The sequence below is a fragment of the Homo sapiens genome, chromosome 22, assembly GCF_000001405.40.
Source record: "Homo sapiens chromosome 22, GRCh38.p14 Primary Assembly".
NCBI lineage: Eukaryota > Metazoa > Chordata > Mammalia > Primates > Hominidae > Homo > Homo sapiens.
In genome coordinates, this window is record NC_000022.11 from 30,487,691 (window position 1) to 30,547,613 (window position 59,923).

The window sequence follows — 59,923 nt, forward strand, 5'->3', positions numbered from 1 at the left end:
CCTGATCTCGTGATCTGCCCGCCTCGGCCTCCCAAAGTGCTGGGATTACAGGCGTGAGCCACCGCGCCCGGCCTGTCTCTACTTTTAAAAAATTAAATTAAATTAAATTAATATCAATGAGTGAATAAATGAAGAAACAAACTTTGGGCAAGCCACTGCCCCTCTCTGGGTGACTTTTTTTTTTCAGTTTTGTAAAAAAGTGACAGTGTTAAAAATTAGACATGGAGGCCAGGCATGGTGGCTCATACCTGTAATCCCAGCACTTTGGGAGGCTGAGCCAGGCAGATCACTTGAGGTCAGGGGTTTGAGATCAGCCTGGCCAACATGGTGAAACCCCATCTCTACTAAAAATACAAAAATCAGCCAGGTGTGGTGGTGCATGTCTGTAGTCCCAGCTACTCGGGAGGCTGAGGTGGGAGAATCGCTTGAACCTGGGAGGTGAATGTTGTAGTGAGCTGAGATCGCGCCACTGTACTCCAGTCTAGGCAACAGAGACTCTATCTCAGAAAAGAAAAGAAAAAAAATAATTGGAAATGGGTTGCTGAGGACATGTGCCCCTGCTCCCTGCTGAGCTCCCAGTGTGCCCCTCCCCTCCTGAATTGGTAGGAGATTCTGCTCTCACCTCTGCAGGCGATCACTGCTCACTGCAATTCAGTCACTAGTGCCTGCACCTGACCCCATTTTTGTTTGCCACCCCCGCAGCCAGCCCGTATTTGTGATCACGGCCCTGTGATCAGAGTCTCAGGAAACACTTGTGCATGGGGCAGAGCAATCCTTGCTGCCTGCAAGGAAACCAGACAAGGCTGTGCTGATGGAAAATCGGCTGTAGTTACATGGGCAAGAATCAGAGTTCAAGTCTAGGAACCCCTGGTTTTTAGGCAGAGGACATCAAGGCAGAGGATGTCAAAGCTGAAGTGAGGCATTACAATCCCCCATCATGACAACCGGTGGGCCTTGTGAAATTTAGCACAGGTCCTCCCGGCTCCAGTTGGCCACAGCCTGCCATGGAAGCCCAAGTGCCTCTGGGCACTCCAAATATCACTGCATCTGGGAAAGCAGCAGACAGCGTGGCCATGCAGTGCAACAGGGTAGTGGGGATGCCTGTCACATCTCCGATGCAGAGGCAGCCCCTGGACATGGGGATGTCCTGTGACTCTTGCCCGACAGCCCAGGCCATCTCCTTGGAGCCAGCGCAGCCATTTTTTTTTTTTTTTTTTTTTTTGCCAATCTGCTCAAACACCCAGTTGGAACAGGAATGCCTCGTGGCACTGGCTTTAGGAGTTTAATCTAGATGGTTTGCTGTTTCTAGCAGCAGAGCACCTGTTCAGACTCTACGTATATGCACCCATGAATGGTGCAGCTGCCAAGAGAACCAAAGCTAAATGTTGGCAGGATCACAGCAGGTGTGGAGGGGAGGTCACTGGGAATTCCCTGGAGACTCAGTCGTTACCCACTCAACTGGAAGGCTGAGCATGGCTTTTTCCTCTGATGGTTACCCATGCCAGGCCCCACCTCTCCATGTCCAATGTTCTTTCTTTATTTGTTTGTTTGTTTGTTTGTTTGTTTAGAGACGGAGTCTGGCTCTGTTGCCCAGGCTGGAGTGCAGTGGCACGATCTCAGCTCACTACAACCTCCGCCTCCTGGGTACAAGCGATTCTCCTGCCTCAGCCTCCTGAGTAGCTGGGATTACAGGTGCACGCCACCATGCCCGGCTAATTTTTGTATTTTTAGTAGAGACAGGGTTTCACCATGTTGCCCAGGCTGGTCCCGAACTCCTGATCTCAGGTGATCTGCCCAACTCAGCCTCCCAAACTGCTGGGATTATAGGCGTGAGCCACCACGCCCAGTCCATTTCCAATTTTCCATCCAGTGGTGGCAGAACAAACTTGGATGGGCCCCAGTGCTCTGCTGGAACCAGGACCCTCACCCAGCTGCCTCCAGCTGGGCCTGCCCACCCCTGCTGACCTCCTACATGCAGAGAACAGGGCTTCTCTGCTCTTCAGGCCTGAAGCTGTGATGTCCACAGGACCTAGGAACCACGCACACCCCCTGAAGCTGGAACACCAGGCATGGGTGAGTCCTGGGTGGCTGGATCTTGTCAAGATGGGTGAAAGGGCAGCTTCTGCAAGCAGGACCCATCCTCAGTGGACTGGATCATCTTCAGCGTTCTCATTCTCAGCCGCATTCTCTGGGAACAGGGAAAGAGGTTCCTGTCTGAATCTTCAGCATGGGCTATGCACTGGTGGCCCCTTCCTGCTTGGCCACTGTGCCAGGTGAGCCTACAATGAGATGAAATGGTGACGTGGGACAAGTGGCTCTCTGCAGCCACCTCCAGCACCACCCTGCCTGGGAAGGCAGGGGTCAGAGGGGTGGGTGTGAAGGGGTTGGAGTGCACAGGTAGAGGTGGCTGGGGTCTTCACTGTGTTGGGGAGGGTCTCATCGCCTTGAGACTCTGCAGCGTCTCCTCAGAGGCCTTGTCGGGAAGCAGCACCTCCACAGTGTAGCTGAGCTTCTTGGCATGCATCCGGCTGTAGGTGTTGTCGAAGCGCAGGACATCTGCAGTGATGGAGAGGTGATCAGGGAGCACAAACCCCGCACATCTGCAGGAAGAGCCAGCCCTGCATGGGTGCATCCCTGGAACCCTTGGGAATGAGCTGCATCCCTGGAACGTCCTGCATCCCTGGAACCCTTGGAAATGAGCTGTCCAGGACAGTGGGTGGGGCCTGAGGGCCAGCCTGTGCCCAGCCCTAAGCCCATTGCTCGCTGCCATCTCCATGGTGGCTTGCGCTACATGAAGGAATCATGATGGTCATCAGCATATAGAACAGCACACAGCCAGGGAGCAGGCGGCCTGGGAACGGGATCTCGAGCTCCACCTGCAGGGAGGAGCTGTGGCCCACGGACACAGTATGCTCGTACTGCGTCCTCGCCTAGTTGCGGTTGCACAGGTAGCTCTTGGGCCTCTCCATGAACCATGGATTCCATCACACATTATAGCCCCTGAATCCTCAAAGCAGCCCCATGTGGAAGGCAATGTCATCCTCATTTTACAGAGGAGAAAACTGAGGCTTGGAGAGGTGATATGATCTTTCAGCGGTCACAGAGCAAGGGAGGGGAGGTACTGGGATTCCTTTATCCAGATGTCCCAACCCAGGGAGGAGCCCTGCTACCCCAGGAGGAATGGGCTGGGCTACATAAGCCGCTTTCCGTCTCACAGAAGGCATGTCCTTCAATGCCAAGGTCCAACATGAACTCAGGTGTGATGAGTCGTGCAGACTTGTCTGTCTCTACTCTCCTAATGCTCCCTTTCCACAAAATGAAATAAGGTAATGTGTTGACTTAAGCATAAGCCACACCCTTCTCCTCCATAGGAAATCAACCTTGGGTTCCCCTTCTCCTAGCTCTGTTCCCAATAGATGTGGAAGGGCAGTGGTGTCCCTGAGCAATGCTACTTCTGGTAAAGCTGACTGAGCTGCATCTGGCCTGGAAGGCCTGGGGGTGAATGATAAGCACCTGGAGGAAGTCACCTCTTTGGGACTCCTGGAGTGGGGTGGTTCATGCAACTGGGTGGTCCCCTTGCCAAGACCCCTGACTCTAAGTCCATGGCCTCTTACTTACCTGTCTCTTAGTCCAGTGATCCCGGTATAGGGGCTTCTTAGGAGCTGAGCCCAAGGCCCTAGGTTCTGAATACCAGCTCTTCCCCCACAATGAATCTCTGCCCTCATACCTACAGGTAGGGGCCACTCATCTGATCCATGGCCCCAAAGCTGGCTCCCCTGGAGCTTACAGAGATCCCCCCACCCTCCCGAGAGCTGGAAAGAGAGGGCAAGCAGAGGGGAGACTGGCAGGGAAAACAATTCCAGTAAACCCCGCAGCTCTTACAGACGCCAGCCTGGAGGCAGGTGAGGCTCCCATCCTCAGGCACCATGTGGGCATTGTAGCGCTGGCTGGGCAGCACCTCCGTCATCTCCCTAGCACTCTGCTGCTCCCCCATCTTGGTCTTCAGGAAAACCCCAAAGCCGATGTCCCCACCATCTGAAGCAAACTGCCACCTGCAGTGGATAGAGCCCCATTGGCGACCCCCTGCCTGGGCTCCAGGCCCCTCCCAGATGTGCCCAGGTGTAGAGTGGCTGCCATCCCTACCTGAGCACACAGCCCGGGAACAGGATCTCGTTCTCCACCTGCAGGGAGGAGCCGCGGCCCACGGACCTCGTGTGCTCATACTGCAGCCTCACCTGCTCGCACAGGTAGTAGCTCTTGGGCACCTCACCCCCATAGTTGATCTGTGGGTGAAGGGGGTGTGTGGGCACTAGATCACAGCTTCTCCCCTCCTTCCCCATCCTCTGGGCACCCTGTACCTTGGTCAGGCACTTGGGGTTGCCATCGGGGTCAGTCATGGTCCCCCCAAACTCCACAGGCAGCTGGTCGGGGCTGATGAATTTTGTCAGCTCCTGCTTCCAGTTGTCTGCATGGGAGCAAGAGAGGGACTCCAAAGGGACTCAGGAGACTCAACAGAGGGCAGAGGGGGCTGAGCTTGGTGAGGGAACCTGATATGTCCTGGGCGTGCTCCCCCGGGCACCTACTCCTAAGAGTACCCAAGACCTTTATGTGGCTCCCAGCCCACGGTCTAGGACCCAAGGCATTGCCCGTGCGTGTGGAGGCTCACCAGGGTCAGGCCAGGGGTAGTGCCCGAGTAGAGGACGAGCCAGGGAGAAGCAGGGTCTTTAGCATTGACCTCTGCTTCCCAGGCAGATGGACACAACCAGGGGGCCACGTCGCTCACCTCCCAGAATCACAATCTTCCTGCGTGTCTCCTCACTCATGAACGACTTGACCAAGTTGAAGGCCACGGGGAACAGTTTTGGGGCTGAAACACATGTAAATCTCTTGAGAAGCTGGACCAGAAAGGACGTGGGGATACAGAGCCACAGCCAAGAGCAGGTGCTGGACAGGAGGTGGACAGATATGGATTCTGCCACTCTCTGCTGTGTGACCTTCAGCAAGTTACCCACCCTCTCCAAGTCTTAGTGCAGTTAACTGGAAAATGAAGGTGAAATAATGTATGTATAACACCTGGCACAGTTCCTGGCTTTCAATAAATGGTTGTCTCAGGCCAGGCGCAGTGGCTCATGCCTGAAATCCCAGCACTTTGGGAGGCTGAGGTAGGCAGATCACTTGAAGCCAGCAGTTCAAGACCAGCCTGGCCAACATGGTGAAACTCCGTCTCTACTAAAAATACAAAAATTAGCTGAGCGTAGTGGTGCATGCTTGTAATCCCGGCTACTCGGGTGGCAGCGGCACAAGAATTGCTTGAACCTGGGAGGCAGAGGTTGCAGTGAGCCAAGATCACGCCACTGCACTCCAGCCTGGGTGAGAGAGTGAGATTCCATCTCAAAAAAAAAAAAAAAAAAGAAAAGAAAAAAGAAAAAGAAAAATGGCTGTCTCCCCAACCCAGTTGTAAGGGATTGGGCACAAGCTGGCTCTAGGGTCAGCAATATTGATTCCCCAACAGTATCACTTCTTTTCCACACTCCAGGTTGTCTGGAATCTTCTTGGGTGTGACATCTACATGAGACTTCCTGTCCTGCCCTGAATTGCTCACACTCAACTGAGCACTGTCTGTGGGCCAAGCTCTGTGCTCCATCTTCTCCACACACTGTTTCATTTAACCTCATAGTTATCTTTGAGGAGGGGGCTATTGTATCCCCATCTTACATAATGGGAAAACTGAGGCTCAGTGAGGTTAAGTAGACTTGGATAAAATCATAGAGCTAGTTAGATTTGAACCAGATCCTCTGACTCTGGAACACATGACATCACCAGGGCAGCCAGGGACCATTCCCGCTCAAAGTGTGTCCATCCACTAGTGTGGTCCATGGACTATCTGTTCCCAGCCCACACTGACATAAGTAAGTAACAGTAAACATTTAGAAACTTATAACTTGACATTGCTGAAACATACCAGTGCATGATTTTGTATATTACAAAAATATCAGTCTGTGAAGGACTGAAACTAAAAAATAAAGCCAGAGGCCGGGTGCGGTGGCTCACATCTATAATCCCAGCACTGTGGGAGGCCGAAGTGGCTGGATGACTTGAGATCAGGAGTTCAAAACCAGCCTGGCCAACATAGGGAAACCCCATCTCTACTAAAAATACAAAAATTAGCCAGGCATGGTGGCGTGCACCTGTAATCCCAGCTACTAGGAAGGCTGAGGCAGGAGAATTGCTTGAACCCAGGAGGCGGAGGTTGCAGTGAGCCAATATCATGCCACTGCACTCCGGCCTGGGTGACAGAGGGAGACTCCATCTCAATAACTAACTAACCAGAAACCAACCACACAAAACCTGGTTCTTCACAAAGGATGGGTGAAGAAGCCTTTAACTCCATGGCTTACCTACTGTACCCCCAATTCCTGCTTCTCCCTCCCCAGGAGGTCATCCCGGTCATGGGCTTACCTCGAATAACAATTAAATTCTTCAGGGTCTCAGGATAATTTGCTTCCAGGATGCTAAAAAACTGTGGAGTCAAGATGAGTCTGGTTGGGGCTCTGTTCCATCACCTCCCGCCCATGGGTTTCTGTGGCCTCTGATGCTGCTGAGACAAGAGGCCCATCCCTGGCCCATCCTACCTTCCCCACAAGCATGTGCCTCTTCCTCTCTGTTATTCTTTTTTTGTTTGTTGATTTGTTCTCGAGACAGGGTCTCACTCTGTCTCCCAAGGTGGAGTATAGTGGCACAATCACAGGTCACTGCGACCTTGAATTCCTGGGTTCAAGAGATCCTCCCGCCTCAGCCACCCAAGTATCTAGGACTACAGGCACGTGCCACTGCACTGGGCTAATGTAAAAATTATTATTATTGTTGGTAGAGATGACATCTCACTGTGTTGCTCAGGCTGATCCTGAACTCCTGCTCAAGGAATCTTCCCACCTTGGCTTCCCAAAGTGCTGGGATGACAGGCGTGAGCCACCACGCCTGGCCTCTTTGTGTTAATCTTGCTCCCCTTTCTCCGTGGAGGGTGGTCTCTAGGCCAGCATCATTGGCTGGTCTGTGGAGCCCCTGCAAGGCATCCCCACCCCTCTATCTCACTGGATTCTCACATCAATTCACAGCTAGGGCTCACAGCTGGGAGCCACTGCCCACACCAGCCCCAAGCCAGCCACCCACCTTACCTGCTGGTAGACCTCCACAGCTGGCTTCCACAGGTGTTTCAGGCTCAGCCCCTCCATGTCAAACACCATCAGCGCCATCTCGATCTTCCTGCCCAGCTGCTTGGGACAGAGTCATATAGGTCAGACGACAGCTCCAGCCAGGAGATCCTGGCCAGAGAGACTTGGGCACCTCTCCCCACCTTCCTGCCATCCCACCCTCTGGCAGCCCACAGCGTTTTCCAGACAGATGGACAACACCTCACTTTTACGGGTGGGTAAGGGTGGGAGAAGCCCACATTCCACCAGAGCCCTGGGTGCTGAGGGCTGGGGAGGGGCAGGGTGCCACCCTTCTCTGGTCCTGGTGCCACCCTGTAGACAGATGAGGCCCAGCCCCACCCCCGCTGCTCACCTTCTGAGTTTGCAGCTCACACTCATGCAACAGCAGCTCACAGACTTTGATGCGCTTCCGGATCATATCCTGCTTGGAGGCTGACAGCAGGAGACCCTTGGGGTCGAGGGACCCAATGATGTTGAAGTACACAGGGCAGCCTTCGTAGTCGTAGCCACAAAGACCACCCGAGTCATACAGCTGGATGACCTGGAAGTGTGGGTAAGGTCCCGACTCAATCCAGCTCACCAGGCTGGGTCCCTACTCCATCAGGTGGCTGGACGTGGTAGGTGGGAGATGTCAGGGGTGAGGGGCCTCAGATGGCCTGGGGGATGCTGCTCGAGGCTCACCTCAGGGGGCTGCCATGTGACAATGTTGTCCAGGTCTTGTTGCTTCCGGAACTCCATGTGCTGCAGGAACACAGCAGGAGCTATAGGATTTTGCAGGAACCTGGGGACACCAGGCTAGGTCCCTCTGCCCACAGCCACCAAGATCCCACCACAGCATACCCAGGCTCTCAGAGCGTGGGGACAGGAGGTGGGCTGGGGGGACTTGGGTCTGATGCAGAAAGAGATCGGGGGAGGAAGAAAGAAGAAACAGGAGAATGGGACAGGGCCAGAGTCTCTACCCTTTTGCAGCAAATCCCTGGGTCACAGTGCATGGAAGGCAGGGCAGTAGGGATCACAGATCCTTACCCTTCGGAGCATGTCTTCGGATTTCTGCAGGTCAAAGTTTCGAGCTGCAAGAAGAGGAGGTAAATAGAAGCTCAAGGCTAGATCCAGAAAGAGCCCTTCCCTAAAAACTCATGAGGAAACAGCTAAGGTGTCCCCAGCCTTTTCCTGACACCCCAATAATACATTGAACATCTAGAAATGGTTGTTTGTTTGTTTGTGTGTTTATTTTTTGAGACAGAGTCTTGGTTCTGTTGCCCAGGCCAGAGTGCAGTGATGTGATCATAGCTTACTGTGGCCTCTGGCCCAGGTGATCCTCCTACCCCAGCCTCCTGAGTAGCTGAGACTACAGGGCCACACCACCATGCCTGGCTAATTTTTTTTAGATTTTTTTTTTTTGGTAGAGATAGGGATCTTGCTATGTTGCCCAGGCTGGTCTTGAACTCCTGGCCTCAAGCAGTCCTCCCACCTCAGCTTCCCAAAGTGTTGGAATTACAGGCGCGAGCCTCTGTGCCTGACCTAGAAATGTTTTTTAACAAGTTAAGGATCTTTAATCCTCTAGAAGACTGGAGAGCCCTTGATTTCAGTTTCCAGTCTTCCTACAACCTTCTGGAGGCCAATCTAGCCTGTATTTGATGTCCCTCAGGAAGCAGAGACACCCCCCCCCACCACCTGCACAGTGTTAGGGTTGGTGGGGAGCATGGGGTTTGGATTCACAGAGACTGGGGCTTAAAGTCTAGTGTTGCCCTTTTATTTCCTGTGAAACCTTGAGCAAGTCACTTACCTTCTCTGAGCCTTAGTTTTTTAATCAGTTAAATGAGAACACTATCTGTTTCAGTTATTCAAAGAACAACATGAGATAATGTATAGAAAGTGTTTGGCCCAATACCTGGCTCACAGTAGGTTCTCAATAAACAGTAGCTATCATGATTACCTATTTTGAAGAAATAGACACACTTTAATTGAAAACATGATGCTGTATTTTAGAAATGCTTTGACTGTTGCTCTCTGAGACCCCTGGCTCACTGAGGAATTTGTCCACTCCCAGAGCTGAAACAATATGCGGGGTCAGAGATTTTCAAATGGAAGGGATCTCAGATGCTATCCAGGCCTCCTCTGCTCTGATCATGAAACAGTTCCAGAAATCACTCCCGGCCAGGCGTGGTGGCTCACGCCTGTAATTCCAGCACTTTGGGAGACCAAGGCGGGCAGATCACTTGAGGTCAGGAGTTCAAGACCAGCCTGGGCAATATGGTGAAACCCCGTCTCTACTAAAAATACAAAAATCAGCTGGGCATGGCGGCAGGTGCCTGTAATCCCAGCTACTCAGGAGGCTGAGGCAGGAGAATTGCTTGAACCCAGGAGGCAGAGGTTGCAGTGAGCCGAGATCGCATCATTGCACTCCAGCCTGGGGGACAACAGCAAGACTTCATCTCAAACAACAACAACAACAACAACAACAAACACAAAACTTAGCTAGGCGTGGTGGTGCACACCTGTAGTCCCAGCTACTCGGGAGGCTGAGGCACAAGAATCACTTGAACCCAGGAGAAGGAAGCTGCAGTAAGCCAAGATCGCACTACTGCACTCCAGCCTGGGTGACTGAGTGAGACCCTGTCTGAAAAAAAAAAAAAAAGAAAGAACCCCCAATGCAACAGCTCAGCCTTGATTATCTCCCATGATGGAGAGTTCATTACCACAGAAGACATTACCATTCCATTCCTCAGCAGCTTTGACTGAACCCAAATCTGACCTGTGATGATTCCAGCCCCATCATCAGAGGTCAAACAAATACATGTTATCTCTTGTCAATGTGGCAATTCTGCAAATATTTGAAGACAAGCCACCAAGTTCACCTATGCGATCTTTGCTCTGGGCTATATATTTATTAAAATCATCTTCTGTGTCAATTCTGTCAAAGAGAACGTTCTGTGATGATGGAAATGTCCTATACCTGAGCTGCTCATTATGGTAGCCGCTAGCTGCCTGAGGCTACGGAGCAATAGAAACGTGGCAAGTGTGATTGAGGACCTGGAGTTTTAATTTAATTTAATCGTTACAGTTATATGTGGCTACAGGTGATCAAACTGAACAGGGCAGTTCTATATACTTCAGAGATTTTAAGATTTTTGCTGTACAGGTCTTGTGTGTTCTAGGTTAAACTCCTGGGTATTTTATGGGCTTTGTTGCTGTTTTGAATGGTATCTGACTTTTCATTATCTTTTTTTTTTTTTTTTTTTTTTTGAGACAGAGTCTTACTCTGTCACCCAGGCTGGAGTGCAGATCTCAGCTCACTGCAACCTCCACCTCCCAGGTCCAGGCAATTCTCATGCCTCAGCCTCCTGAGTAGCTGGGACTACAGGCATGCACCGCCATGCCTGGCTAATTTTTGTATTTTTATTAGCCAGGTTGGTCTTGAACTCCTAACTTCAAGCGATCTGCCTGCCTTGGCCTCCCAAAGTGCTGGGATTACAGGTGTGAGCCACCATGCCCTGCCCGCTACTGATTTTTATATCTGGCAATATTGCTGAATTTTCTCTTGAGTTCTAGAGGTTTTCTGTTGATCCAGTTGGTTTTCAAGGGAGACAAGCAATTTCTCTGCAAATATTTTAACTCTTTCCTTCTAGTCTTTCTACCAATTGATATTTTTTCTTTCCATGTAACATTGGCAAAGGTCTCCAGTTCTACATTTAAACAGTAATGTTGATTGATTGATTCTTTCCTTGTTCCTGATCTTAAAGAAAATGCATCTAAAATCCTCTAATAAGTGTTAACATTTGTCAGAGGATTTTTGCTACGTAACCATTACCAAGTCAAGGAAACTCCTTTCTATCCCTAGATTGGTAAGACTTTCATTTTGTCTTATAAGTAGGATTTGAACCTTTTCAAATGCTCTATCTGCATTAATTGAGATAGCCACATAATTTCTCATTTCTAGCACTCATTAATGTTTTCAATGACACCGATAGATATTCTGTTGTTGAACTATTCTTGCACACCTAAGATAAACTTCCCTTGGTCACGCTGCATAATTATTATTATTATTATTATTTTTTTGATGGAGTCTCGCTCTGTCGCCCAGGCTGGAGTGCAGTGGCGCGATCTCGGCTCACTGCAAGCTCCGCCTCCCGGGTTCACGCCATTCTCCTGCCTCAGCCTCCTGAGTAGCTGAGACTACAGGCACCCGCCACCACGCCCAGCTAATTTTTTTTTGTATTTTTACTAGAGACGGGGTTTCACCATGTTAGCCAGGATGGTCTTGATCTCCTGAGCCACCGCGCCCGGCCAGTCATGCTGCATAATTTTAATGCCTTATTGGATTCTACTACATAATATTGATTTAGACTACTATTTTTTTTTTAACTGATGGGGTTTCACCATGTTGGCCAGGCTGGTCTGGAACTCCTGACCTCAGGTGATCCGCCTGCTTCGGCCTCCCAAAGTGCTGGGATTACAGGTGTGAGCCACCGCACCTGGCCTGATTTAGACTTCTTTATATCTACATTCATAAGTAAAATAGGCTGAGAATTTTCTTTTTTAAAAAATTGTATTAGCTGGGCGCAGTGGCTCCTGCCTGTAATCCCAGCACTTTCGGAGGCCAAGGCAGGCAGATCACTTGAGGTCAGGAGTTCGAGACCAGCTTGGCCAACATGGTGAAACCCTGTCTCTACTAAAAATACAAAAAATTAGCTGAGTGTGGTGGCTCATGCCTGTAATCCCAGCTAGTCAGGAGGCTGAGGCACGAGAATCACTTGAACCTGGGAGGTGGAGGTTGCAGTGAGCCAAACTTGTACCACTGCACTCCATCCTTGGCAATGAAGCAAGATTCTGTCTCAAAAAAATGATAATAATAAAATGAAATAAAAAATTGTACTGATCTAGCTTTGAAATCAAACTTACTCAAACCTTATAAGGTAACTTTCACTCTCTCATAGGTTCTTAAAGAATTCGTATGAGCTAGAAATTAACTGTTTTTTTTTTTTTGAGACAGAGTCTCTCTCTGTTTCCCAGCCTGGAGTGTGATGGTACAATCTTGGCTCACTGCAACGTCTGCCTCCTGGGTTCAAGCGATTCTCCTGCCTCAGCCTCCCAAGTAGCCAGGATTGCAGTTGCCCACCACCATGCCTGGCTAATTTTTGTATTTTTAGTAGACACAGGGTTTCTCCATGTTGGTCAGGCTTTTCTCGAACTCCCGACCTCAGGTGATCCGCCCACCTCGGCCTCCCAAAGTGCTGGGATTACAGACATGAGCCACCGCGCCCGGCCAACTGGTATTAAAACTCTGGCGGAATTCATCTGTAGAACCACTGGAGTCTGAGTTTTGGGGGAGGGGAAGTTTTTGCTGCCATTTCAATTTCTCTAATATTTATTGGTCTGATGACGTTTTCTATTTCTTCTTGCTGGATTTTGGTCTTATATATTATTTTCTAGAAATGTGTCTTCCTTCACTTGGATTTTCAAATTTATTAGTGCATATTTGTTCATAATCTTCTCTTATAGGCTTAAAAAAGATTCAGTTTATAGGTGATTTTCTGTTGTGTTGTTTGTTTGCTTTTTGAGACAAGCCATCCTCCTACCTCAGCCTCCCGAATAGCTGGAACTACAAGCATGCACCAACACACCCGGCTTATTTTTGAATTTTTTGTAGAGATATGGTTTCGTCATGTTGCCCAGGCTGGTCTTGAACTCCTGGGTCAAGCAATCCTCCTGCCTCAGCCTCCCAAAGTGCCAGGATTACAGGAGTGAGCCACTGTGCCCAGCTATAGGAGATTTTTCAGTTAGGAACCAGAATGTGGTTTCTTATCCTATAAACAGTGGTTTGGGCAATGCTCATGGGATATGAGAACAGAATTTTTTTTTTTTTTTTTTTTTTTTTTTTTAGTAACACCTACTATGCGCCAGGCTGAGGGGACCAGGGCAGGCACATCCCTGCCCTGATGGAACTGGCATCAGATGAAACTAATGGAACCGACAGACAGATGTGGGATGAAGTTAAGGAAAAACAGAGGGGGTCAGGCAGAGTGGCTCATACCTGTAATCCCCGCACTTTGAGAGGCCGAGGCGGGAGGATCATTTTGGGTCCAGGAGTTCGAGACCAGCCTGGGCAATGTAGTGAGACCCTGTGACCCTGTGTCTACAAAAAATAAAAATAAAAATAAATAAAAACAAAGGAAAAGAACTTCAGAAGGAGGGTTGGGAAAAGCCCCTCAGCATGAGGCCCGGGAGAGGGTCCTCTACCAAGCTCAGCCTCAGCAGTAGCCCTCCCCTTTGCCTGGGTCTTGGGTTAGTGAGGCCGGGACTAGCGGAGCTGACGCTGAAGTGGACGACGGGGCCATGCCAGCAGGTCCCATCACCCATGGCATGAGGTGGGAGGCATCAGGACACCCAGCCCCCTTCCCAATCTTGGATCCTTTTTCTTTCCTATGACCTGGAAGCCTAGGTATCTGCAATCTCACTCCTTTATCAAGGGCACACCAAGCACCCCAAAAGCTGGGTTTTAAACCCAAAAAGATACTAAAGGAAGAGAGAGAGCTGATGCTGTATCAAGGGGCTTCAAGAAATCAACTGTCCCAACTCCTTCTTTGGTCCAGGCTGGGGGCAATGACATATTTCCTTGTCAAAAACAAATAGAAAGTGCCACAGCCAAGGGGGCTTAAGGAGGGCAAGATGACTAAATATAATGTGGGATCCTGGATGGGATCCTGGAAGAGAAAAATGAAGGAAATCCAAATAATATACGGACTGTAGTTAATAATAATGTATCCATATTGGTTTATTAATTCTAACAAATGTACCATCATCATCATAAGAAGAAGATGTTAATAATAAGGAAAACTAGGTGCAGAGTATGTGGGAACTTTTTGCACTATATTTGCAATTTTCTGAAAATCTAAAACTATTCTAAAAATTAAAGTTTTTATATATATATACACACACACGCACATATATATATATATATATATATATATATACATACACATACTTTTTTTTTTAAGACAGAGTCTTGCTTTGTTGTGCAGTGGCATGATCTCCGCTCACTGCAACCTCCGCCTCCTGGGTTCAAGTGATTCTCGTGCCTCAGCCTCCTGAGTAGCTGGAACTACAGGCACGTGCCACCACACCCAGCTAATTTTTGTATTTTTGTAGAAATGGGGTTTCACTATGTTGGCCAGGCTGGTCTCGAACTCCTGGCCTCAAGTGATCTGCCCGCCTCGGCCTCCCAAAGTGCTGGGATTACAAGCGTGAACCACAGGGCCTGGCCAAAATATTGAAAAAAAACAAAAAAACAAAAACAGACAGAACAAATCAGAGGAAGAATTAGTCCCTGGTAGGGACTTCCTTTTCTCAGGTACTGTGTGCATCTGCGACCTCATTTGACTCACAGCGCCCTGAAGGTAGGGACCAGTATTATGCCCATTACACAGAAGAGGAAAGTGAGGTTGGGACAATGACTGGCTTGCCACAGGCACATGCTAGCACTGGAACTCAGTCACAGCTCTGCCCAATTCCAAAGCCAGCGTTTTAAACCCTGCACTGTATGTATGCTTTCCGGGCTGACTCCTGACTTCTCACTCATCTCAAGTTCAAAATCCATTCCATGAGGTGTAATGAGTTAAGATGAATTTTTCCCTAAGCTCTGGGGCAGTGTCTGTTATTATTATTTTGAGATGGGGTTTCACTCTGTCGCCTAGGCTGGAGTGCAGTGGTACAATCTCAGCTCACTGCATCCTCCACCTCCCAGGCTCAAGTGATCCTCTCACCTCAGCCTCCTGAGTAGCTGGGATTACAGGTGCTCGGCAGCTCACCCGGCTAATTTTTGTATTTTTTGTAGAGATGAGGTTTCGCCATGTTGCCCAGGCTGGTCTTGAACTCCTGAGCTCAAGAAATCTGCCTGCCTCAGCCTCCCAAAGCACTGGGACTATAAGTGTGAGCCATCGCATCTGGCTTGTTATTATTTTTTTAGACTGCTGCTGTAATTCCTAGAAGAAACTGCTTCTCTAGCATTCGCTAAATCCACTTCCTTAAGTGTTTGCTGGGCACCTGCTCAGTGCACTAGGGCACCTCGGTTCCTTTAGGGGACAACAGAGCCCTGTCCTCGGGGAACTGGAGGTACACCCAAAGGCAAGTACTGAAAACAGTGCTCTGCAACATCTGCCCCAAGGGCTGGCCAGGCCAGAGGCCTGAGGATGTCCTGGCTGTTAACTGTAACCTCACCTGGACTCTGTGCCCACCTGTTGCCTCATCCTTGCTTGACAGATGAAGAAACTGAGGCTCAGTGGGGTTTTGTGCTGTGCTCATACACAGGGGAGCTCAGATTCTAGTCAGAGCAGGCTGATTCCAGACCCTGTGTTTTTTGTTTTTTTGTTTTTTTTTTTTTGAGACGGAGCTTCACTCTTGATGCCCAGGCTGGAGTGCAATGGCGGGATCTCGGCTTACCGCAACCTCTGCCTCCCGGGTTCAAGCGATTCTCCTGCCTCAGCCTCCTGAGTAGCTGAGATTACAGGCATGTGCCACCAAGCCAGCTAATTTTGTATTTTTAGTAGAGACAGGGTTTCCCCATGTTGGTCAGGCTGGTCTCGAACTCCCGACCTCAGGTGATCTGCCTGCCTCGGCCTCCCAAAGTGCTGGGATTACAGGTGTGAGCCACCGGGCCCGGCAAGCCTGTGTTCTTTACTACCCTACAGCTCCATTCCCTCAAAGTCTCCCACTCCTCTCCTGAGACCCTCCTTCCTTCCCTCCCTTTCTGCGTCCCCTGACCCCTGCAAGCCTCACCTCGCAGCCAGCGCAGGAGGAAGTAGTCATCAGCATTGGGCAGTATGGGCAGCAGGTCCTGGAGGTTCTCCCGGAACTGAGCGGAGGAGGATCTGATGGTCGGCGGAGCTCTCATGACCTCGGGGGCCACCAACCCCGCCCCTAACCCTTCCCACATCATCCACCAGTCAACTCCACCAGAAGACCATGCAGGGTGCTGCCCTGAACGACTTTGCCATCTGAAAATAGGGCACCCTCCAGCCCAACATAGGAAAAAGAGTTGGGTCCTTCCCAAAATTTGGGAGTGCCCTACACACTGGACTCCCATTCTACATGTCTAAGGTGGGGCCCTGGCATCCTTATTTTTAATTTTTATTTTATTATTATTTTTATATTATTATTATTATTATTATTATTATTGAAACAGGATCTCACTCTATCGCCCAAGCTGGAGCGTAGTTGCGTGATCTTGGCTCACTGCAACCCGTGCCTCCCGGGTTCAATAGATCCTCCCAGCTCAGACTCCCAAGTAGCTGGGACCACAGGCACACAAGATGCCCAGCTAATTTTTGTACTTTTTGTAGAGATGGGATCTTGCTATGTTGCCCAGGCTGGTCTCAAACTCCTTGGCTCAAACAATCCACCCGCCTTAGTATCCCAAAGTGCTGGGATCACAGGCGTGAGCCACCATGCCCGACTGACAGCCTTATTTCTACAAGGATCCCTGGGAGAGTCTGATGCAGGCCAGCTAGGCGGTTTTAGGAATGTTGTCCCTGATACTGCATCTTGAGGGTTTAGATTTAGAGGCAAGTTACCAAACCTCTCTAAGCCTCAGTTTCCTTATCTCTGAAATGGGGATAAAAATAAACTTGTACCAATCAAAGGAGTCTGTGCACGTAAAACACTTAGCAGGCTTGGCTCCGAGCAGGTGTCAGATATATGTGAGCACTCAGCCAGCGTGGACTGCCTGATGCCCCGGACAATGGAGGCTTTGTGGAAAAAAAACAGAGGCAGAGGTCAACAGACAGGGGCTGAAAGAGAAGCCAGGAATGCCTTATCAGGGCATCTGTTGCGTCTGAGAGAGAGGAGATCTCACTTCCCTGGGGACCAACAGAGCTGAAGGCAAAGGCTGGGTTTGAAGGTGAATCTGTGAATCCAAATTTGGGATTAGAAATATGAGGCCGGGCGCAGTGGCTCACACCTGTAATCCCAGCACTTTGGGAGGCCAAGGCGGATGGATCACAAGGTCAGGAGTTCGAGACCAGCCTGTCCAAGAGACCTGCCTGGCCAATATGGTGAAACCCCGTCTCTACTAAAAATACAAAAATTAGTCGGGTGTGGTGGCGGGCACCTGTAGCCCCAGCTACTTGGGAGGCTGAGGCAGGAGAATCGCTTGAACTCAGGAGGTGGAGGTTGCAGTGAACCGAGATTGCGCCATTACACTCCAGCCTGGACGACAGAGCAAGACTCCATCTCAAAAAAAAAAAAAAAAAAGATTACAGAGAAGCTTGGGCCCTAAGAACAAATCACAAAGAGAAGCCAAACAAACAAATGTTGCAACCTGGACATGAAAAGCAGTCTGTCTACCCAAGGCTGCCCCCGCAGCCGGATGGCAGCGCCACTCCCTCCCCCACAACCGGGGAACAAGGACCAGGGCCGGGTGGTGGAGAGCACGCAAGGTCAGAAGACTGGATTCGGCTCCTGGTCACGCAGAGATGGGCCCCTGTCCCGCGTGCTGCACGTAGCCGCCTCAACAACCGCACGCTGGACCAGAGGGCAGAACAGAGGCGCTCTCTCCAGGCTCGGTGTTCCAGTCTGTACCATGGGGGCTCCAGCCGGGTTGGGCAGTGCCAGGCTGCTCAGGGCCCCTCCTCAAGCCTCCCAGCCCGCGATGCTCCTCACCCTGGCCAGCGCTTCCTGCTGCTGGGGGCTCAGGTCCCCGACTCGGCTGCTCATGGTGCCCGCGGGCGCAGAAAGGCTCAGGGCGCAGGTCCGCCCGCCCGCCGCCGCCTGGCCTTGTATCCGCTGCCGCCTGGTTGTGCCTCCTGGGCCAGATGTTGGTCCCGCCCCGACGGGAGAGGCACTGGGCCTGCCCCGCCCCGCCCAGTTCTCTCCTCCTCTCCAGGATTTTTTGCTGCGGTCACCAAGCGCACCCTACTTGGGACAGGGAGGTGACCTGCCGGGAGAGTGGCCTGGGGCAGCTGGAGGCAGCCACCTCCAGGCCTCCTTACTGCGGGGGCTCCCGCCTGTTCGCAGGTGGCAGGAAAGGGAATACACTGAGATCCTCTTTCCAGCAAAATGGAGGAAATTTTTTTTTAAATGTTTTTTTTTTTTTGGGCCAGGCGCGGTGGCTCACGCCTGTAATCCCAGCACTTTGGGAGGCCGAGGCGGGCGGATCACGAGGTCAGGAGGAGATCGAGACCATCCTGGCTAACATGGTGAAAACCCGTCTCTACTGAAAATACAAAAAATTAGCTGGGCGTGGTGGCGGGCGCCTGTAGTCCCAGCTACTCGGGAGGCTGAGGCAGGAGAATGGCGTGAACCCGGGAAGCGGAGCTTGCAGTGAGCCGAGATCGCGCCACTGCACTCCAGCCTGGGTGACAGAGTGAGACTCCGTCTCAAAAAAAAAAAAAATTTTTTTTTTCTTTTTCTTATTTTGAATAAAATAGAGACCGGGTTTTGCTATGCTGACCAGGCTGGTCTGGACCTCCTGGCCTCAAGCAATCCTCCAACCTCCGCCACCCAAAGTGCTGGGATTAGGGATGTGAACCACCATACCTGGCCAACATGGAGGAATTTTTAATAAACCTGGCTCAACCCTCTAGGACCCCCAGGGCTTTTGTCTAATGACCCCCAAGCTCCTTCCCCTGACCTTGAACACAGCCTGGGACCTGTCAGTGCTCACTGACTGATAGGACAGCCTCATGTGCAAAATGGTTCCTGCCCTCAAGATGGTTGGAAGGATAAGAGGACGCACCCTGGGTCAGCAGAATGTCTGGCGTTGCCTGCTCAGTAAGTGCTGGCTGGTAGGAATATATTTCAGAATTGTGTTATTACTGAGGCTGTCACCAGAGCTGGGAGCTGCAGGGGTGGAGATCCTAGGGTGTCCCAAGTGCGGAGCTCCTGGGTGAGAGCCACAGTCTGAAGGTGGAGGCATGCAAGGTGCCAGCCGTGGACCAATGGAAGCCCTGGGCAGAGTGACAGAGTGGGCGGAGAGCCAAAAGGCCACTCTGGCTGACACAAGAGAGCCAGGCGGAGATCACTAGGAAAAGCAAGAAAAAAGTTCAGCCAGGCGCGGTGGCTCATGCTTGCAATCCTGGCACCTGGCACTTTGGGAGGCCAAGGCAGGCGGATCACTTGAGGTCAGGAGTTTGAGACCATCCTGGCCAACATGGTGAAACCCTGTCTCTACTAAAAATACAAAAATTAGCTGGGTGTGGTCGTCCACGCCTGTAGTTCCAGCTACTCAGGAGGCTGAGGCACAAGAATTGCTTGAACCTGGGAGGTTGAGGGTGCAATGAGCCAAGATGGCACCACTGCATTCCAGCCTGGGCGACAGAGCCAGATTCTGTCTCAAAAAAAGAAAACAGAAGTTGGCTGGGTGTGAATTTTCAAGAGAGGAGTAGAGGGGACGTGAAGATGAAGGAGAGAGTAAAACAGGCCACAAGACCCTGTTCCCTCTGTCCTCCCATGGAATCAAACCAAGCTCTAGTCCCGAAAGGACTAACCCAGTGGCCGTGAGCCACAGAGGCTTTTGAGCCCAGACAACGTGGCTTGTCATAACAAGCATAGAGACATGCTGTAATTGTAAAATACAAACCAAGTTTTGATGGCTTAGTACCAGAAAAAGTAAAATGTTTCATTAACTAATTTTATTTATTTATGTACTGAGACAGCATCTCACTCTGTCACCCAGGTTGGAGTGCAGTGGTGCAATCATGGCTCACTGCAGCCTTGACCTCACGGGCTCAAGTGATCCTCCCACCTCAGCCTCCTGAGTAGCTGGGACTACATTCTCACCCCACCACACCCGGCTAATTTATTTTTATTTTTATTTTTATTTTTTTATAGACACAGGGTTTTGCTATGTTAGCCAGGCTGGTCTCAAACTCCTGAGCTCAAGCCATCCATCTGCTTCAGCCTCCCAAATTGCTGGTATTACAAGCGTGTGCCACTGCTCCTAGCCTCATTAATTAATTTTATATAAATGATTATATATTAAGTGATATTTTTGAATATAATAGGACAATAAAATATGTTATTAATATTACTTTCACCTGTTTCTTTTGATGTTTTAATAATTTTGAATTATTTATAATGATAATTTTTTTTCTTTTTTTAAGACAGGGTCTCAATGTGTCACCCAGGCTGGAGTGCAGTGGCAAAATCTCCGCTCACTGCAAGCTCCACCGCCCCCCACCCCTGAAGCTCAAGCAGTGCTCCCACCTCAGCCTCCCCAGTAGCAGGGACTGCAGATGTGCATCTCCACATCCGGCTAATTTTTGTATTTTTTTGAAGAAAAATACAAAACATGGTTTTGCCATGCTGCCTAGGCTGGTCTCAAACTCCCGAGCTCAAGCGATCCTCCCGCCTCAGCCTCCCAAAGTCCTGGGATTATAGGCATGAGCCACAGTGCCCAGCTAAATTGTTATTTTTTAGGACAGTTTTAAGTTCACATCAAAACTGGGCAGAAAGTACAGAGTTCCCACATATCTGCTGTCCCCATACACACACAACCTCTGGTTCCAGAGATATCCATTTGCTGAAATTGATGAGCCTACACTGACACGCTAATATCACCCAAAGTTCCTAGTTTACATTAGGGCTCATTCTTGGTGTTGGATATTCTATGGGTTTTGACAAATGTATAATGACATGTGTCCACCATTGTGGTATCACGCAGAATAGTTTCACTGCCCTAAAAATCCTCTGTGCTCCTACCTATCCTTTTTACTTAAAAAAAAAAAAAATGTAGCCACTGGGGCTGGGCGTGGTGGCTCACGTCTGTAATCCCAGCACTTTGGGAGGCTAAGGCGGGTGGATCACCTGAGGTCAGGAGTTTGAGACCAGCCTGGCCAACACGGCGAAACCCTGTCTCTACTAAAACTACAAAGATTACCTGGGCATGGTGGTGCACGTCTGTAATCCCAGCTACTCGGGAGGCTGAGGTAGGAGAATCACTGAACCCGGGAGGCGGAGGTTCCGGTGATCTGAGATTGCGCCATCACATTCTAGCCTGGGAGACAGAGCAAGACTCCATCTCAAAAAAAAAAAAGTAGCCACTGGAAAGATTTAAAATTACACGTATGGGCTGGGCATGGTGGCTCACACCTGTAATCCCAGCACTTTGAGAGGCTGAGGTGGGCGGATCGCTTGAGCCCAGCAGTTTGAGACCAGCCTGGGTAACATAGTAAAACCCCGTCTCTACTAAAAACACAAAAATTTGCCAGGCATGATGCTGTGCGCATGTAATCCCAGCTACTCAGGAGGCTGAGACAGGAGAATCACTTGAACCCAGGAGGCAGAGACGGGGGTTGCAGTGAGCTGAGATCATGCCACTGCACTCCAGCCTGGGTGACAGAGTGAGATTCGGTCTCAAAAAATAATAATAATAATAAATAAAATAAAATTACATTTATGGATCACATTTATGACTTGCATTATATTTAATTTGAACATTGTTTGCCCTATAGAGATTTAAAATATGTTTTTAGAAAAAGAAAGTAAATCATAAAAAATGCTAAAAGAAAGTAAAAGTGACACCACATCTCTGGAAGGGCATGGTCTGTGTTTAAAAACAATGACAGAATCACAAAGGGAAAATGAATTGATTTGACTACAAAATACAAAAATCTATTAAACAAGAAACAGAATTAAGACATTTATCAGAGTCGGGCGCTGTGGCTCACGCTTGTAATCCCAAACTTTGGGAGACTGAGGCGGGCGGATCAGGAGATCAGGAGTTCAAGACCAGCCTGGCCAACACAGTGAAACCCCGTCTCTACGAAAAATACAAAAATCAGCTGCGCATGGTGGTAGGTGCCTATAATCCCAGCTACTCGGGAGGCTGAGACAGGAGAATCACTTGAACCTGGGAGGCAGAGGTTGCAGTGAGCTGAGATCATGCCACTGCACTCCAGCCTGGACGACAGAGCTAGACTCCATCTCAAAAAAAAAAAAAAAAAGACATTTGTCAGTATTTGCTGATGGAAATTTGGGAAAAATAAAATGTACAAAAATTCAAGTTGATAAGAAAAATAGGAAGGCCCTAAGAAATAAATGGGCAAAGGATTCAAAGCACCAATTCTTAGGAATGAAAATGCTCAGGGTGTATTTATCAAGTGGATGAATGCCCAATCTCCAGAGTCATCAATGAAATGTGTATTCAAGTAATGAGATGCATTTTTCTCTGAAAAATCAGCAAAAACAAACAACACACACACACAGACACACACACACCTTTTAAGAAAAAACTACAAAATTAGCTGGGTGTGGTGGGGTGAGACTGTAGTCCCAGCTACTCAGATAATAGGCCAGGCACAGTGGCTAACACTTGTGATCCCAGTACTTTGGGAAGATCTCTTGAAGCCAAGAGTTCGAGACCAGTCCAGGCAACATAGTGGGACCTCGTCTCTACAAAAAATTAAAAAACTAGCCAGGCGTGGTGGCATGCTCCTGTAGTCCCAGCTACTTGGGAGGCTGAGGAGGGAGGATCACTTGAGCCCAGAAGGTGGAGGCTGCAGTGAGCTATGATTGTGACACTGCACTCCAGTCTGAGTGACAGAGGGAGACCCTGTCACAAAAAGAAAGAAAATAATAAAGTCAGTTAGAAGTTGGTGAAATGGAGACATTAATACATTGATGGCAGGAATATAAACGAATTCAGCTTTTCTGGAAAACCACTTGACCATACACTTCAGAATCCTGAAATATTTTCCCACTTTGCCCAGTGATAATCCTAACAAAAAATATTTTAAGCTTAAAGTTGTTTGTGTGTTGTTAACAGGAAGATTGGAGACAATTTTAAAGTAAGCTATGGTGCTTAATGTAGTTGATGGAAGGGTTTATAACAACAGTTTGGGAAAGACAGGACCACATAATGCATGCTTTATGCTTCTGGAACATAAAACAAAAACTACTCAGTAAAAGAAAAACTGGATAAGAAAAGAAATTTGGGGCTGGGCCCAGTGGCTCATGCTTGTAATCCCAACACTTTGGGAGGCTGAGGTAGGTGGATTGCTTGAGCCCAGGTGTTGGAAAACAGCCTGGGCAACAAAATGAGACCCCGTCTCTGCAGAAAATCAAAAAATTAGCCAGGTGTGGTGGCACGCACCAGTGGTCCCAGCTACACCAGAGGCTGAGGCAGGAGGATTGCCTGAGCCAGGGAGATCGAGGCTAAAGTGAGCCATGTTTATGCCACTGAACTCCGGCTTTGGCAACAGAGAGGAGATCTTTTCTCAAAAAAAAAAAAAAAAATCTGTTTTAAATAAATTTGCCCCAACTTTTCCCAGTTTCTGAGGAGTGGGAAAAGCCATATTTTGAAATACCAGAGGTAACAAATCACCTCCCAAGAGAAGCTTTTATTTAACTATCACTTACAGGTACTTTCTACTTACCAGGCTGGCTCTAAGGGTTTGTAAATATTATGATAGCTCAGGGCTGTCCAGTGGAAAAATAATACAAGCCACACGGATAACTTTCAATCCTCCAGAGCTGTGTAAAAACTCATTCTAAGCGCCGCACGTGGTGGCTCATGCCTGTAATCCCAACACTCTGGGGGGCCGAGGCAGGCGGATCACAAGGTCAGGGGATCGATCTTGGCCAATATGGTGAAAAATTAGCCGGGCGTGGTAGCACACGCCTGTAGTCCCAGCTACTCTGGAGGCTGAGGCAAGCGAATCACTTGAACCCAGGAGGCAGAGGTTGCAGTGAACCAAGATCGTGCCACTGCACTCCAGCCTGGGTGACAAGAGCAAAACTCCGTCTCAAAAAAAAAAAAATTTATTCTAAGCAGACAGCGGTGGCTTGCACTTGTAATCTCAGTTGCTTGGGAGGCTAAGGTGGGAGGATCACTTGAGGCCAGGAGTTTAAGACCAGCCTAGGCAACAAAGCAAGACCTTGTCTCTAAAAAAACATTTAAAAAAAATTAGCCAGAAAAAATATTCCGGGCATGGTGACATGAACCTGTGGTCCTAGCTACCTGGGAGGCTAAGGCAAGAGGATTGCTTGAGCCCAAGAGTTTAAGTTCGCAGTGAGCTATGATCAGACCGAGAGGTGAAGCCAGCTGAATTTCTGGGTCAGGTAGGGACTTGGAGAACTGTTCTGTCCTATAAGAGGATTGTAAAATGCACCAATCAGCACTCTGTGGCTTGCTAGAGGTTTGTAAAATATGCCAATCAGTGCTCTGTAAAAACGCACCAATCAGCGCTCTGTGGCTAGCTAGAGGTTTGTAAAATGGACCAATCAACGCTCTGTAAAATGGACCAATTGGCACTCAGTAAAATGGACCAATCAGCAGGATGTGGGCGGGGACAAACAAGGGAATAAAAGATGGCCACCCCCTCCCACCCTATCCACACCACCCGCCAGCCAGCAGCGGGAACTTGCTTGGGTCTCCTTCCACAGTGCAGTATCTTTGTTCTTTTGCTCTTCACAGTAAATGTTGCTGCTGCTCACTCTTTGGGTCTCTGCCACTTTTAAGAGCTGTAACACTCACCGTGAAGGTCCACAGCTTCATTCTTGAAGTTAGCCAGACCACGAACCCACTGGAAGGAACAAACTCTGGACACAAGACCACTGCATGCCAGCCTCAGCAGCAGAGAGATCCCATCTGAAAACAAAAACATTATTTTAATAACATATCTGGCTGGGTGCAGTGGCTCACGCCTGTAATCCCAGCACTTTGGGAAGCCAAGGCAGGGGGATTATCTGAAGTCAGGAGCTCAAGACCAGCCTGGCCAACATGGTGAAACCCAGTCTCTACAAAAATACAAAAATTAGTTGGGCATGATAGTGGGTACCTATAATCCCAGCTACTTGGGAGGCTGAGGCAGGAGAATTTCTTCAATCCGGGAAGCAGAGGTTGCAGTGAGCTGAGATCACACCATTACACTCCAGTCTGGGCAACAGAGAGACACTTCGTCTCAAAACAAAACAAAAAATAATACATCCAAAATATCATTTTAATGTGATAAATATGGCCGGGCGCGGTGGCTCACGCCTGTAATCCCAGCACTTTGGGAGGCCGAGGCGGGTGGATCACGAGGTCAGGAGATCGAGACCATCCCGGCTAAAACGGTGAAACCCCGTCTCTACTAAAAATACAAAAAATTAGCCGGGCGTAGTGGCGGGCGCCTGTAGTCCCAGCTACTTGGGAGGCTGAGGCAGGAGAATGGCGTGAACCCGGGAGGCGGAGCTTGCAGTGAGCCGAGATCCCGCCACTGCACTCCAGCCTGGGCGACAGAGCGAGACTCCGTCTCAAAAAAAAAAAAAAAAAAAAAATGTGATAAATATGATTAACAAATTAGATAAGTTAATTACCTCAATAATTAATAGTGAGATATGTTGCATTAATTTTTGTACTAAATCTTTAAAATGCTGTGCGTATTTAATACAGCACATTTTCATTGTAACTAGCTATATTTTGAGTGCATATTCAATAAGCCACATATATCCCCTACCAAATTCATGTTGAAGTCCTAGTCCCTGGTACTTTAGAACGTGACCTTACTTGGAAACAGGTCATTGCAGATGTAATTAGCGGTCGTATGGGAGTAGAGTGGGCCTCTAGTCCAGTATGTCCTTATAAATGGTGCCATTTGGATGCACATGGGGAGACACGCACATAGGGAGAACATCATGTGAAGATGAAAACAGATTGTGGAGTGATGCATCTATAATACAAGTCAAGGGGCGCCAAAGATTACTGGCCAACCATCAGAAGCTAGAGGAGAGGTGGTAAACGGAGTCTTCCTCACAATCCTTAGCAGGAACCAACCCTGCTGACACCTTGATCTTGGACTTCCAGCCTCCAGAATTCTGAGAATAAAATTCTGTTGTTCAGGCTGCTCAGTGTGGGGCACTGTGTTACATACAGCAGTCCTAGGGCACTAATAGGATGAGTGGTTGCCATATAGGATAGTGCAGCGTTAGTGCATTTAATCCTCCTCACTGTGCTGTGCAGTCGGGCTGGGAAACTGAAGCTCGAAGAGCCTCCTGAGTCTCATATCCAGCAAGCAGCAATGCCAGGACCGGAGCCCTGGCACTTGTCACTATGCCATGTCCTTCTGCGGGCTGAGCTCCCCTGGTTTTAGGTCACCCTCATGTCCCCCTCTATTCAATACAGGGCAGACATCCTCCCCTGAGCCTGCAGCACAAAGATGCTTCCTTCAAACCTCAGCTGTTGCCGGGCATGGAGAACTTTAGTTCTAACCATCTGGGCGCCAGTGCTTTGGGGGGCAGATAACGCCTCTCTTACGTGGTGTGCCCTTCTCTTTCAGCCTTCCGAAATGTGGCTCATGCCCACAGTCCCTCCTGACCCGTGAGCTGAGAAGCTGGACTGTGATGATGGTGCTCTCATGGTATGCAACCTGCATCCCACATCTTAATGCCCATGCACTGTGATGCCTCTCACTCCCACCTTCCAAGTGTTCCTAAAATTTCTGGCATTGTTCATTTGCCACAGGTCCCATGCTGACAGCCCTCATTAAAGCCGGTGGCCTGCCAACTGAAGAGAACTCCCTGGGGTGAATGACATGCATTGTGGGAAGTGAAATGGGCCTTTGCCCTACATCAAAGCTGTATCAGCCGCTCCCTGAGTCTGTCTTGACCAGACAGATCCCACTGGATGCTGCTCCAACTGTGTTGGACTTGGCTTGAGTGACTCTGGAGAGAGGGCTGGGAGGAAGCTGCCTGACACAGGTGCCCGGGGCAGGGCGGCAGCCTCTCACCTGGGCCTGACTGGGAGGTGGAAATGAGGCTCTGGGGCCTAATCAGAAGGAGTTTTCTTAGCTCCCCTCACCAACCCAGGGTGACCTCAGGGAAAGAAGAGGCCTGGTGTGGCCATGCCCTCCCTACTTCCCCAAGGAAGGGAGATGGCCGCTAGGGCCTGGAAGAGAGAGGGATGGGGAAGGGGAACCTAGCCAGCTGCCCTAAAGTCCTGGGACCAGGGGAAAAGGTGGATTAGGGTTCAGGGGCCCTAGGGCCACACTTGGACTTCTTTCTTTCCCTACAAAAGCAGGAGTAGGGGGGTGCAGTGGCTCATGCCTATAATCCCAGCACTTTAGGAGGCCAAAGCAGGAGGCTTGCTTAAGGCCAGAAGTTTGAGACTAGCCTGGGCAACATAGTGAGACTGCGTCTCCTCAAAAAGAAGAAAAAAAAAATTAGCCAATAGAGTAGAAAGCACCTATAGTCCCAACTACTTGGAGGTCTGAGGTGAGAGGCTCACTTGAGCCCAGGAGTTCGAGGCTGCAGCGAGCTATGATTGTGCCGCTGAACTCCAGCCTGGGCAACAGAACAAGACCCTGTCTCAAAAAAAAAAAGGCCAGATGCAGTGGCTCACTTCCGTAATCCCAGCACGTTGGAATGCTGAGGTAGGTGGATCACCTGAGGTCAGGATTTTGAGACCAGCCTGGCCAACATGGCGAAACCCCATCTCTATTAAAAATACAAAAAATTAGCCAGGCATGGTGGTGGGTGCCTGTAATCCCAGCTACTTGGGAGGCTGAGGCAGGAGAATCACTTGAACCCGGGAGGCGGAGGTTGCAGTGAGCTGAGACCGAGCCATTGCACTCCAGCCTGGGCAACAAGAACAAAACTCCATCTCAAAAAAGAAAAGAAAAAGCCAGGAGGTCCCTGGCCTTTCCCAAGCCACAGTACACCAGGTCAGGAGTATATGGGGCCATTTAATCTCTCCTTGCTGCTGCCTCCTACCACAAGGCCTTTGGACATGCTGTTCCCTCTGACTTGAACACTCCTCCCTCATCTCCCTGCACACCGCCTAGTTAGTGGCACCTCACATCCTCAGACCTCCTGGTTAAATGGTCAAACAGACCCTACTCCTCTTTTTCAGAGTATGATCTTCATTAGGCATTGTTTGTGGTGACTGTTTGACTCACCCCGTTAACTCTCACCACATTTGCCATGCTCATCGTGGTACCCATGATCCTACTTTACAGATGCAGAGACTGAGCTTCTGGGGCTGGTAACAGCCTGAGCCAGGATTTGAACCCTTATCCATTTGCATCCAAGGCCTCTTGTCCTTAATCACCACACTATCCTGGCTCCCTGAAGATAATGTGTTCCGGAAGAGGTCTAAGCAACAGCACTGCACTGGGGGCTCCTGGAATGTCTCCCAAAGGAGATGGCATTTAGGATGGGCCTCTAAGGTAGAAAGGGGAGGAGGACATTCTGGGTAGAGGTGACCACCCAAAGAAACTCACAGAGGTAAGAGAGAGGAGAAACGTCACGAAGGCAGCAAGCTTGAAAACATTGAGGGGAGGTCACCAAGGAACTTCAGGCCATGCTGCGGGCTTTGGGCCATCCCTTCTCAGTGGTGGGGAGCCATGGAAGGTTTCAAAGGAAGAGACCAATGTGATTCCACCTGTGCCTGGAAGATAACCATGGGCCCGATCTGAAGAATGACCTGGGAATAGCGGACATTCAGAGCAGGGAAACTGGTCTGAAGCCTGTTGCAAAGATTCATGGTGGGTGTGAGGAGGAGCAAGCAGTGGGCGGGGAGAGGTCAGCGCCTCACCTTTGCTCCACACCAGATCTCTATCAGCAAGCTCGCTCAGGGAGTATCAAGGGCTGGGTATTGTTTGGTACCTGGTCTGTGGACATTATGTTCTACCTGTAAATTACAAATACATTACAGCTGATTGTTTTGAGCACTTCAGATAACTTGGATGCAGGGCAGGCAAGTCCTAAAGTGGGGCTTAGCCTTTGAGGGTTCTTGACTTTGCACAGGAAAGAATTCAAGGGCAAGCTGGAGGTAGAAGAAAACAGCTTTATCGAAGAGGCAGTGTTGTAGGTCTGTGACTGCCCCTGCAGAGTGGGGCTACCCCATAGGCAGGGAGTAGCAGCCCAGGACAGTTTTGCAGTCACATTTATACCCACTTTTAATAACATGCGGACCAAGGGGTAGTTTATGCAGAAATTTCTAGGGAAGGGGTAGTAACTTTTGGGTCATGGGGTCATTGCCATGGAAAGGGGCGGTAACTCCCAAGTGTTGTTATGGCAATGGTAAACTGATATGGCACACTGATGGTCATGTCTGATGGAACGCTGCTTCCACTCCAGCCCTGTTTTAGCTTGTCCTCAATTTGGTCCAGTGTCCAAGCCCTGCCCCTGGAGTCGAGTCCCGTCTCCTACCTCACTTTAAACAGCAAATGCAGAGATCCAATGGCCCCCAGATTAGTACTATACTTATATTTAAACCTGTTCCTAAACATCCCACCTGAAATTAATCTGTGGATTGACTCTTTCTGTTCTACTTTTATACCTTCCTACAGTGTAGTCACATGGTTACAGTGTAGGGTTACAGCTGCACACTTTGACATCTTCCTTGAGTTTCAAAATTAGCATTTTACTATTTTGTTGGAATTGTTATCTGAATAGGCCCAACTGAAACAAAATTGGCATTAGACATTTCTTGGTGTTACAACTCCAAGTTATTAACCAATTAACTCTACATTGCAGGGGGCATGGAACCTGGGACTTCTCCCAAGGGGATTAAAACCTGAGCTGATGGTTATCAGGCTGAATTTACTAGGTATGGTTAAACTTTGTTACCTCAATCAGACTTGTCAAGTTCACACCTTTTATGCAGGGTGGGTTGATTTGTTTACAGCCTGATATGCCCCTTCTCTCCTCCGACATGGCTGTTTATGCCATCCAGTTGTTAGGAGTCATCGGTGTGATTGGCTTCTTTAGTATTTTGCCTCAGCTGGGTGCAGTGGCTCATGCCTGTAATCCTAGCACTTTGGGAAGCAGAGGCAGGCGGATCACTTGAGGTCAGGAGTTCAAAACCAGCCTGGCCAACATGGTGAAACCTCGCCTCTACTAAAAATACAAAAAAAATTAGCCAGGTGTGGTGGCGGGCACCTGTAATCCCAGCTACTCAGGAGGCTGAGGCAGGAGAATCACTTGAACCCAGGAGGCAGAGGTTGCAGTGAGCCAAGATCATGCCACTGCACTCCAGCCTGGGTGACAGAGTAAGACTCTGTTTCTCTCTCTCTCTCTCTTTCGCTCTCTCTCTCCATATATATATATATCTCCTCATTGGTTGGACTATTTGGAGGAATCATCTCGTAAGAGATGAAGGATCAGTTTGGCTCAGGTGGCTCTCTCTTTAGAAGATTTGATGATGTCATAATGTTTTTGAGTTTTTCTTACCCAGGCTGGAGTACAATGGTGCAATAACAGCTCACTGCAGCCTGAAACTCCCGGGCTCAAGTGATCCTCCCACCTCAGCCTCCTGAGTAGCCAGGACTACCAGCATGCACCACCATGCCTGGCTAATTGTCTTTCATTTTCTGTAGAGTTGGTGGGGGGAGGGGGAGTCTTGCTATGTTGCTCAGGTTGATCTCAACCTCCTGGCTTCAAACAATCCCCCCTTCTCAGCCTCCCAAAGTGCTAGGATTACAGGCATGAGCCACCATGCCTGGCCGATATCATCAGGTTATACAGAGTTTTCCACAATGATACATACATCCTATATATCCACACTGTCCAATTTGCTAGTGTCAAAGATAAACAAAGCCAAACCCTAATTAAAGGAATGGAGACAAACTATTCAGTAGTCTCCATTATTACAATAACCATTGTAATAGGAAAGACAGCCCAACATCAACTCAACTCAACTTCACTGAAACAAAAAGCAGGAGACTTTTTTTTTTGAGGTGGAATCTCGCTCTGTCACCCAGGCTGATCCTCCCACCACAGTCTCCCAAGTAGCTAGGACTACAGGTGCACATCACCATGCCCTGCTAATTTTTATTTTTTTGTAGAGTCGGAGTATTGCTGTGTTGCCCAGGCTGTTCTTGAACTCCTGGCCTCAAGGGATCCTCCCACCTAGGCCTCCCAATGTGCCGGGATGAGAGGCGTGAGCCACCATGCTTGGCCTCTCAGATCCTTTTAGAGACAGTTTTGGGTGGTGGAAAGTTTGCATCTGAAAGGGGCAGAGAAAGGATTTATAATTGCAAACCTTCACAAGTGGGCATTTTAAGGGGGAGACTGGGGCCATCCTACCACCTTTTGAACATGTCCTCAGGAGTGGAATTTTTACTGGGTCTGTTTAACTTCTGAGGAACCTCTAAACTCTTTTCTTGAAAGCAGAAGCATGGCCGGGTGCAGAGGCTCATGCCTATAATCCCAGCACTTTGGGAGGCAGAAGTGGGTGGATCACTTGAGGTCAGGAGTTCAAGACCAGCCTGGCCAATATGGTGAAAACTCATCTCTACTAAAAATACAAAAATTAGCTAGGTGTGATGGCGCATGCCTATAATCCCAGCTACTCAGGAGGCTGAGGCAGGAGAATTGCTTAAACCCAGGAGGTGGAGATTGCAGTGAGCCAAGATCACGCTACTGCACTCCAGCCTGGGCAACAGAGTGAGACTCCGTCTCAAAAAAAAAAAAAAAAAAAAAAAAAAAAGAAAGAAAAAGAAAAAGAATCTAGCACCCTGGAGTTCCTGTGTCTTCCCATCCCTGGTCACCCTGTTGGGACAATATCAGCACACAGACCCCAAGGGGCTCAGCCTGCTTCTTTTTTTTTTTTTTTTTTTTTTTTTGAGACAGAGTCTCGCTCTGCCCAGGCTGGAGTGCAGCGACGTGATCTTGGCTCACTGCAACCTCCACCTCCCACATTCAAGCAATTCTCCTGCCTCAGCCTCCCAAGTAGCTGGGATTATAGGTGCACGCCACCACACCTGGCTAATTTTTTGTATTTTTTAGTAGATAATTGGTTTCATCATGTTGGCCAGGCTGATCTCGAACTGCTGACCTCAGGTGATCCACCCGCCTCAGCCTCCCAAAGTGCTGGGATTACAGGCATAAGCCACCACACCCAGCCTGCCTGCTCCTTTTGACAGGACACACTCAGTGACAAGGTACAGAAAGACTGGAAGGAAGGGGCCCTCAGGGGGCAAGATTAATTTCAGGAGCAGGGTGGGGGGAGGCAGGATGAAGAGCTGGATGGAAAACACCTGATGAGGCAGGAGCTGCAGCGTGATCCTCCCAGCGATGGGAGAGCCACACCAGTCTCCCCCTACCCTTGGAAAGGGGACTAGGAGTTCCCTGAAGCCTGAACTGTTGGAGGCTCAGCCACAAAGTCCTGCTGTGGTGGTTAGGCTGGCCCAGGAAATTGCTGCCTGCTGAGCACCAGCCATAGGACATGAGGGTCCGGCTCCCAGTGGCTGTCCTTGGCAGCCAGCCTGAGGCCAAGGCTTAAGGGGCTGTGGGTCAGACAGGAGGCCCTGGGAGGTGTGGTACAGAAGACGAATCCCTTAGCAGAGTGTCCCGCAATTCATCAGAGCCTCATGCTCAGCTGAGCCAGAGGACTTTGACATTACTCATTCATTCATTCACTCATTCATTAAATCATTCGTTATGCAATAGCTACTCCATGCTGTGCACCAGCCCAGAGCTGGAGGTTGTTAGTGGAGAACTCTAGATGGTAAATGTCAGGAGGCCCTCTGTGAACCACCGAGGCTTCAGCTACCAAGAGGCTTTTCAGGCCAGCAGCCCACCTAGCTCCTAATCCAGGGCCCATCTGTTCTTCCAGAGCAGAGACCCAGGCCTCCCCCTCCCTTTGGTGGGGGCCACCACCAAGCTGGAGTATGCACAAGGGGCTGCCTTCCCGGCTGCTAGAGTTATCATCACCATGGCCAAGGTCGTGCCCAGCCATGGAATGTGTATACTGAGAGCTGAAGATGGTTTACCCAATGCCCAGGGCCCACATGGGCGGCTGCCATCTGTGTCACCTCTCCACAGTGCTTATTGAACTTTGATGGATACTAAACCATTGATTTAGTATTACACCAGTGATTCTCCCATGTGCACACACCATTCAAAGGGAATAGTCTGGCTGGGTGTGGACTACTTTGGGAGACTGAGGCAGGAGGATCACTTGAGGCCAGGAGTTAGAAACCAGCCTGGGCAACCGAGTGAGACCCTGTCTCTAAAAAAAATTAAAAAATTAACTGGGCATGGTGGTGTGCACCTGTAGTCCCAGCTACATGGCAGGCTGAGGTGGGAAGATCACTCGAGCCCAGGGGTTCAAGGCTGCAGTGAGCTATGATCATGCTACTAAACTCCAGCCTGGGTGACAGAACGAGGCCCTGTCTCTAAAAAATAAAAATAAAAAAAGGAAGAGTCCATGGAAAGTCATATAAGTTCACAAGCTAACAGCAGTGGAAGCCAATAGGTATGGAACCAGTGGCTACACAAAGGTCACAGAGAACAGACACATGCCCTGAATCTGGACAAGAGGTCTCTGCAGGGTGAGATGAGGAGCCAGCCTTACATGGCCTGGAAAGAGCAGGCAGGCACCCTTGGAACTATCAGGTGAATTAAGAGAAGTCCAGAAACAGGGCAGGTGGGACGGTTGAATTCTGGGGCAGGCATAAGGGAGTCTCTGAGGTCGACATGCAAGAGACCAGGGGCAGGGCTGGCCCACACTGCAGGTGGAGCTGGCAGCCAGATGGGAGGAGATGCAGGGAGGGCATTAGGCCCAGAGTGCACCTGGAGATCAGAACTGGGGGCACCTAACAGGGGCCTGTAGGGCAGCCAGGACAAGCACAGGAAGATGGGACCAAGATGCATGGAGAAAGCTTGTGGGACAGTGCAGCGTGGCTCCCTGGTGGGCTCCAACACTAGTTATCAGCTCCCAATAGCAGCTGCCTTCCCCTGGAGGCTTGCTGGTGCCTGCGGAATCTCCTTTATCCTATAGCAACCACTCTATGAGGCAGACGCTATCTCACCCATTTGCCAATGAGGAGATGGAGGCTCAGAGAGGTCTGATCACTGGCCAAAGCCAGGCAGTGAGTGCTAGAAACAGCACTTGAACTCGAGCCTGTCTCATCTCACACACCATGCCTGCCTTTTCTTTTTCTTTCTCTTTCTTTTTCTTTCTTTTCTTTCTTTCTTCCTTTCCTCCCTTCCTTCTTTCTTTCCTTCTTTCTCTTTTCTTTCCTTTTTCTTTCTTTCCTTCCTTCTTTTTCTTTTCCTTTCTTTCTCTCTTTCTTTCTCTCTCTCTCTCCCTCCCTCTCCTCCTCCTCCTTCTTTTTCTTCCTCTTCTCCTCCTCCTCCTTCTTCTTCCTTTTCTTTCCCTTCCTTCTTTCCTTTCCTTCCTTCTTCCTTTCTCCCCTTCTTCCCCTTCCCCTTTCCTTTCCTTTTTCTTTCTTTTTACAGAGACAGAGAACTCCTGGGCTCAAGTGATCCTCCCACCTCAACCTCCCAGAGAGCTGAAATTACAGGTGTGAGCCACTATGCCCAGCCGACCATGCCTTTTTCATGTTCATGAAAAGATGCTCAGCACTACTAGTCATTGAAGCAATGTAAATTAAAACCACATTGGCCGGGCATGGTGGCTCATGCCTGTAATCCCAGCACTTTGGGAGGCTGAGGTGGGTGGATCCCCTGAGGTCAGGAGTTCAAGCTCAGCCTGGCCAACATGGTGAAACCCTGTCTCTATTAAAAATACAAAAATTAGCCGGTGTGGTGGTGTGCACCTGTAATCCCAGCTACTTGGGAGGCTGAGGCAGGAGAATTGTTTGAACCCGGGAGGTGGAGGTTACAGTGAGCCAAGATCATGCCATTGCACTCTAGCCTGGGCAACAAGAGTGAAACTCCATCTCAAAAAAATAAAATAAAATAAATAAATAAATAAATAAAAACCACATTAACCACAGGCCTATTCGAATAGTTAATATCAGGATAACTAACAGCACCAGGCAAGGATGGGAAGCAACTGGGATGCTTACATGCTGCTTTTGGGAAAATGGTGCAACTTCTGTGCAAAACACGTTGTCCGTTTCCCGTGACATTAAATGTACCCTTCCCATAGGTCCCAGCAGGAATTCTCCTCCTGGGTATTGATACCCTGGAGAAGTGAAAATTTAGGATCACAAAAAACCTGTACACGAATGCTTACAACAGCTTTATTCATAATCGCCCCCAAACTGGAAGCGACTCAACCAGCCTTTAACAGGGGAAGGGATAAACACAGTGTGGTCCATCCATACAGTGGTATATTACTCAGCAACGAAAAGCAACTAAATATTAACACATGCAACAAAGTGAATGAATCTCAGAGGCATTATGCTGACTAAAGAAAGCCAGAATCAAAAGGCTAAATATTGCACGATTCCATTTATATGACACTCTGGAAAAAATCAAAAGTGTAGGGATGAAGAACAGATCAGTGGCTGTCAGGGGAGGGGCTGAGGGAGAGCAAGGGCTGCTGAATGCCCGTGTTTCCATTTTTGGACAGGATTCCTGTAAAGTAGGCAATTAGGGAAGAACTTTGGCTGTCATTTGGGGCTGCCACATTGAGAACAAGCTGGGACAACATGTGAGTGACAGGATCCTGGGCAGAATCTCAGCTGACAGCATAGCCAGACCCAAAGAGGCCTGATCGCAGGACAGCACTCTAGTAGGACTGTGGGCTGACACCGACCTAGTGTCCCACTGTGAGGCTCAGTCTGAATTTTTTTTTTTTAAGACAGGGTCTTGCTCTGTTTCCCAGGCTGGAGTGCAGTGGTGCAATCTCAACTCACTGCAACCTCCGCCTCCTGGGTTCCACAGATTCTCCCACCTCAGCCTCCCAAGTAGCTGGGACTGCAGGCACTCGCCGCCACCACACCCAACTAATTTGTGTATGTTTCGTAGAGACGGGGTTTCGCCATGTTGTCCAGGCTGGTCTCAAACTCCTGGCCTCGAGCAATCCACATGCCTCAGCCTCCCAAAGTGCTGGGATTACAGGTGTGAGCCACTGCACCTGGCCAGTTTGAAATCTTAATCAGGAGATTGGATGAAGATCCAGAGCTCAAGCAGATTCTCAGATGCTATAACAGTGGGAGGGAACGTGTATGTGGAAGACAGAATAGAGAGTTTAAAATTCTTTCTAGATGGGAAACTGTGAGGTTGGATTTCCATTCAGAGCAGCATTGCACAACTGCTTGTTAGGGAACTATTTGAACCATGTCTTTTATTTTCTGCATGCTTTAACATCTGAGGTTTTGCTAATCCTGGAGGGCCTGCCTCTCCTAGAGATACAGCAACTTGCCCACAAATGCACTTTTCGAATGCAAACCAACTGATATAAACCATATTCCAACTACCTCCTTTATCAGATTCTCACACTCCAGGCCACTATCCACCTGCTGTAATCACCCCAGGGCAAGATACCAGACAGCTAGTGACAGCCCTTATTCCACGGAGCCTGCTGAAATTATTCAAACTAGCAAATCTCAAGCCTGCTTACCCTGCCTCACCAGTTCCTTCCTGCAGAAACCATCATAAAAGTAAAGTTGCTTTGTCCAGAGTTTTTCTGTCTCATGTGCGTCATGTTCGGCCCTGATGCCTCCCTGGGGACCCCTCCTCTTCCCCCTATGGCACAGCGGCCCCTCCTCTTGGGAACTGTGAGTAATAAACTATCTTTTCAATGGTAATTATTTCCTGATCTGTCAGCTATACTATATTTCAAATTTCCTATTAATACTATTTTATTTTATTTTTTTGAGACAGAGTCTCACTCTGTCACCCAGACTGGAGTGCAGTGGCATGATTTCGGCTCACTGCAACCTCTGCCTACCAAGTTCAGGCGACTCTCCTGCCTCAGCCTCCCAAGTAGCTGGAATTACAAGCAGGCACCATCACACCTGGCTAATTTTTGTATTTTTAGTTGAGATGAGGGTTTCACCATGTTGGCCAGGCTGGTCTCGAACTCCTGACCTCAAATGATCTGCCCGCCTTGGCTTCCCAAAGTGCTGGGATTACAGGTATGAGCCACCATGCCTGGCCTAATACTATATTTTAGAAGAGTAACTTATTTCTTGGTATTGGTTGATAGAAAAAAGCCTGGGGTTTTTGCTGAGCTTGAGGTCACAGCAGGTCATAGTGGGGATGGAGTGTCTGTGTTGCTTTGCTGTGACCATCGGGCCACCACTAGGACACTGTCCCAGCCGTTCCTGAGGAGTGGGCCAGCTGTGATGCATAGGCTGTGACCTGCTGTTGTAGAATCCCTGTTCCTGAGAGGTTGAACAGGGTCTGGCCAGGGAAGGCTGTGAACTCATTGTGGATTCAGAGATCAAAGAGGAGGGTGTGGGGACCATGAGGTTCACCTAGAATTTCTCCATCTTCTCCATGAAGGTTTGGTCTGGGAGCAGTACCTCCACGGTGTAGCTGATGCGTTTAGAATGAACCAGGCTGTAGGTGTTGTAAAACCTCAGGACATCTGCAGTGAGGGACAGACATTCAGACAAGATGCCCCACCTGGGACTCTGACTTCCATGGTGGTAAATCTCTGCGTGGGTACCCAGACCAGGGAACCATTGCCACAATTGAGAGCCCAGAGCCAGCCTCACACTGTGCCCACCAGAACCAAGGGCCCTCACCTGGTAGGACCTGGATGCACATTGTAGCACCCTCCCCCTAGCCCCCAGCTCCAGGTAGAGCCATCCCTGCCAACTCTTACAGCTGCCGGCCTGGAGGCAGGTGAGAATCCCATCTTCAGGCACCATGTGGGCATTGTAGCGCTGGCTGGGCAGCACCTCTGTCATCTCCCTAGCCCTCTGCCGCTCCCCCATCTTGGTCTTCAGGAAAACCCCAAAGCCAATGTCCCCACCATCTGAAGCAAACTGCCACCTGCAGTGGATAGAGCCCCATTGGCGACCCCCTGCCTGGGCTCCAGGCCCCTCCCAGATGTGCCCAGGTGTAGAGTGGCTGCCATCCCTACCTGAGCACACAGCCCGGGAACAGGATCTCGTTCTCCACCTGCAGGGAGGAGCCGCGGCCCACGGACCTCGTGTGCTCATACTGCAGCCTCACCTGCTTGCACAGGTAGTAGCTCTTGGGCACCTCACCCCCGTAGTTGATCTGTGGGTGAAGGGGGTGTGTGGGCACTAGGTCACAGCTTCTCCCCTCCTTCCCCATCCTCTGGGCACCCTGTACCTTGGTCAGGCACTTGGGGTTGCCATCGGGGTCAGTCATGGTCCCCCCAAACTCCACGGGCAGCTGGTCGGGGCTGATGAATTTTGTCAGCTCCTGCTTCCAGTTGTCTGCATGGGAGCAAGAGAGGGACTCCAAAGGGACTCAGGAGACTCAACAGAGGGCAGAGGGGGCTGAGCCCAGGTCTGTCCTTTGGCCAGCTGCTCTCCCTCCCTGGCGCGCTTTTGCCACTCCATTGCCTAGAGCAGTCCTGTCCCAGAAGAGGGAAGCCAAGTGGCCCTAGGTCTTGTCCTGGGGCTCAGCATGTGCTGTGTTGACTAGGTCCTGTCCCAGGCCTGCCCCTCTCTTACTGCCCCTGCAGGCCCTGCCCCCACATCTGTCCAGGTATTGGCCCATTGGCCACGTTCATAGGAACTCGGACCAGCAACTCCTGGAGCCTGGGGTTGAGGTCAGGCAGGCTATGACCCGGTCTTCGCTTTCCCTTAGAGACTGAACTCAGCCTTCTGGTCAGATACTGCCCTCAGCTCCCAGGGCTCCAGCACCCTCAGAATTGCAGGGCCAAGCTCGGGTCAGTTCCCCACAAGCTGCTCTGAGATGGCCAAGGATGTTCCACAAAGGGACACGGGCATTGCAGGAACAAAGTAGACGAAAGCAGAGGTGGACACCCAGTACCCTCGGAGAGAGAAGGACTGTATAAGCATGAAAGCGGTGGAAAAATCAAAGGAAAAGCCCCCTAATTTGGCATAAAAACAAAACACTAGGCTGGGCCTGGTGGTGCACTCCTGTGGTCCCAGCTACTTGGAAGGCTGAGAAGGGAGAATTGCTTGAGCCCGGGAGGCAGAGGCTGCAGTGAGCCGAGACCACACCCTGTACTCCAGCCTGGGCAACAGAGTGAAACCCCATCTCATAAATAAATAAATAACACTAAGTCAAAAATTAGATAATAGGCAAACTATGAACTGGCCAAAATGCCACAAATATGACAGGAAAGGGCCAGACATGGTGGCTCACGCCTGTAATTCCAGCACTTCAGGAGGCCCAGGCAGGAGGACTGCTTGAGGCTAAGAGTTTGAGACTAGTCTGGGTAACATAGTAAAGACATGACTCTACAAAAAATAACAATAAATGTGCCACGTGTGGTAGTGTGCATCTATAGTGCCAGCTACTCAGGAGGCTGAGGCAGGAGGATCGCTAGAGCCCAGGAGGTTGAGGCTAGAGTGAGCTATGATCATGCCACTGCGCTGCAGCCTGGGAAACACAGAGAGACCTTATCTCTGAAATAAATATATATATTTCATATATATAAGTATATATCTCAAATATATACATATATATACACACACATATCTATATATATGGACTTACGTGATCCTCCCATGTTGTCAGCCTCCATAGCAGGAAAGGACAAGGTGTTTAATATGCAAAGAGTATTTATAAATTAATGGCATAAAAAATACTTTCCTAGAAAATGGTCATGAGACACAAGAAGGCAATAAACAACAAATTAAAATAGTCAATTATAAAGAAAATGTCCAACCTCACGAGTAATAAAAGAACCAAATAACCCAATGTAAAATAATAATAAACATCATTTTCCATTATAAAAAAGGCAAGAATATTTTTAATTATTGATGTCCAACCTTGGCAAGAGTGTGGGAAAATGGGCACATTCACACACAGTTGGTGGAGTTAAACTCTGCAATCTGTGTGAGCGCTACACTGAAAAAGTTATCAAAAGTCCTAACATGTAACCAGGTGTGGTCATGCCTGTAGTCACAGCTACTTGGGAGGCTGAAGTGAGAGGACTGCTTGAGCCCTGGAGGTCGAGGCTGCAGTGAGCCAAGATCATGTCACTGTACTCCAGCCTGGGTGGCAGAGTGAGACCTTGTCTCAAAAAAAAAAAAAAAAAAAAAAAAAAGTCCTAACATGCATTTTCCTTTGGGGGATAAAAATCTCCCATTTCTAGGATTTTATCCTATGGAAAAAACTGTGGATGTGTACAAAGGTTATCTATAAGGATCGTCACTACTCATTTGTTCCTAATAATAAAAATAATACAAACAACCTGAATTTAGGACTTTACTAAAATGGGAAAATGATTATCATATGATAAGTAGTTACAAAAGGGTATATGTATGGTATGAACCCATTTTTTTTTGGAAAATATATTTCTCTGAAAAAGATAGTGTTAATTGTAGTTCGCTGGGTGACAGGATATTCCCCCCTTCCTTATACATTTCTGTACTTTACAAATTTCTAAACTGTATTGCTTATATAATTTGGAAAACCTAGATTTCTTTTTTTTTTTTTTTTTTTTTGAGACAAAGTCTAGCTCTGTCACCCAGGCTGGAGTGCACTGGCGCGATCTCAGCTCACTGCAACCTCCGCTTCCCGGGTTCAAGCAGTTCCCTGCCTCAGCCTCCCGAGTAGCTGGGATTACAGGCTCCTGCCACCACGCCCGGCTAATTTTTTTTATTTTTAGTAGAGACGGGGTTTCACCATATTGTCCAGGCTGGTCTTGAACTCCAGACCTCGTGATCCACCCACCTCGGCCTCCCAAAGTGCTGGGATTAGAGGCGTGAACCACCGCGCTCGGCCTCTTTTTTTTTTTTTTTTTTTGAGATAGGGTCGCACTCTGTCACTCAAGCTGGAGTTTAGTGGCGTGTTCTCAGCTCACTGTTGCCTCAACCTCCTGGACTCCAGTAATCCTCCCACATCAGCTTCCAGAGTAGCTGGGACTATAGGTGTGCACCACCATGCCTGGCTAATTTATTTATTTATTGTAGAGACAGGGTCTCATTATGTTTCCCAAGCTAGTCTCCAACTCCTGAGCTCAAGCAATCTTCCTGTCTCGGCCTCCCAAAGTGCTGGGATTACAGGCATGAGCCACTGTGTGCCGCCAAAGATCCGGATCTAATTCCCCCCATTAAACAGATGAGGAAACCAAGACCAAGACAGAGCAGCTGAGTGACTCACTCCGCTTGCAGCTAATAACTGGCAAGGCCAACTCTCAAATCCAGCTCTCCTAACCTCAAATCGGGATCTCTACCCATGCTACCTCCAGGAATCTCTGAGACCCTTCCTGGCCCGTCTTCCCTCTCGGGGGCAGGCACAGCAGCCCACCTGGCAGCCCACCAGGCAGTGGGCCCTCAACACCAGTTGGGTGCCCTACACCTTCGGATGCAGGAACCATCAGATCTGTGAGAAGGACCACCCTCAGCTCAGGATCCAGGCTGGAAAAGAGGCCGCAGAGGGCTCACTCACCTCCGAGAATCACCACCTTCCTGCGTGTCTCTTCACTCATGTAAGACTTGACCAGGTTGAAGGCTACGGCGAATAGCTTGGGGGCTGAAACCAGGCACAGAACTGCTCCCTCAGGCGGCTGGCTGGGGTCTCAGGTGCCCACCCGGTCACCGCACATCCCCTGTCCCCCCAACTCATGCATATCCTGGGCTGCTTTACTCACCTCTCACAACAATTAAACTCTTCAAGATCTCAGGGTAATTTGCTTCAAGTGCTGAGAAAAACTGCGGAACCAAGTGGCAGAAGTGATGGGCGTCTGAACACTGTCCCCTTGCATCCCCTCTCGCCCCACCCTCCAGGACCCAAGGGCACAGCCTTGGCCTCGAATGCCAACCATCCAAGGCTTTGATGCAGACGGCTCCCGATGCCCAGACACCAAGAACCCACCCAGACACAGAGAAGCTGCCACTTCTGGTTTGTTGGATCCTAGTCATAGACCTTCCTTGAAGCAGCTAGTGCAGATTCTTTTTATTATTATTTTTATTTCTTATTTTATTTTCTAGAGATGGGGTCTTGCTATATTGCCCAGGCTGGTCTTGAACTCCTGGGCTCAAGTGATCCTCCCACCTCAGCCTCCCAAGGTGCTGGGATTACAGGTGTGAGCCACCGCACCTGGCCTAGTGCCGATTCTTGACAGATGAGTGGGGGGATAACTCTATTCATGACAGGCAAGAAAAATCCCATTCACGACTGTGGAAGGTTCCCTCCCACGTGAGTCAGACAATAGTTCAGCTTCAGGAATGAGAGAGACTTTCTTTTAGCATAATATACATAGTTGCAAGGAATGGCTTTTTATTTTTATTTACTTACTTTTAAAATTTTAAATAAGATAAACCAATTAAAATTCTTGGTTAGACAGTAAAACATTCTTGCCAAGAATAAGTCTACACTGTATGAAAGGATATTTGATTCCTACAAATGAGTCCCAATAGGCCCCATTACATTTGTTTATAAGAGACACTGCAAATAGGGAATGGTTTTTTTTAAAAAAACTGAGATATTGTCCGGGCGTGGTGGCTCACGCCTGTAATCCCAAAGCACTTTGGGAGGCCAAAGTGGGAGGATCATGAGGTCACGAGTTCGAGACCAGGCAGGGCAACATGGTGAAACCCCCTCCCTACTAAAAATACAAAAATTAGTTGGGCGTGGTGGCGGGCACCTGTAATCCCAGCTACTTGGGAGGCTGAGGCAGGAGCATCACTTGAACCCGTTAGGCGGAGGCTGCAGTGAGCCACTGCACTCTAGCCTGGGCAACAGAGTGAGACTCCGTCTCAAAAAACAAAAGAAAACAAAAAAACTGAGATATAATTTACATCCCAGGCTGGAGTGCAGTGGCGCGATCTCAACTCACTGCAACCTCGAGTTTCTGGGCTCAAACGATCATCCCACCTTAGCCTCCCAAGTAGCTGAGACCACCCCCACACACCACTACGCCCAGCGAATACTCTTATTTTGTAGAGATAGGGTCTTGCTATGTTCAAGACCAGGCTGGTCTTAAATTCCCGAGCTCAAGCGATCCTCCTGCCTCAGCCTCCCAAAATGTTGGCTTTACAGATATAAGCCACTGTGCCTGGTGGCCAATAACATTTTTTATGTTTAAGTTCTTTGCTGTCCTGGGTGAAACAGAAAGAAAGGAACAGGTAGGCTGGCTGCCCTGCGGCCCAGGCCTCCCCACAGCTTCCCTCCTACTGCAGCACTCCCAGATGACCTACTCTCAGCCCTTCCCAGAGGAAATGGCAAAAAGGAAGGTCAGGGGCTGGAAGCAGAAGGGTAGGCAGGTATTGGGGGTGAGGGCAGAGATCAGGGGTGGGATGAGAGTGAGCAGAGCCAGAATATGAGGACAGGGACATCCACAGGGACATTGGCAGGTCAGGGAATCGGGCCCTGTTGTGACCTGCTGAACATGAGATGGTGACCTGGGGGTGCCACGCCCAACTTAGCACAGCCCCGAGAAGCTGTGGGTATGAAAATATCCCTGCCAACAAAAGTAAGGAACTGTAGGCCAGGTGCGGCGGTTCACACCTATAATCCCAGCACTTTGGGAGGGTAAGGCAGGCAGATCACCTGAGGTCAGGAGTTCAGGACCAACCTGGCCAACATGGTGAAACCCCCTCTCTACTAAAAATACAAAAATTAGCCGGGCGTGGTGGCAGGCGCCTTAATCCCAGCTACTCCGAAGGCTGAGGCAGGAGAGTTGCTTGAACCTGGCAGGTGGAGTTTGCAGTGAGCCGAGATCACACCACTTGACTCCAACCTGGGTGACAGAGCAAGACTCTGTCTCAAAAAAAAGAAAAGAAAAGAAAAGAAAAAAAAAACGGGCCAGGCACAGTGGCTCACGCCTGTAATCCCAGCACTTTGGGAGGCCAAGGCGGGCAGATCACCTGAGGTTGGGAGTTCGAGACCAGCCTGATCAACATGGAGAAACCCCATCTCTACTAAAAATACAAAATTAGCCAGGCATGGTGGCGCATGTCTGCAATCGCAGCTACTCGGGAGGCTGAGGCAGAAGAATTGCTTGAACCCGGGAGGTGAAGGTTGTAGTGAGCCGAGATCACGCCATTGCACTCTAGTCTGGGCAACAAGAGCGAAACTCCATTTCAAAAAAAAAGTAAGAGCTGCAAACATGGCCTGTGCAGCTCTTGTGGGCAGTACCTGTGGGCGGGTACTCACCTGGCAGTGAGGAGAGAGGATTCCCGCCCCTGCCCCACACCAGCAAGTGGAGGGTAAAGACCCAGGCATTTGACCACCCACCCATGCCCCTGGCGGGGTCACCTCACCTCCTGGAGAAGCTCTATTCCTGGCTTCCACAGATCCCTCAGGCCCAGCCCTTCGAGACCAAAAATAGCTATGATTTTCTCCACCCTCTTCCCCAGCTGCAAGGGAATGACAGGGGGTGAGACCCTGTGAGGGCCACTGCCCCCACCCATCCAAGATGGGGCTGGGCCTAAGCCCAGGGCACTGGCCTGGCTTGTCTCAGCTCTGCATGGCACAGAGATGGGGGAGGGAAGGGGCCATCCCACAGGATGCCAGGACCGGAGTGACCCAAGGACCGACCTCTTTGTGTCTGTCCATGGGAGGCCAAATCGCTGTGTTGCAGTTCCCTCTTCGGTCCAGTGGGGCTGAAATCCCTGTCCCTCTCGTCCAATGAGGCTGCAGAGGGCAGTGTGGCCCAGTGGATTGAGTGGGCTTTGGGGCCAATTGGGGGAGAAATGATTCCCAGTTCAGCCACATACTGTGTGGCCTTGGGTGGGTCCTTGGCCTCTCTGAACCTGCATTCACTCCACAGTACCAGGAGGAGCCGAGGAGCCCAGGAGCCCAGGAAGGCAGATTCTGGGTGTGAGGCTCAGGGGGTGAGGGTGCTGTGTCCGGCTGCAGCTGCCCAGGGTGGCACCCACACACCTTCTGACTCTGCAGCTCACACTCCCGCAGGAGCAGCTCGCAGCTCCGGAAGCTGTCCCTGAGCAACTCCTGTTTGGAGGCTGAGAGCAAGAGGCCTTTGGGGTCCAGGCTTCCCACAATGTGGTACCAGACAGGGCTGCCCTCACCGTCGTGGCCGCATATGCCGTTAGCGTTGTACAGCCTGACCACCTGGATGCATACACAGGAGACGGGGGTTCAGTGCCGAGGGCTGAGGGCCCAGGGATCAGGGTATGGGTTTGAGAGATGCTCACCTCTGGGGGCTGCCAGGCAAGGATGTTGGCCAGGTCTTGTTGCTTCCGGAACTCCATATGCTGCAGAGACACGGCAGGAGGTGGTGAAGATTCTGCCTGTCCCAAAGACCTCTGTGGATACCTGGGGACACCAGGCCAGGTCCCTCTGCCTGCAACCACTAAGGGCCTGCCAGAGCATCCCCAGGCTCCACTGACATAGAACTGGGGGATGGAAACAGGATGGGGATGGAAGGGGACATGCATCTGAGAGGCCAGGAGAGACCTAGAAAGGGACAGGGGAGGCCTGCACTCTGCAGCTGTCTCCCCCTGCATCCTTCCAGATGTTTCCCATGCCCCCTCCCGCATGGCTGCCCTGGGAGTCAGACTCTACTTCCTGACTTCCAGTTGCCCTTAAGCAAAAACCTATACCCCCCTACAAGGCCTGCAGAGCCTGGCTGATGTGTTGGGGCCACCCTGTAACCTCATCACTTCCCCTTCTCTCTCCAACACGATCTCCGTGTGCTCCTAGAATATACCAGCTCAGGCCAGGCACAATGTCTCACGCCTGTAATCCCAGCATTTTGGGAGGCCAAGGTGGGTGGATCACCCGAGGTCAGGAGTTCAAGACCAGCCTGGCCAACATGGTGAAACCCTGTCTCTACTAAAAATACAAAAATTAGCTGGGTGTGGTAGTGCATGCCTGTAATCCCAGCTACTTGGGAGGCTGAGGCAGGAGAATTGCTTAAACCTGGGAGGCGGAGGTTGCAGTGAGCTAAGATCACGTCATTATACTCCAGCCTGGGTGACAGAGCAAGACTGTCTCAAAAAAAAAAAAAAAGAATACACCAGCTCATTCCCACCTCAGGGCCTTTGCATGAGCTGTGCTCTTCACCCTGATCTTCACATGCTTGCTTCCTTTTGGGCATTCATGTCCCTGCTGAAATGTCCCTGACCTCTCTTCCCTCCTTCCCTGTTTTGCTGTCTTCATTGTACTTTCCATTCTCAGGAATTGTCTTCTTTGTTCCTCTGGTTTCTTTTTCTCTCTTCCCATCACGGCAGTCTCCCCAGCGCCTAGCACCAGGCCAGGTTTACCTTCCAGTCTCAATGAATGGGTGTTCCATGAATGAATGAATGGATGGATGAATGAATGAATAAATTTGTGCCTCAGACTTGGGATAGGAAACAGGACCAGGCTAGGCAGGGGGAGGTGTCAACCTCACCTTCCTCAGCATGTCCTCTGATTTCTGCAGGTCAAAGCTCCGAGCTGCAACAAGAGACAGGGTTATGGTTGTGGAATTCTAGAGGCTCACTCCAGGCTTCTGGAGAGACAACGGCCCTGCCCCACCCTCCAGGCCAGCTTTGTCTCCTGTTACCCAGAGGGCCTTGTTCTTGACCTGGGGAGCCACAATGGCTGAGATATCCGGAGACCCAGGAACACTGGACACAGGCTCCTTGATTCCCTGGGCATGCCCCTTGGTGGGCCTTGGGGCCCTTTTCCTGTTGTTCCAGAAAAGTCATTGAGACAGCAGACCCTCAGAATCTGTCAGAATCATAAGGCTGAGAATTGTTTAAATCAGCAGATCACAAACATTTTGGCCTCAGGAGCCCTTAATACTCTTTAATTTTTACTTAAAAAAAATTTTTTTTTTTTTTTGAGAAGGAGTCTCCCTCTGTCACCCAGGCTGGAGTGCAGTGGCATGATCTTGGCTCACTGCAACCTCTGCCTCCCGGGTTCAAGTGATTCTCCTGCCTCAGTCTCCTGAGTAGCTGAGATTACAGGCACCCACCACCACGCCTGGCTAATTTTTGTATTTTAGTAGAGATGGGGTTTCACCATGTTGGTCAGGCTGGTCTCGAACTCCTTACCTCAAATGATCCGCCTGCCTCACCCCCCAGAATGCTGGGATTAAAGGTGTGAGCCACTGTGCCCAGCCCCCTTAATACTCTTTAAAAAAATCACCAAACTCATCTGGGAACTATGGCTCATGCCTATAATCCCAGCATTTTTGGAGGCCAAGGTGGGCAGATCACCTGAGGTCAGGAGTTCGAGACCAGCCTGGACAACATAGTGAAATCTCGTCTGTACTAAAAGTACAAAAATTAGCTGGGCATGGTGGTGGGCACCTGTAATCCCAGCTACTTGGGAGGCTGAGGCAGGAGAATCACTTGAACCCAGGAGGTGGAGGTTGCAGTGACATTGCTTGAGCCTAGGGGTTCGAGACCAGCCTAGGCAACATAGTGAGACTCTGTCCCTATAAAAAGAAAAAAAAAAGAAAAGAAAAATTATATATAAGTTTGCCTAATGGCCATGGTGAGATTATGGGTGATTTATAGAAATATCATTTTGTTTTTCTTTTTCTATACCTTCCAGATTTTCCATGATAAATGGGCTCTGATTTCATAATCAGAAAAACACCCAGTGGATGTTATAAACAAATGGGAGTGAGGTCCTAGCGGCCCCAGCAGGCTGTCAAAGCAGTCCTCTGCCCTGAGCCCAGCCTTAGCTGGGCTGTCACCCAGCTTTCTAAGAGTCAGCCTGGTCCATTGGCTCACTGGCTTTGCAGCAGCACTTCTGCTGAGAGCCTCTGGCTGGTGAGAACCAAGTGGTTTCACTTGGTCCCCAGGGCCTTGGGGAGTAGTTCTCACATTGATTTCATCTGGGCATCATAACAACCATGAAAGCTGCCAGTGGCGGGGAGAGAGTCTTGTTCCCTATAAACAGATGAGGAAACTGAGGGCCCAACAGAAGGGGGCCATAGGCCCCAGGTCTCATGCTGCTAGTAAGAGGCAGAGCGGGGACTAGACGCCTGTCTTTGGAACTCCAATCGGGACTCTTTTTTGATTTGGTGGCAGTTTAAAGACATTCTAGTTAGAAGAAATGGTACTGAGCAAAGATGAGCTAGGAAACCCTGTTGGCTACTATGTCATAGCTTTTGTTTGTTTATTTGTTTTTGAGACAAGGTTTTGCTCTGTCACCCAGGCTGGAGTGCAGTGGCACAACCATAGCTTACTGCAACCTCAACTTCCCAGGCTCAAGTGATCCTCCTACCTCAGCCTCCCCAGTAGCTGGGAACACAGGCAGGCAACACCACGCCTGGCTAAGTTTTTTGTGTTTTTTTTTTTTTTTTTTTTTTGTAGAGATGGGGTTTTGCCATGTTGTCCAGGCTAGTCTCAAACTCCTGGGCTCAAGTCATTCTCCCACAGCCTCCTGAGTGGCTGGAACCACAGGTGTGCCACCAGGTCTGGCTAAGTTTTAAAATTTTTTTTGTAGAGATGAGGTCTCCCTATGTTGCCCAGGCTGGTCTCAAATTCCTGGACTCAATCAATCCTCCTTCCTCGGCCTCCAAAAGTGTTGGGATTACAGGTGTGAGACCCCTAGCCCAGCCTTGTCATAAGTTACATAAAGTACACACCAGGCTCAGAGGCAAGTTGCCATCACAGGTTTTACAAAGGCTATTCATCACAGATTAAGTATTCTGGGCTCAACATTCAGGGATGTGAATTCCTGTGTACTCTGCAATAGTAGGAGCAGGTGTGATGATCAACATGGTTTCATAGTGGTTTTCTTACTGCAGCTGAAACCGACTCCAGCCCTACCGCCCACCCCCTACGAACCCCCCAGGGAAGGAGTCTTAAGTGTAGGAGTTGCAGCCACATTTTCAGGGCCACTGAGAATCCTGTCTGTGCATTCAGATTCCTGGGATTCTGACATTTATCTCAAGAGCAAACCTCTTCCCTAACCTGGTCCCCAAACTCTTTTTATGAGAAGATGTTAAGCAATTGGCCTCTAATGTCAGACTGACCTGACTTTGTCACCTGCTAGCATAGCGACCTTGGTCAAGTGGTTTAACCTTTGTAAGCCACAGCTTCCTCCAATGCAAAAACAAAGCTAACAATAATACCTACCTAATTGGGTTGAACAAGGAGGAGGAGGAGGGAAAGAGAAGAAAGAAAATAATAGATAAATGGCCGGGCACAGTGGCTCACACCTGTAATCCCAGCACTTTGGGAGGCTGAGGCAGGTGGATCACTTGAGGTCAGGAGTTCGAGACCAGCCTCGCTAACATGGTGAAACCCCATCTCTACTAAAAAACAAAAATTAGCTAGTTGTGGTGGCGGGCACCTGTAAACCCAGCTACTCAGGAGGCTGAGGCAGGAGAATCACTTGAGCCCAGGAGGCGGAGGTTACAGTGAGCCAAGATTCTGCCACTGCACTCCAGCCTGGGTGACAGTGAGACTCTGACTCAAAAAAAAAAAAAAAAAAAAGGAAATAATACATAAAAACTGCTGTACCCAGTGCCTGGTACAGAATAAGTGCTCAAAATATGAAAGTATTTCCACTCCTTGTACTAGCCACCTCCAAGATGACCATCAGTGATCCTCACCTAGTATTCACTCCCTGCTCTGCTAAACAAAAATCATAGGAGGCCATTGCTTTGTACTAAACTCCAGCACTAGGTCCCAACAGACAAGACCAAAAATCAAGATGGAGTCACCCATGCTCGCTAAACTGAAACTGAGTTGTTATCTGACTTGAGAAATCAAGAGAGATAGCCTAGCCAGGCACGGTGGCTCATGCCTGTAATCCCAGCACTTTGGGAAGCTGAGGGAGGTGGATTACTGGAGTCCAGGAGTTCTAGACCAGCCTGAGCAACATGGCGAAACCCTGTCTCTGCAAAAAATATACACAAAAATTAGCCAGGCGTGGTGCCGAGCTCCTATAGTCCCAGCTACTAGGGAGGCTGACGTGGGAGTATCGCTTGAGCCCAGGAGGTCAAGGCTACAGTGAGCTGATGTCAGCCTGGGCTTCAGAGTGAGACCTTGTTTGAGAGAGAGCGAGCGAGCAAGCCTAATTTCCCTAACAGGCCAATTACAATCTTCAGCTGGTATGTTAATGAAGTTCTCTCTGTTTTTAGCCTTACAGCAAAGAGTAACCTGAAGTCACCTGATGTTAACCAATCAGTTATCTTTCTATTGTTCTGTATCCCTGTCCTTGCCTTACCAGAAAAGTACTGTAGCTTTGAAATGATAGATCTGCCTTTTGTTCTGTTTCTGCTTTCTTCAGCCCCTTTTCTGTCTATAAAGCCAAACTCCTCTGCTTGACTCATCGGAGCACTTATTCTATCTCATAACATGAAATGTTGCCTGATTCTAGAATTCCAATAGAGATAATTGAAATCTTTAAACCAAATGTGTCATTATTCTGTCTTTGACAGTTCCCTCCCACACTGAGCAGGGCTGAGCTGTGTACCTGATAGATTGCTGTAGAAATGATGGAATTTGGCCAGACGAGATGGCTCATGCCTGTAATCCCAGCACTTTGGGAGGCCAAGACAGGTGGATCATCTGAGGTCGGGAGTTTGAGACCAGCCTGGCTAACATGAGGAAACCCTGTCTGCTAAAAATACAAAAATTAGCTGGGCATGGTGGCACATGAATCCTAACTACTCGGGAGGCTGAGGCACAAGAATTGCTTGAATCTGAGAGGCGGAGGTTGCAGTGAGCCGAGATCACGCCACTGCACTCCAGCCTGGGCAACAGAGTGGGACTCCGTCTCAACAAAAAAAAAAAAAAAAGAAAGAAAGAAAAGAAAAAAGAAATGATGGAATGTGACTCAGAAAGCTTCACTGTAAGATACCACCACTTCCTCCCTGCTCACTGGGATCACTTATGGCGGGAAGCCAACTGCCATGTTGTGAGGATGCTTGAGCAGGCCCTGTGAGGAAGAACTGAAGCCTCCTGCCAACAGCGAGCACAGACTTGCCAACTATGTTTGACACCTTGGAAGCAGATCCTCCTGTCCCAATCAAACCTTCAGATGACTGCATCCCCGATGGGTATCTTGACTGCAACCTCATGAGAGACCCTGAGTCAGAAACACCCCACTAAGCCTTTCCATAATTCCTGGCCACAGAAATCACGAGAGATAATAAATGTTTGCAGTTGTTTTAAATGGCTATGTTTTGGAGTAATTTGATACACTCAATAGATACCAAATACACTCCTCTTTCATGCCATTGACCCTACCCCAGCCCCACGCTCTATCCTTACCTTGGAGCCAGCGCAGGAGGAAGTAGTCATCAGGATTGGGCAGCGCAGATAGCACATCTTGGATGTTCTCCCGGAACTGAGGACAGACAGGGAGAGACCTGGGTCAGAGGCCAACCACCCTCGGTCCTGCAGGTCTCAACTGTCCTTGAGGAAGGGGATGTCTGAGTGAAGAGGTCCCACTCGGGCTGGGAGGATCAGGGTCCGGGTCAAGCCATAACAGTTTGTTTCCTCCGTCTTGAAAATGGGATGATATAAAGAACCAACTACAGGCCAGGCGCGGTGGCTCACGCCTGTAATCCCAGCACTTTGGGAGGCAGAGGTGGGAGGATCACCTGAGGTCAGGAGTTTGAGACCAGCCTGGCCAACATGGTGAAACCCTGTCTGTACTAAAAATACAAAAATTAGCCGGGCGTGGTGGCAGGTGCCTGTAATCCCAGCTACTCAGGAGGCTGAGGCAGGAGAATCGCTTAAACCCAGGAGGCGGAGGTTGCAGTGAGCCGAGATCCCACCATTGCACTCCAGCCTGGGGGACAAGAGTGAGACTTTGTCTCAAAAAAAAAGAACCTACTACACTAAACATCAGAGAGAATTAAATGTGGATTAAACACAGAGAAGCTTTACAAGCCTGACTCAGGGATGTGGGGGCAGGGAGGGGCCCTCTTTAGTGCCCTGATCTTCATCCTTAGGAAGCCTTCAGGCCAGGTCAGGTGGGAGGATAAAGTGCACAGAGTCTGAGGCTCAGAGAGGTTGAGCAACTTGCCTAGTGTCACACAGCCAGTGAGTGGCAGAGCCAGTTGCCTGATTCTAGAATTGCAATAAAGATAATTGAGATCTTTAAACTGAATTTGTCTTAATTTTGTCTTTGACCGTTCCCTCCCACACTTAAGCAGGGCTGAGCTGTGTACCTGATAGGTTAGGGTTGAAATGATGGACTGTGACTTAGAAGCCTTCAATGTAAAGACATGGTTTGGCACCCATCAGCCACGCCCAAGTGAGGGGTGGCTTGACCTGGCCTGGGAGTTGGTTAGGACAGTTCAGCTGGCCCTGGGCCCACCCTGCAGGGTCTGAGAGCTGAGAGGCCACTCCTGGGTGGATGTCATTGACTGTAGGCTAAAGCCAGCCTCCAACACTGATGAATATGGTAAGGAAAAGAGCACCGGACAAAGAGTCAGCAGGTCCCACTGTGGCCTTGCCTGAGTCACTCCCCTCTCTCTGGGTCTTATTCTCTTTGGGCCCCAGATGGATCCTCAAAAGACTTTCCTTGGCCCCCCACCAAAAATGGACTGATAACCTTTGTCTAAAGGAATATGAAAGAGGGTTTGGCCTTGGGCTAAGCCTTAAATGAATCCTGACATGACACTGCCATTATACCAATTCGCTAAGTGAGGAAACTGAGGCTGGAAATGGTGATGCGCCTTCTTAGCCAACATGAGCAATTTTTATTTCAATTTCTGACTTCAATTGTCTTTTAAGAGGGTTATCTCAGGTCTAAGCAGAATGTCCTTTTCCTGATGCAGAACACTGCCCCTCCTTTTTGTTCCTTTTTTTTTTTTTTTTTTTTTTTGAGTATTGTATTTTGAACTCATGGGCATTAAGATCAATTACTTGGCCAGGTGAGGTGGCTCACACCTGTAATCCCAGCACTTTGGCCAGCCGAGGCAGGTGGATTGCTTGAGCTCAGGAGTTTGAGACCACCCTGGGCATCAAGGTGAAACCTCATTACCACAAAAAATACAATAATTAGCCAGGTGTGGTGGCGCACGCCTGTAGTCCCAGCTACTTGGGAGGCTGTGGTGGGAGAATCGCTTGAACCCAGGAGGCACAGATTGCAGTGAGCTGAGATCATGTCACTGCACTCCAGCCTGGGCAATAAATCAAGACCCTGTCTCAAAAAAAAAAAAAAATCAATTGGCTGGGTGCAGTGGCTCATACCTGTAATCCCAGAACTTTGGGAGGCCAAGGCGGGCAGATCACTTGAGGCCAGGAGTTCGAGATCAGCCTTGCCAACACGGTGAAACCCCATCTCTACTAAAAATACAAAAATTAGCTGGGCGTGGTGGCAGGCGCCTGTAATCAAAGCTACTCAGGAGGCTGAGGCACAAGAATTGCTTGAACCCAGAGAGCGGAGGCTGCAGTGAGCTGAGATTGCACCACTGCACTCCAGCCTGGGCAACAGGGTGAGACTACATCTCAAAAAAAAAAAAAATTCAATTACTTGAACTTTTTTTTAATTAAAACTAACAGCTTTATGGGGATATAATCAGATGCGAATTCACACTTGAACAACTTGTAAGACTTTTCCCCTAGCTTTGTTTATACTTTGTTTTCTTTTTAAAAGATTCATACAATTCAAGAAACACAACTTTTAAAAAAATTTTTATTTATTTTTTAATTTTATTTTTATAATCATCTTCTTGGATACTAAGAAACACAACTTCTAAAGGCCACAATCATCCTTAAGCTAGATTTTAATCATACTCCCCTCCCAGCTTTATTAAGGTATGAATGGTGTTTAATTGCTTTTCATCAAAGAGAAATAAAAACTGTTCTGGCTGATAGGAGTGGCTCACGCCTGTAATCCCAATACTTTGGGAAGCCGAGGTGGGTGGATCACTTGAGGCCAGGAGTTCGAGACTAGTCTGGCCAACATGGCAAAACCCCGTCTCTACTAAAAATACAAAGATTAGCCAGGTATGGTGGCACACGCCTGTGATCCCAGCTACTCAGGACGCTGAGGCAGAGAGTCATTTGAACCTGGTAGGCAGAGGCTGAAGTGAGCCAAGATCACATCACTGCACTCCAGCCTGGGTGACAGAGCCAGACTCCATCTCAAAAAAGAAAAAAAAAAAAGTTAAAAATTAGCTGGGTGTGGTGTGCGTGCCTGTAGTCCCAGCTACTCAGGAGGCTGAGGTGGGAGGGTTGCTTGAGCCCAGGAGTTTGAGGCTGCAGTCAGCCATGTTCTCACCACTACACTCCAGCCTAGGTGATAGAGTGAGACCCTGTCTCCAAATAAATGAATAAATAAATTTCCTGTTCACTCTCATGGACAAAAAACAAATTATCTGGTATTGCTATACATCAGCAACACATTCAGCCATTTTCTAAGGAAATGGGTCAAGTTACCAACACACAGCTTTACACACACTACCTTGAGGAAGAAAACCAAGAACAGGCACAGGAGAAATTGTGCCTGTTCTTGGCACCGAAGGGCAGGACGCGAAAGGGCAGGCCGGTGGGCGGGGACGCCCGGCTCAGACCCCGTCCCCAGCCTGGACCTGGGCCCCACCCTGCCCACACCGCGACCCTCCCCATCCGTCTCGCGACCCTACCAGAAAGTCCACTCCAGCTTTTCCTTCACCTCGGCACGGCTCTGAAAGGATCGGTCCCCTCCGGCCCGCACCCACCCCCAAGAGGGGCCTTCAGCTTTGGGGCTCAGAGGCACGACCTCTTGGGGAGGGTTAAAAGGCAGACACCCCCCCACCCCCGCGCCTCCACTCCCCGACTCCTTCGCCGCCTCCAGCCTCTCGCCAGTGGGAAGCGGGAGTAGCCGCGCGGCCGGAGTCCGGAGGCGAGGGGAGGTCGGCCGCAACTTCCCCAGGCCACCTTAAGAGGACGATGTAGCCAGCTCGCAGCGCTGACCTCAGAAAAACAAGTTTGCGCAAAGTGGAGCGGGGACCCGGCCTCTGGGCAGCCCCGGCGGCGCTTCTAGTGCCTTCCAGCCCTCGCGGGCGGCGTAGCCGCGGCCCATGGAGCCCGCGGGCCGGTCCCCGGCCGCCTCGGGCCGCTGCTCTGCCTGCTGCTCCCCGCGTCCTGCGCCTGGTCAGGAGTGGCGGGTGAGGAGGAGCTGCAGGTGATTCAGCCTGAGAAGTCTGTATCAGTTGCAGCTGGAGAGTCGGCCGCTCTGCAGTGCACTGTGACCTCCCTGAACCCTGTGGGGCCCATCCAACGGTTCAGAGGAGCTGGACCAGGCCGGAAATTAATCTACCATCAAAAAGAAGGCCACTTCCCCCGGGTAACAACTGTTTCAGATCTCACAAAGAGAACCAACATGGACTTTTCCATCTGCATCAGTAACATCACCCCAGCAGATGCCGGCACCTACTACTGTGTGAAGTTCCAGAAAGGGAGCCCTGACGTGGAGTTGAAGTCTGGAGCAGGCACTGAGCTGTCTGTGCGTGCCAAACCCTCTGCCCCCGTGGTATCGGGCCCCGCAGCGAGGGCCACACCTGACCACACAGTGAGCTTCACCTGCGAGTCTCATGGCTTCTCACCCAGAGACATCAGCCTGAAATGGTTCAAAAATGGGAATCAGCTCTCAGACTTCCAGACCAACGTGGACCCCGCAAGAGAGAGCGTGTCCTACAGCATCCACAGCACAGCCAATGTGGTGCTGACCCGCGGGGACATTCACTCTCAAGTCATCTGCGAGGTGGCCCACGTCACCTTGCGGGGGGACTCTTTTCGTGGGACTGCCAACTTGTCTGAGACTATCCAAGTTCCACCCACCTTGGAGGTTACTCAACAGCCCATGAGGGCAGAGAACCAGGTGAATATCACCTGCCAGGTGACGAAATTCTACCCCCAGAGACTACAGTTGACCTGGTTGGAGAACGGCAATGTGTCCCGGACAGAAACGGCCTCAACTCTTACAGAGAACAAGGATGGCACCTACAACTGGATGAGCTGGCTCCTGGTGAATGTATCTGCCCACAGGGATGATGTGAAGCTCACCTGCCAGGTGGAGCATGACGGGCAGTCAGCGGTCAGCAAAAGCCATGACCTGAAGGTCTCAGCCCACCTGAAGGAGCAGAGCTCAAATACCGCCGCTGAGAACACTGGACCTAATGAACAGAACATCTATATTGTGGTGGGCGTGGTGTGCACCTTGCTGGTGGCCCTACTGATGGAGGCTCTCTACCTCGTCCGAATCAGACAGAAGAAAGCCCAGGGCTCCACTTCTTCTACAAGGTTGCATGAACCCGAGAAGAATGCCAGAAAAATAACCCAGGACACAAATGATATCACATATGCGGACCTGAACCTGCCCAAGGGGAAGAAGCCTGCTCCCCGGGCCGCGGAGCCCAACAACCACACAGAGTATGCCAGCATTCAGACCAGCCTGCAGCCTGCGTCGGAGGACACCCTCACCTATGCTGACCTGGACATGGTGCACCTCAACCGGACCCCCAAGCAGCTGGCCCCCAAGCCCGAGCTGTCCTTCTCAGAGTATGCCAGCATCCAGGTCCCGAGGAAGTGAATGGGACCGTGGTTTGCTCTAGCACCCATCTCCATGCTCTTCCTTGTCCCACAAGGAGCCGCCATGATGAGCACAGCCAGCCCAGTTCCCGGAGGGCTGGGGCGGTGCAGGCTCTGGGACCCAGGGGCCAGGGTGGCTCTTCTCTCCCCACCCCTCCTTGGCTCTCCAGCAGCCACGGCCCCCTCTCCCCACATTGCCACACACCTGGAGGCTGACGTTGCCAAACCAGCCAGGGAACCGACCTGGGAAGCGGCCAGAACTGCCTGGGGTCCAAGAACTCTTGTGCCTCCGTCCATCACCATGTGGGTTTTGAAGACCCTTGACTACCTCCCCGATGCTCCGAAGCCTGATCTTCCAGGGTGGGGAGGAGAAAATCCCACCTCCCCTGACCTCCACCACCACCACCACCACCCCTCAACTGGGGCTTGAGTGGGGAAGATTTCCCCTTTAGATCAAACTACCACTTCCATGGAAAAGCTGGAAAAAAACTCTGGAACCCATATCCAGACCTGGTGAGGTTGCTGCCAACAGTCCTGGCCTCCCCCATCCCTAGGCTAAAGAGCCATGAGTCCTGGAGGAGGAGAGGATCCCTCCCAAAGGACTGGAGACAAAACCCTCCGCTTCCTCAGGTCCCTCCAAGACTCCCTGGGGCCCAACTGTGTTGCTCCACCCGGACGCATCTCTCCCTTCTAGACCTGAGCTTGCCCCTCCAGCTAGCACTAAGCAACATCTCGCTGTGGGTGCCTGTAAATTACTGAGAAATGTGAAACGTGCAATCTTGAAACTGAGGTGTTAGAAAACTTGATCTGTGGTGTTTTGTTTTGTTTTTTTCTTAAAACAACAACAACGTGAAAAAAAGAAAGTCCACTCCAGCGCCCGGTCGCCACCCTTCTTTGCCCCGGGAACCCCATCCCGGCACCTCCCACCCCGCATACACCACCTACCCCATGCAAAACCCTATGATGGCAGGAATCGAGACCTCCAAGGACCCGTCGTTGCCTCCATGCTCATGGAACCGTGTGAGTCTTCCTGGACCCCAAGCTTGCCGTGTGCGACCACGAAGGAAAGACCCTAAGGACCTTCAAGGGACTCCTCCCAGGCTAGAGACGAAAATGCACCCTGTTCCTGCCTCCTCCAGCTCATAGCTGAGGACGTGACCTGCCAATGCAGCCTCCCCAGCAGGCCAGCAGCCTTCACCAGCCCTGTCCAATATGGTAGCCACAAATTCTTAAAATGTGGCTAGTTTGAACTGAGGTCTGCTGTGAGTGTAAAATACACAGGATTCCAAAGACTCAGTATCCCCTCAAAACACTCATTTTTTTTTTTTTTGAAACAGGGTCTAGCTCTGTTGCCCAGGCTGGAGTGCAGTGGCACGATGTTGGCTCACCGCAGTCTCGACCTCCTAGGCTCAATCCATCCTCCCACCTCAGCCTCCCGAGTAGCTGGGACTACAGGCATGGGCCACCACACCCAGCTATTTGTTGTTGTTGTTGTTGTTTTTAGAGATGGGGTCTCCCTATGTTGCTAATTTTTTAATTTTTTGTAAAGATGTGTTCTTGCTATGTTGCCAGAACTCCTGGGCTCCAGTGATCCTCCCGCCTCAAAGTGCGGGGATTATAGGCCCGAGCTACTGCACCAGACCAGTTGTTTTTATATTGATTAGATTATATATTGAAGTTAATACATCATTAAACTTTACTTCAATTGTTTCTTTTTAGGTTTTTTTTGTTTTGTTTTGTTTTGTTTTTGTTTTTGTTTTGTTTTTGAGACATAGTCTTGCTCTGTCTCCCAGGCTGGAGTGCAGTGGCAGAATCTTGGCCCACTGCAACCTCCACCTCCTGGGTTCAAACGATTCTCCTGCCACAGGGTTTCACCCTGTTGCCCAGGCTGGTCTCAAACTCCTGACCTCAAATGATCCATCCACCTCAGCCTCCCAAAGTGTTGGGATTACAGGCATGAGCCACAGCGCCCAGCCTCTTTTTAGTTCTTTAATGGAGCTACTAGAAAATTTCAAAAAGGCCGGGCATGGTGGCTCATGCCTGTAATCCCAGCACTCTGGGAGGCCAAGGTGGGTGGATCACCTGAGATCAGGAATTCCAGACCAGCCTGACCAACGTGGTTAAAACCCCATCTCTACTAACATACAAAAATTAGCCAGGCGTGGTAGCAGGTGCCTGTAATCCCAGCTACTCCGGAGGCTAGGGCAGGAGAATTGCTTGAACCCAGAAGGCAGAAGTTGCAGTGAGCCAAGATTGTGCCGTTGTACTCCAACCTGGGCAACAAGAGCGAAACTCCGTCTCAAAAAAAAAAAAAAAAAAAAAAAGGAAGAAAGAAAATTTCAAATGACCTATGTGGCTTGCGTTTGTGGTGGCGTGGTATTTCTATTGGTTAGTGCTGGTGTAGCCTCTGGCTACCAAGCCCCTCAGGGTTGGGAAGAGACCCAGAGCTGGAGAGTTCAGAAGAAACTCAGGGACCTTGAGTCCTGCCCTTCCCCGTGGCAGAAGGAGAAACTGAGGCTGGTGTAGGAGTCTCTCCCTTCACTCACCTGGGCCAGCGACTTCTCCTGCGATGGGCTCAGGTCACCCACTTGTCCACTCATGCTGCCCATGAATGGGTCCAGGCTCCACTCTGTGGCTCCCTCCAGGTGGCCTGCCTTTTGCCAGCTGGTAGCCATGCCCACATTTATCACCACCCAGAAATCCCACTACTTCCTGTGAGCCTCAGGGCAACAGGTGGGGCTCATTCCTTACTAGGTGCCTCAGGCATGGGGCCCTGGATTCAGCCTGCCCTGGGTTCACATCCTCACTTGCAAAATTAGGACAGCGATGTTTCCTCGGAGCGTTGATGACATGTTGAAATTGACACCACCTGATTTCACACACACACGGAGGCGGCTGTTCACCCTGCCTCTCAGTCCCCTACCCTCTACTCCTGTGGTCCCATCGGATGCCTCTTTGAGCCAGGAGAAGTCATCTCTCACCCCCAACAGAGGCCCGGAAGTCACTGTCATCATGCCTTCACTCTCATCCCAGGCTTCATCTACCACCTGACATGTCCAGAGCAACTGCCCATGATTCATCCCAGATGTTAAGGCACATGGCTTCAGGGTTGAGGATGAAACTTCCCAGGCCCAGACCCAAACAGGTGGATTTGCAATCCTGAGCTGGGCCACACTTGGCCTGGGAGCCAGGATGAGAGGTGAGGAGGGACTCCTGGCTACATCTGCCCCCACCACCCACTGGACAAGCAGAAAGCCAGAGCCCAAGGTGAGGACACATGAGATCACGCGGTGTGCACGGGGCCTGGAACACAGTAGTTATTTGTAGTAGTCTGGGTTGCCCTGAAACAAGGAGTTCAGGGCAAGTTTATTAGGGAGGTGTCCTGAGAAACACAAGTAGGGAAGTGTGGAAATGAGACAGAGAACGGAAGGCAGCTGTATAGGCCTGGTTATCAAGGAAGTACAGAAGAGCTCAATCCCAGTGGGGACTTCTGGGAGACAGCAGGGAACCTGCCCATCAGCGTTTCCTTGC

The 59,923-nt window shown here is 49.9% G+C and overlaps 2 protein-coding genes and 1 pseudogene across 15 annotated transcripts, besides 2 other annotated features; 1 reads left to right on the plus strand and 2 right to left on the minus strand.

Annotated features, from left to right (window-relative positions):
* Positions 1-1,211: 1,211 nt before the first annotated feature.
* SEC14L4 (SEC14 like lipid binding 4) lies at positions 1,212-18,005 on the minus strand. 2 transcript variants are annotated; one of them, NM_174977.4, is made up of 12 exons: positions 17,868-18,005; positions 15,987-16,062; positions 8,238-8,281; positions 7,893-7,952; positions 7,564-7,752; positions 7,176-7,271; positions 6,460-6,520; positions 4,784-4,867; positions 4,359-4,465; positions 4,144-4,283; positions 3,883-4,052; positions 1,212-2,556 (listed from the first exon to the last, which is right to left on the minus strand). In NM_174977.4, the coding sequence occupies exons 1-12, from the start codon at positions 17,919-17,921 to the stop codon at positions 2,417-2,419; spliced, it is 1,221 nt and encodes a 406-aa protein (NP_777637.1). In that variant the 5' UTR covers positions 17,922-18,005; the 3' UTR covers positions 1,212-2,416. The 2 variants fall into 2 exon arrangements, with proteins under 2 accessions (NP_777637.1, NP_001154840.1); NM_001161368.3 differs by having other exon boundaries at positions 1,269-2,188.
* Positions 17,772-18,066: a silencer, noted in NCBI's record as "tiled region #10283; K562 Repressive non-DNase unmatched - State 7:EnhWF". NCBI's record gives its function as "represses a minimal TATA promoter and a strong SV40 promoter by Sharpr-MPRA in K562 cells {active_cell/tissue: K562}" and the evidence as "EXISTENCE:reporter gene assay evidence [ECO:0000049][PMID:27701403]".
* On the minus strand, positions 35,109-59,051 carry SEC14L6 (SEC14 like lipid binding 6). 13 transcript variants are annotated; one of them, XM_011530357.3, is made up of 13 exons: positions 54,466-54,964; positions 51,137-51,212; positions 46,459-46,582; positions 46,306-46,349; positions 45,107-45,166; positions 44,835-45,023; positions 44,213-44,308; positions 41,599-41,659; positions 41,397-41,480; positions 38,136-38,242; positions 37,921-38,060; positions 37,660-37,829; positions 35,109-37,419 (listed from the first exon to the last, which is right to left on the minus strand). In XM_011530357.3, the coding sequence occupies exons 2-13, from the start codon at positions 51,191-51,193 to the stop codon at positions 37,307-37,309; spliced, it is 1,245 nt and encodes a 414-aa protein (XP_011528659.1). In that variant the 5' UTR covers positions 51,194-51,212; positions 54,466-54,964; the 3' UTR covers positions 35,109-37,306. The 13 variants fall into 13 exon arrangements, with proteins under 13 accessions (XP_011528659.1, NP_001180265.2, XP_047297438.1 ...); NM_001193336.4 differs by lacking the exons at positions 46,459-46,582; positions 54,466-54,964 and adding an exon at positions 58,939-59,051; XM_047441482.1 differs by lacking the exon at positions 37,660-37,829 and having other exon boundaries at positions 44,490-45,023; positions 54,776-54,964.
* On the plus strand, positions 54,525-57,245 carry SIRPAP1 (signal regulatory protein alpha pseudogene 1; annotated as a pseudogene).
* Positions 54,914-55,906: an enhancer, noted in NCBI's record as "H3K4me1 hESC enhancer chr22:30938591-30939583 (GRCh37/hg19 assembly coordinates)". NCBI's record gives its function as "activates a minimal SCP1, AML or CMV promoter by ChIP-STARR-seq in naive H9 embryonic stem cells {active_cell/tissue: H9 hESC(naive)}" and the evidence as "EXISTENCE:reporter gene assay evidence [ECO:0000049][PMID:30033119]".
* Positions 59,052-59,923: the final 872 nt, after the last annotated feature.

What these genes read in the sequence shown, in the direction of transcription:
- SEC14L4 (NM_174977.4), bottom strand. Translation starts at nt 17,921, where the DNA reads ATGAGCAGCCGAGTCGGGGACCTGAGCCCCCAGCAGCAGGAAGCGCTG. An exon ending in AGCAGGAAGCGCTGGCCAGG is followed by an intron (nt 16,063 to 17,867) that starts GTGAGGAGCATC and finishes TCCTCCGCTCAG; the next exon opens with TTCCGGGAGAACCTCCAGGA. An exon ending in TCACATGGCAGCCCCCTGAG is followed by an intron (nt 7,753 to 7,892) that starts GTGAGCCTCGAG and finishes CCACACTTCCAG; the next exon opens with GTCATCCAGCTGTATGACTC.
- SEC14L6 (XM_047441482.1), bottom strand. Translation starts at nt 51,193, where the DNA reads ATGTGCTATCTGCGCTGCCCAATCCTGATGACTACTTCCTCCTGCGCT. An exon ending in CCTCCTGCGCTGGCTCCAAG is followed by an intron (nt 46,583 to 51,136) that starts GTAAGGATAGAG and finishes CTGGAACAACAG; the next exon opens with GAAAAGGGCCCCAAGGCCCA. An exon ending in CAGAGGACATGCTGAGGAAG is followed by an intron (nt 45,167 to 46,305) that starts GTGAGGTTGACA and finishes GTGTCTCTGCAG; the next exon opens with CATATGGAGTTCCGGAAGCA.